The 72,089-nt window shown below is 38.6% G+C and overlaps 2 protein-coding genes across 2 annotated transcripts; one reads left to right on the top strand and one right to left on the bottom strand.

Annotated features, from left to right (window-relative positions):
* The first annotated feature begins 34,519 nt into the window (after positions 1 to 34,519).
* LOC116255630 (L-type lectin-domain containing receptor kinase S.4-like) lies at positions 34,520 to 37,189 on the top strand. Its single transcript, XM_031631501.2, has one exon. The coding sequence runs from the start codon at positions 34,702 to 34,704 to the stop codon at positions 36,814 to 36,816; it is 2,115 nt and encodes a 704-aa protein (XP_031487361.1). The 5' UTR covers positions 34,520 to 34,701; the 3' UTR covers positions 36,817 to 37,189.
* Positions 37,190 to 57,615: 20,426 nt separating this feature from the next.
* Positions 57,616 to 60,582, bottom strand: LOC116256734 (L-type lectin-domain containing receptor kinase S.4-like). Its single transcript, XM_031633195.2, has one exon. The coding sequence runs from the start codon at positions 60,276 to 60,278 to the stop codon at positions 58,260 to 58,262; it is 2,019 nt and encodes a 672-aa protein (XP_031489055.1). The 5' UTR covers positions 60,279 to 60,582; the 3' UTR covers positions 57,616 to 58,259.
* Between the last annotated feature and the right edge of the window lie 11,507 nt (positions 60,583 to 72,089).

Raw genomic sequence — 72,089 nt, 5'->3', positions numbered from 1 at the left:
TTTCAGACCTATAGGCCTGCTATAACTCAAAGCAGCTACACCTGAGGTGCGAGAAGATGAGATCTTTGTTTTGCCTCCCAATTTCTTTTGACGTGTCCCAATTTGCCACACTCGTAACACTCCAAAAAAGCTTTCTGATATGCTCCTAAGTGTCAACATCTACAAGTGTCACATGGTGCTACAAATCCAGACATCCCCACAAACAATCCTTCACTAGAAACAACATAGCTATGACATCTACCCACATTATAGGTGAAATCCTCAATCTGGTTGTTGTATAACTGCTACCTCTAGATGTCACTCCTGACCAATGCTGATATGGCCCTTGAGACCACTGTGGCCTACTTGCTCCACTTCTACATATAGGTCCAAGGTTAGTTTTTGAAGCTTGAAAGCTTCATGACTCCTGTTGAGTCCCATCTTTGTTTGTCTTGCTGCCCCCATGAGTTGAGGGAACTCTTGGCACCTTGTTGCCAACAATTTTTTGCTAGATTTTCCAATTCAGCCTTTGTTCAAATTTTCAACATTTCTCTATCTCGACCATATTAATATCATTGAGAAAATTTAGGAAAGTTATAAAAATTTGTGCATATTCATCTGCAATCATGTTGCACTATTTAAGTTGATAATTTTTTTTTCGCTATACTTTCTATATACATTAGTGGGTAGTACTTTGTTATGAATTCCCTACAAAAGTCATCCCAAGTGAAAGCACAATGATATGTGTATCTCCCATGAATAGTCTTCCACCATGCATAAGCTGGACCTCGCAATAAAAACATGGAGCAACGTAGTTTCTCCTCATTAGTACTGCCTAGGAAATTAAAAATTATATCCATCTCATTCGACTAGTTTTTCGCTTCAAGTGGGTCAGTAGTGATTGAGAAGGTTTGGGTGCCTATTTGTCAAGCCTGCTTAAGATATAGTTGCATTATGCCTCCTGCATCTGCAAGAGGTGTCCTCTAAGGGTTTTTAGTCATGTCTACTAAAGAGATACTCCATGGGGCCTCACCCCCGCATCCATGACCTCGACTCTAACAATGAGGCAACTACAAAATTAGCCATCGTAATGAGTTCTACACCAAAACAACTAATCCTAAATGCATGCATGACAATTAAATCCTAAACCACACTCTGATGCCAAATTGTTACACCTCGAGTTAAGGAATAAAGAGAAACCTAACTAACAGTACGTATTTCACAATCTAACTAAAAACATAACATTTTAAATTCCTATGGTAACATAGAATAGACAAATTTAAAATTTAACAGTACCTTGACTTCACTAACAAAATGAGTTGTACAACCTATTACTTCTCTACAAAAAGAAATTACATGTTCCACTATTGTTTGCATCCCCAAAAATCTTTTGGCTAGTTTTTGAAGTGCTCCAAAAAAATGAGGTTTTATTTTAAATGAAAGAGAAAGGGACTCGCCCGTTGGTACGAGGATTGACCGTTCCCGATGCCTTTATCGGAGTAATCAATCGAAGGGCTATGCTTATCCTTGATGCATTTCATTTTGGCTTAAACATCTTTTTCATTCTAAATGTGGTGTAATCTTTGAAAAAATGTCAAAGAATTTGATGTTTCAAGCTTTTGAGAAAGTTTTAAAGAATCATTGAGAATATAAAACATTTTGATTTGAGACATTTTGAATTTAGAAATATTTACAAATATCATTGGAAACTTTCAAAGATCACTTTTTGAAGCCACTTTAGTGTTTCCTTAAGACTTTAAGTAGGTTTGAGATTTGCTTTAATTTGGTTCCTACGTAGTTAGAACTCCATCTCGTCTTGCTTAAGTTCTTTGAGAGATGTGATTGTGATCATTCGTGACGTTAAGTGAATGTGAATGTATGAATGTATTGATCCTACATGATTAGAAGGAAATAATTCATTTCTACCAGGACATTCATCTAAAAGCATTCCTACCATCATATACATCAAAGTTTCTCATTTTTATTATAAAATTGTCATAAGTATTTTATAAAAAATGAAAAGTTTTTGAAAATGATATGGGGTTGTAGACCATCAAGCATGATTGCAATATTGAATCATTACTTGGTGAAGCCGGCAAATAAGAAATTAAAACTTCAAATCATGGGAGAAAAATATTTGAAAGAATGGAAAAGATGAAAGACATTAATATGAGAGTACAAGGAAAAAGAGAGAGAAAGATTTAAAATGGCCAAAATAGAAGATTTTTTTTTTTAAAAAAGAGAGAAAGGTATATATATATATATATATATATATATTATATTATGAAAGCTTGTGAAAAGAAAGTATTAACTCAAATGGAGAGGGAGAAGAAGATTTTAGAAAAAGAGAGAAAGAGAGATTTTAGAGAAAAAGGGACTTTTAGTGAAAAGGAGACGAGAGAGAGAGAGAGAGAGAGAGAGAGAGAGAGAGAGAGAGATACATATATTCATATTTATGTGTATGAGAATTTGTAAAAAAAATGTGTTAGATCATAAAAAGAGAAGGACAAAGAGAAATAGTTAAGTGCATGTATATGTATATAACATGTATATACGTATATGTCTTCATGAAAGTTAAAATCAAGAAATGACTTCAAAATGTTCGACTTCAATTTTTTTATGTAGGCTGAAGAGGAACTTGGACTCATGCAAGAGCCTAGGTTAAGTCTTCAAGGCCTCATTGAAGAGAGTTCTTGCTTTTGAAAATTTTTTAGAAAACATGATTCCAAATTTTTTTATATGTGAACACAAAAGCATTATTGTTTCGTTTGTTACAAGTGAATATATTTCTTCCATCATTGCATATGAAAGAAAATCAAGCAACATAATACAACATTCATCGGGTGATTAAGAAAAGAAACTAAACGTGAGAATGACACTAGACGTGATAATGATATGAAGATGTATTTTAACATGAACATATTCGTGAAGGGCTTTCTTGGGTTGGACAAATCCCAACCTCAAAAATCATCATAAGAATGAAGAAATCTCAACCCAAACACTCATTCTCGCTGTGCATTTTCTCATTAATTAGGGAAAATTAATACATCATGCATGAGCATCATCTCAAACATAATGACGAATAAAGCAATATATCAAGTCTATTTTTGTAAATAAATGAAATTTATTTCGTCTTGTTCATACTCTCGGTGCACTCAAAAGTAGCTCTCAACTCTGGATATGATATCAATAGAGCTTTCTTGCACGGCCATGGGGAGGTAGCAAAGGGAAACTAAAATGAAAACAAAATGAGGACTACATACCTCTAATATCTTCTCATGCTCCCTTGAAGAGTTGGAGCTTGGAGAAGAAAAACAAGAAAGAAGAGAGAAAATGAGAGAAAGAGCCAAATAAAACTATAAGTCTTCAAGTGAAGAAGCACTGGAGGTTTCCCAAGGTTAGCCATGCCTAAGAGACATGATTGTGGGGGTATAGAGATTTGGAGTCAAAACTCAAAATTTGAATTTTTTGAAATTTAACAAGATTTTCATGTGAATTCCAAATATGTTTGAATAATTTAATTTTTTTTTAAAATAGGCTTTGACTAATTGGGATTGGCCATTAGCCGAAAGGGGGGCCTGTGCACCCTGGCCTGGTGTCTCAATGCACCAGGCACTGTTGCACAACAGCGCATCAGGCACTGGTGTGTCGCTTGATGCATGCAGCGAGGACCATTTTTTTAAAAAATGAAATAAATTTAAATAGAATAAATAATAAAAAAAAGATATTCTAATAAGAAGGCATAAAACCAATTTTTTGAATGTGTATATTTTGTTACAAATGGGGGTTGACTCCGTTTTGAGTGGCTCCTGGCTCATTTTAAATATGGATTAGGTTCAATTGGTCGCTGACACGTTTTAATGAGTGGTTTAAGCTCAAAAACGTAATTTTGGTGCGAGGACGAGACATAAAACAAAAGGAAGGTTTGTGCGCGCACCTGCGGCGCTTGATAGCGTCAAATTTTGTTGTTTTAATCTCGGCTTTGGAATTTGAGTTTGAATTTCTCGATTTGGATCTAAACTTGGGTTTTGAATCTAATTTGGATCCAGGAGACGAATTTTATATTTGAATCTCATGTCCAAAGTTGGATCTTGCGTTTGGACTCAAACATGGGTCTGGAGATTCATTTTGGATCAAATAGGCATGAATTGGTCTTAGGTAAGGATATGGAAGTTTGTTTTGGATCTAGGGTCGGTCTTAAGGCCCAGGAATGAAATGCAGATAAAATAATTGAGATTTGAGTGAAAATGAAATAGACCCCTTTTTGAAAAAATTTGGGGTGATAACAGATGCCCCTCTTTGTTACTGAGTTGGCATTTGCTGTGCTTAGTGGCAAAGATAAGCACCCCAAATTTTGATTAATGAAAATTTTGACTACAAAGATTAAAATGTCGGAACTGCATTTGAGGTTTAACCCTTTACCTGAATGGGTTGCTTTGGCTTGTATTGCAGGTTTAACCTCTTACCTGTGTGTGTTATTTGAGCTATTGCAGGTTTAACCTCCTACTTGCGCGGGTTTGCCGAAATTGAATTCAGGTTTAATCCCTCTGAATGGGTTGCCTTTGCTTGTATTGTAAATTTAACCCCTTACCTGTGGGGATTGCTTTGGCTTGCATTGCAGGTTTACCCCCTTACCTGCATAGGTTGCTCTTTTTTGTCCATAATTTCAAATTTTATCCCTTTCCTGAGTGGGTTGCTCGATAACAAGTGGCAATGCTAGGAAAGAACCCTCATCACCTCAAATACCTTTGTTGAAGCTGGGGATGAGACCCTATTGGTCCTACATTGGTTGTGACATGAAGACTTCCTATCACCTCGAGTGCCTTAAGGTGAAATTTTTGTTTTCACCGAAGGTTGGATTTTGAACTTGTTTAGTAAAGTTTTCCCAACTAGCGCTTGAGTTGAGCTTGCTTTGAAAAGCCCTTGGCCAAACGGCCAAGTCGTGCTTGCTCCATAAGGTTCCTATGTCTAGTGACATGGTTGAGCTGGCTTTAGAATGCCCTGAACCTAGCGGCCGGATTGCGCTTGATCAAATCTTTACCTTAGCACTGAGTTGATTTGATTGGGATATAACCCTTTTTTGATAGACAAGAATGATTGTGAAAGAAAAAATATGTCCCAAAAGCAATTTAGAAATGCCTCAAAATATTCATAATTAAAAAAAAAAAGCCCTAGTGTTAGCGATTGCCATGACTGATAAGAGATGGGATCTGATTCAAGACAGAATGTGCTGATGAACTGGGTAAAAGATAGATGGTTAATGTCTTGGGTTAGCACTGAGGCAATGACAATAATGGAAAATGCTCCAACAAAAAGAAGGTATGGGCAAAATTATATAAAGAAAATTGATATATTTTTCGCTAATAGGAAAATGAGGGTGAAAGGTAATATCATGTGCATGAGCTTAGATATAAAAGAATTTCCGATTTGATTTTAATAACAAGCTATTGGGACAATGCTTGTAGAAAAGAAATTTGTTGTAAGAATGTGATCGGTAAATAGTAATTCTCATGGCAAGATATCAAGTTGATAATATAGGAAAACAGAGAAAATTATGAGCAATCTATTACTTGTGAAGAATTTTAATTTTGAAATGATTAAATCTCAAGGAGAGTATAAATATATGAGGTTTGATTCAGGAAGATATAGACTTTAATAGAGATGAATGAATAAGTCAAAATCAAATGTCTGATAATTGAAAATAGAATATATTGGAGTAAAGCAAAGATTAGTAATCCACTTGGAATAAATGATGACCAATAAAATCATGGAAGTAGTAAAATGAGAAGAAAGACACACTATGTGTATTGAACCTAAACAATTGTTTGGGTAAATATAAATGAAGGAAAAGAATGCATAACCTGAGTCAAGCAAAGTTGGTAATGGACCCAATAGATGACTATCATGTTTAATAATAGAATGTTAAACAAATGAATAAATGAGGGAATGACAAGGTCTGATAAAATGTAAATTTTGAAGCAATTCTAAAAAAAATGGACTTGCCGAATGATAGAATTTGAAAAATCAATGTCACTTAGGCAGTTGGGTTAAAGCATGAATTTATGATGTGGTCATGTTGAAAACTATGTATAAATGATCAAAGAAGACATCGATTTAAATGAGGAAGATAGAATGTAAAGTTATTCAATTGATCAAAGAGTGTATGCATTCATCATACGATGATAAGCATCAAGCACTTTTTAAAGTCACATTTATTGTACATATATTTGGAAAATGAACATAGGACCCTAATTGAGTTTGGTTTGATCAATTATGATTATTCCACATAAGATATGCCAATATACCTTAGCCAAAAGGTTTAGTACGAGCATAGACTCCTCCATTAGGCAACTAAGAGCTGGGTTTTTCATTTCTTCTTGGTCACCCATCAATATACTATAAGTTACCACTCATGTACTAATGGGGGGCTTTCCAGCCCAAGGTGTGGTCCAATTGTAAGGCTTAGTCATGTGCTACCGCCTAAGACCAAGCCCGACAACATGATGATCAAGACAAATAGGTATCGTAAGTTTTTTAAAATAAGAGTAAACATGCAAAATCGGTTGTCTCTAATACAATGTTTCCTAATATGATTATTAAAACAAGTGGAAGAGCAATCATTGTTTGAATCAAGCCTTCAATTGAGGACAATCTAGATCTAGGTGAACATGATTGATCATCCTCAATTAGTCTTAAATGCAAGACAACAAATACAATCACGAAACAATATAATGAAATGCCGATGGGGTCAAGGCCAACAAAGGGGACAATATGTGAGATCTTCAAGTTAGTGGAAATGCATCAATGATAATTATAGCCAAACGATGATGGGTCCCATCATGGTCGCCATCTGTTTTCATCCCCAAAAATCTTTTAGTTGGTTTTTGGAGTGCTCTAGAAAAATGAGGTTTTATTTTAAATGAGAGAGAAAGGGACTCACCCGTCAGTACGAGGATTGATCGTTCCCGGTGCCTTTATTGGGATAATCAATCCAAGGGCTATGCTTATCCTTGATGCAATTCATTTTGGCTTAAACATCTTTTTCATTCTAAATGTTGAGAAAATGTTGAAGATTCAATGTTTCAAGATTTTGAGAAAGTTTTGAAGAATCATTTGATAATGTAAAACATTTTGATTTGAGAAATTTTGAATTTAAAAATCTTTACAAATATCATTTGGATACCTTTGAGATCACTTTTTGAAGTCTCTTTAGTGTTCTCTTATGACTTTAAGTTGGTTTGAGATTTTGCTCTAATTTAGTTACTACATAGTTAAAATTCCATCTCATCTTTTTTAAGTTCTTTTAAAGATGTGCTTGTGATTATTCATAATGTTAAGTGAATTGGATGTTGAATGTTTTGATCTTATGTTATTAGAACAAAATCATTCATTTCTACCATAACATTCAAATAAAAGCATTCCTACCATCACATACATCTAAGTTTCTCATTTTTATTTATAAAATTGTCGTAAGTATTTTTATAAAATGAGAAAAGTTTTGAAAATGGAATGAGGTTGTAGACCATTAAGCATGATTCCAATATTGGGTCATTACTTGATTTTTGATATTGGTGAAGCCGACAAATAAAAAATTAAAACCTTAAATCATAAGAGAAAAATATTTGAAAGAATGGAAAAGATGAAATACTTTAATATGAGAGTAATAGGGAAAAAGAGAGAGATAAAGAAATTTTTAATCACAAAATAGAAGATTTTTTAAAAAAACATAGAGAAAGGTACATATACATATACATATTTAAGTATATATATATATATATATATATATATATATATACACACGCATATGAAAGCTTGTGAAAAAAAAGTATTAACTCAAATGGAGAGGGAGAAGAAGATTTTGGGAAAGAGAGAAAGAGACGAATTTTAGAGAAAAGAGAATTTTAGAGAAAAGGAGACTCTAGAGAGAGAGAGAGAGATAGAGGAATACATGTGTATATATTCATATGTACGTGTACGAGAATTTGTAAAAGAATGTGTTAAATCATAAAAAGAGAAGGTCAAAATGAGATAGTCAAGTGCACGTATACGTATATAACATGTATATACATATATGTCTTCATTAGAGTACAAATCAAGAAATGACTTAAAAATGTCTGACTTCAATTTTTCTATGTAGGCCGGAGAGGAATTTGAACTCATACAAGAGCCTAGGCTAAGTTTCCAAGGCCTCATTACAGAGGGTTCTTGTTTTTTAAAATCTCTTGAAAACAAGATTCCAAATATTTTTATATTTAGACATAAAAGCATTATTATTTCGTTTGTTACAAGAAAATATATTTCTTCCACCATTTGGGTATGTTAGAAAAACAAGCAACGTAATAAAGCACTCATTGGGTCCTTAATTGGGTGATTAAGAAAAGAAACTAAACGTGAGAATGACACGAATATGCATTTTAACATGTACATATTCATGAATGGCTTTCCTGGGCTGGACAAATCCCAACCTAAAAAATCATCATAAGAACGAAGAAATCCCAACCCAAATACTCATTCTCACCGTACATTTTCTCATTTGATTAGAGAAAATTAATACATCACGCATAAGCATCATCTCAAACACAAATGATGAATAAAGTGATATATTAAGTATATTTTTGGAAATAAATGAAGAAATAAAATTTATTTTGCCTTGCTCGTACTCTCGGTGCACTCGAGAGTAGCTCTCAACTCCAAATAGGAGATCATGAGAGCTTTCTTGCACGGCCATAGGAAGGTAGCAAAGGGAAACTAGAAATGAAAACAAATGAAGACTACATACCTCTAGTATCTTCTCTTGCTCCCTTGAAGAGTTGGAACTTGGAGAAGAAAAAGAAGAAAAAAAGAGATGAAATGAGAGAAAGAGCCAAATAAAACTCTAAGTCTTCAAGTGAAAAAGCACTAGAGGTTCCCCAAGGGTTAGCTCATGCCCAAGAGGGAGGATTGTGGGGGTATTTATAGAAAGTTTTGAAGTCAGAAGTCAAAATTTGAATTTTTTTGAAATTAACAAGATTTTCATACAAATTCTAAGTATTTTGAATAATTTTTATTTTTTTAAAATAAGTTTTGACCAAATGGGATTGGCCATTAGCCCGGCAAATACTCCTTTGGGGTGTGGGCAGGGCTAATGACCACCCAACAGGTCCAAAACCACCCCCCAAGTGGCGGTTTTAACTAAGAAAGGGGCCCCTCCCCCATCTAAGCAGAGGGTGAAGAGGTGGACAATACATGCTTCAAAAACTTGGGGATGGAGGCAGCAGGCGATGTGCGAGATATTGATGTGCCGGTTAAGGCATTCGCTCATGCTGCCGATGGCCACTGCGGTGGTTTTCCTTCTTTGGCAGAAGCATCACAAAAGTTGAAGAGTAAAGGGCAGGCCAGCCATGAAAAGAGTGACGATGATGAGCAGAGGAACCCCCATTGCCAGAATGGGGCCAGTAAGGTGGTTCAAGCAAAAGAAACTCTTAACCAGGCAGAGCAAGCTGCGACGAGAACATGGACATCAGTTGTCATTGGAGAAATCTAGAAAGAGGTATGCGACATCCCTTTCCTAGAAATCAAAGACATGGAGGGTAGAAAGACGTTGTTTATATCAAATGCAGCCTATAAGGCTATGACTTGCCCTTTTGACTTTTCTGCCATTGCCACTTTCGTTGGAGGCTAGGAAGGGGTCGTCTTGATTAACCTGTCATATTTGAGATGCTCAAGCGTCAATGGATGCATCTTCCCTCAGTGAAGTTCACAACAGTCAGAAAAGGGAACTTCCTCATCAGAACCAACTCCAAACAAGAACTTTTGGAAAACTACCTGGAAAGTTGGAGGTCGCTTTCTCACGGTGAACAGATGGTTTCCAGGAATGGAGATGCAAGTAGCAGCATCATCCAAGGTGCACATATGGATTAGGCTGCTGAACCTTCCTCTGTTTAAGTGGTACAAGAGAACCTTTGCTGACATTGCTATGGTGATGGATGCATGACTGGTAGGTATGGATCACTCTACTAAACATATGGATAAACACAATTTTGCCCGAATCCTAGTGGAAGTTCCACTAGGGTTTGTTCCAACGCTGGAAATCCCCCTCGCTTTTGAAGATGGAAAGAGGGTAATGCAAGCCATGGAATATGAGGAGAGGGTGAAGTTTTGATCAATGTGTAGCTCAACCACCCACAACATGGTAGCATGTGTATCCAAAAAGGAAGTAAATAACCAACATGATTGTGAAAAAGAAGGCTGGTCCACAGTTAAAGTGGTCAAAAGGCAAGGCAAAAGATACCAAATGACAATGCCCAACAACAAAGAAAATGGAAACAAATTCAATATCCTTGAATCAGAGGTTATTGAAGCTCCATCTGATGTGTCTCCTTTGAGAGACGCATCAAATGCTTCATCCCTTGCAATTCCTAAGACAGCACATGCACATCATCAGGCTCTGGTTGAAACTCACCACAGCTCTCCCCTCACACCGAGAGCATTTCGAGAGGAGGGAAATTTTCAACTTGGGACCCATGCTGACAGTCCAAAAAACTAGATAGAACCCAAAACTAAGGACACGATTGTCACCCCACCAACTTTTGGATCAAGGCTCAAGTAGACCTTGAGATGAATCAAAAAGCAGTATTTTCCTTTGCTACACAGACCAAAAAGTCGAGGAAAAGGCGGCTTGGAGGTACTCACAAGCGAATTCTAAACAATGCAGATAACATTGTCCCTAAAAGGAGAGCTCAAGAAGAAGAGCAGAATGAGGGCAACTTGGCAATAGTTGCATAGATGCCTATGGCTGTCAACGTCGCCCTTCAAGAGGCGATGCCCAAACTTGTAGATATTGGCACAAACCAGGCCATGGCGATAGACCCTGGAGGAGGTGCACCCAAGAGAGATGGCCAGACAAACTGTGATGGAATTCAACATGGTGAAGGGGAGGGCAAAGAAATTTTGCCTGCTAGGGTGGTCAAACCCAACGATCATGAAAGTGTGCAGCTGGAACATAAGGGAACTGGTAGGTAGGGAGTGAAATCAGGAACTTCAATTCACCCTTGCAAGAATGACCCTAAAATTTCTTTCATTATTGACCCTAAATTATCTCTTGATGGTGTTAGAAAGCTGCAGCTTATGCTTCCAAAGTATAGTATTGTCTCCAATTTATCTCATGTCGATGGATGGGCTCGGATTTTAGTTATTTGGAATCATAATGTCATTGATCTAGTTCACGTCTCATTGTCTTGAGCATGGATATCATGCAATTTCAAGGATAGGAAGAACATACTACATTTCTATGCAATCAGTATTTATCTAGATACTGATTTCAGACGTAGAAAGTGGCAATTACTTGACTTGCAGCAAATTTTCATTTCCTCATAGGAGCCTCTGGTTTGCCTTGGAGGCTTCAATGGTGTAAGTGGTGCTGTCGAGAAATCTGGTAACCCTCCTGCTCAGTTAGCATGTATGGCCTTCATGAATTTTGTCAATAGTTGCAACTTAACAGAAATTTCTAATCCACACATCAAGTATACATGGACTAACAATCGTATGGGCCCTGCAAATGTAATGAGTAAGATCGATCATTGTTTTGTTACTCCTTCTTGGGTTGATATCATGTTTAACTGCAATGAACTCATGGTTCTCCCTTGCACTTGCTCTGATCACAATTCCATTATTCTCAATGCTTATAATCACAGAATTGGGGCTTGTGGCAGGCCTTCCTTTTTTATTTTATACTTTTTGGATGAAAGAAACAGAATGTCAAAACATCATTAAAGACCGCTTGCAGGAGATTGACCGTGGCTATCCTTTGATCAGGATCTTAAAGAAACTTGAGCTAGTCCAAACCAGTGTGTCCTCTTGGGCGAAGAGGTTTAGGAGAGGCTTTGAAAATGAGATCAATGAGCACAAAAATGCCATGTTGTGGTTGCAAATTGAGGTTGAGAATGGCGAGCTGAAGGCTATTCAAAAGGAAACTAAATATAGAGAGCAACTAAACCGTCTTCTCCTTATGAAAGAGCACTATTGGAGACAAAAAAGCAGAATTAAATGGCTCAAGGATGAAGATGCCAATACCAAGTTTTTTCCAAGAGTCAGTCAAAAGCAAAAGGCACAGAAATAAAATTAGTGCAATCACAGGGGATGGACAAAAAGTCAAAGAGTAGGAAGACATCCGCAAGGCCTTTCATGATCACTTAAGCAACCTGTTGAGCGGAGGCAATGAAACAGGGCAGTTGTCTTACAAGATGCGTGAAGGGAAAATATTCACAACTGCAGAGAATGTCAGCTTACTAGCCCCCATCTCTAAAGAGGAAATCATTTGGGTGATCAAGGGTGCAGACCCTGACTCTGCTCTTGGCTCCGATGGATTCCCAAACTAGTTTTACATTCATAATTGGGACATTGTTAAAGATGACATTCAATCTTATATTAGAAATTTTTTTGGCCATGGTAAGTTGGTTCGCAAGGCCAACAGAATGCATATTGCTGTCATTCAAAAGACTCCAGGTGATCATAATATTGAAAATTTTAGGCCCATCTCGCTTTGCAATGGGACCACCAAATTCTTAAGTCGTATCATGGTAAGAAGGATGAGACCTATATTATGTTGTATTGTTGATGCTAACCAAAATGACTTCTTAGCAGGGAGATGCATCCAAGACAGCATTTTGCTAGGTCAAGAACTAATCCACTCAATGGAAGCTAGGAAGAGCAAGTCTCTGTGTCTGAAAATTGACATCAGCAAGAGCCTATGACAGGGTGTCATGGGAGTTCTTGGAGAATGCCATGCAAGAGTTGGGATGTGATCCTGGATACAAAAAGTGATGACTTTGGTAAGAACTGTTAGTATGATAGTTGTGCTTAATGTCAAGGAGGGAAATTGCTTTCTCCCTCAAAGAGGATTAAGATAGGGAGATCCTCTGTCTCCGTACCTATTCCTCATTGTTGCTAAAATGCTCACGAGAAGCCTGAAGCATGTCATTCAAAATAAGCAAGTTAAACTTCCCATAATAGGTAACGACAGGTCTGGCATTGACTCACTGTTTTATGCTGATGACTTGATCATGTTCTCAGCCTACTACATGAAGTCCTTAAAGACAATCAAGGGAATCCTTCAAGAATTGGAAAATTGCTCAGGTCTCAAAGCAAACAAAGCCAAAAGCACTATTATCGGGATTAACACCAGCCCAAATGAGCTTAGCAAGGCTGCTCCAATTATAGAATGGCAAGGTAGGCAACTCCCCTTCAAAACAAACGGAATGCAGAAAATCAATGCTCTAGGCTACTGCTTAAAATTACACAGAAATTGGGGGGTCGGAAGTAAAAATTGTTGTCGTATGTAGGCAAACTATGCCTAATCAAGTATGTATTGTCTACTATCCCATCTCATACAGGCATGGTATATCAACTGCCCCTTAAATTTATCCAAAAAGTAGAAAGCCTGTGTGCTAACTTTCTTTGGGGTAGAAGTGATAACATAAACAAAGCTCATTTGATTAAATGGTATCAGCTTTGCTTACTTAAGAGCAAAGGAGGAGTCGACATGAGAAGGATCAAGGACACTAACATAGCAATCTTGCCTACCTAGCTTGTAGAGCACTAAGTACCAATAACATTTGGGCAGTTCATGTCAGAAAGAAATATCTCAAAGGTCATGGTTTGTGGCATTTTATCTCTTTTACTAAAAGTTCTGTTCTTTGGAAAGATATGGTTAAATCTTGGAAGTAAATCAAAGATCAAGTCTGTTGGAAAATTAAAGATGGCAATAGGGCCAAATTTTGGATTGACAACTGGGCAAGTAGGCCCCTTGCAATGTTGATTGATGTAAATGACCCTATCCTTCAGGTAATCAATCCTAGAGTCACTGTTAGAGAGATTATCCTTGGTTCTAATGAGGAGCTGTGTGCTAAAGTGAACAAATAGAGGCCTGATACACGACATTGACCATGGTGGATACCCAGGTTGATGCACTTGTCTAGGCTAATCAACACACTCTCCCCATCACTCGAAAAAGGATTTGGGAGGCTATTAGGCTGCATAAGGAAACTGAAAAGTAGCGTCAATACATTTGGGTAAAAAATGGTTTCCCAAGGATGATTTGGATGGTTTACATTGGGTGTCAAGGCAGAACCATGACTGATGCCAAACTCAAAAAATTAGGAGTGCAGTTGGCATTATTAAGGTGGGTCTTGTGCCACAAACACGAGGAGGATGAAAGCCACCTGTTTTTTGGCTGCCCTGCATCGAAAATGTTATGGAAATTCATTGCAGCTAAATTCAATCAGAAGATTCTTAGAGATCACACCATTAAACAATGCCTCATTTGGTGGTTTAGAAGGAAATTTAGATGGAAACTGTGGGCGAGCATATGGAAAATAACTTTACACGGGGCTATCTGGTTCTTATGGCAGTTGCGGAAAAGGTGAAACATGATCAGGAACAAGTAGTTGGTGCTTATCGCTCTAGATTTTGGGAATCTTGTATAGAACAATACAAGAAAGTAAACCAGAATAGAGTGGATAATCAAAGAGTGGAAATCTGGCTACGCCAAGGTATTATGTCAGCAGATTGGAGCTTCTGAGAATGAGTTGATTACAACAATGACACTGCATGTTAGCATGGAGAGGGCTTGCACAACATTGCAAGATTGATTAGAAGCTACAATGGAGGATATAGTTTCAGAGTCCGCTATTCATCGAAAGAAGGGAGAGTGTTCTGGGTTTTGAACAAATGTCTAGGTAAGATTAATACTAATGAGCGGATAATTGTCATACAAGCCAACAATGAGGTTTGGAAAGATGATCTGGACAAAGCCATCAAAGGTACTATAGAAAGGGCCAGGCCTCTTTTGCACATGTAGAGTCATCTCAATAGATTGCAGTTGTCATACAAACAACCATCAGTTGAAGTTTGCAGTATGCTGTTTTTATGCTCCGGTGATAGGGAATATAAAGAATGTGTTATGAGACAAGTTGGCTGGGATCCCAGTCTACTAGATTTTTGGTAATGTAATCATCCTGAGAAGGATTTGATTTTTTGCTGTAAATATCGCATTTTTTGACTAATAAAATGGAAGAGGGCATAACCCTCAGCAGGTTTTCATCGGAATGTGTATAAAATGGTTTTTGTTACAAATGGGGGCTTGACTCCGTTTTGAGTGACTCTGGGCTCGCTTTAAATTTGGATTGGGTTCAATTGGTCGCTGACTCATTTTAATGAATGGTTTAAGTTCAAAAACATAATTTTGGTGCGAGGACGAGACATAAAACAAAGGGAAGGTTTGTGCTTGCACGTTCGTTGTTATGATCTCGGCTTTGGAATTTGGGTTTGAATTTCTCGATTTGGATCTAAACTTGGGTTTTGGATTTAATTTGGATCTGAGAGACAAATTTTGGATTTGAATCTCACGTCTAAAGTTGGATCTTGCGTTTGGACTCAGGCATGGGCCTGGAGATTTATTTTGGATCGCATAGTCATGAATTGGACTTAGATAAGGATATGGAAGTTAGTTTTGGGTCTAGGGTCGGGCTTAAGGCTCAGGAATTAAATCCAGATGAAATATTTGAGATTTGAGTGAAAATAAAATACACCTCTTTTTTGGAAAAATTTGGGGTGATAACAACTATAGGCAACGTAGGAACAAAAGAAAATAATGACCAAAATTTGCATCTAATATCTATATACTGTGGAACTTTAATGGCTGAGCTACATGTGTTTACTCTGTTGCCTAGCTTGGTGCTCTATCTCATCTCACTAAAAAGGGGGAACACATGAGTTCTGAGTCCTAGAAATCCATTGAGATGTCCACAATAGAAAATAGTCCTAAGTACAAAAATGTAATACTGTAACAAAGTAGACATAAGTCATGCAAAAAAACAATAGACAAACAATATTCAACAGCTATCTCACTTTTAGCATTCATTTCCCAACTAGTACTTAGTTGTCATATATTTCTTCCTTCATATACCACAATCCGAAATTTAAAGAGGCATTTTACTCATAGTAACAAAATTTCTATTTTTTGAGATATTCAATTATTTGGTATTCTAGTGATAATTTTACATCTAGCTTCTAGATTCCAAGGAGTGTTAACATGTATTTGCTTTCAATTTTTAAACTCTACGTTAGGAAGTCCATCTCTACTTTGTAGACTCTAGAGGAATGTTATGAGGTTTTTCATGAAATTCACGTCCAATTTCTAGACTTTAGAAGAATGTTAGGAAATGATTCATTTTTTCGCCTCTAATTTTTAGTCTTTGAAACATTGTTAAGAGGCATAACGTATACTTAATAGTCATACCTACATGCAACACTTTAGCTAGTCACTGTAGATTGTGATGAAGAGTCATATAGGTAGTCCCCTTAAATTTGTACTTTTGCATAAAGATCAGCAGCAGATTTTTATTTCATATCATAAACCATTATTAACTCCCTATATAAGAATATGTCCACAACACGTATTGAGCTCACATTTACACAATATTACAACATAATTAGGAATCTATATCATCCATTTTGAAAATCTAAGAAAAGTTACTAAACATCATGATGATTCTATCTTACATACACACATGAAGGAATGTAAATATGTATATCTAGATATCTCTAGCTTGGTAACTAACAAACCCGTAAGCTCAAACATAACAGAGTACGCATATAATTCAATAAGAATCTGCTCACCACAAAAGTAAGAAAGGACTTCCTTGTTCAGTAAGGCATCTGGGCATGTCTTCATGTGTGCCAGCATGTCTCGATCCACTAGACATGTAAAAATTGATTGTTTTAATAACAAATTTATGTATGGACTTTTCTCTCAATTGTACAAATCTGTACTACAACTCTCTTTTCAATTCTTCTAATTCACTACAACCACATTAGCTCTATAAGATTTCAAGAGTATAAATTGTGATTAAATAATACTTTTACTCACTTCATCCTCATGCTAAACCAGATTTTCGTATAAAATACTATTCTATTAAATCTCATTCACCATGATTAAGGAAAAGATGATTCTAATGAAAGCTCTCTAAACATGTAGCATACAACTGTAAATCCATTGATACGGCATAAAAAGTTGGTTCATTCTAACATGCTAAGATCATATTTGTTTTCCTTCATAACTAACTTTATTTTGCTCCATTCAAGCAATTCAGTCCAATTAAGATTCCCAAAAGGCTAACTCATCATTCCATTCACTCTTTTACATAAAAAAGTGCTACCAATATGAAGCTGAAGTTAAATCCCTTCATTACTTCAAATCATGAAGTCGTTCTCCTCTAATAATCCAGATCAATTTATAAAATCACCTATCAATTTTCCCAAGGATACAAGTGTTTTTTTATAATCAACGATGATAACAATAATCATAAATCCTAAATCTCTACTCATGCCAAATAAAAATGTATTCTAGTATGCTAATTAAATAAAAAAATAAGGAAAATTGAGAATATATCAGATTACCTAATTTCAGCGCCAATCCCCTCTCTCTCTCTCTCTCTCTCTCATTTTCCCCTTTCTCTCCCTCTCTCCTCTCTCTCTATTCTCTCTTGTCCTCCTGTTTCTTCATGTTTCTCCTTCTTCTCTCTCTTCTTCCTCCATTCAACATCTCTCTCATTCTCTCCCTCTCTCGGTGCTTCACCAAAAAAAGGGAAAGGGCAGATGAGGATTGAACTCCTCAAAAAGGAAAAAAATATAAGATAAAGCTATAATTTTCACAAAATTTTTAAAATGCCTCGTTTTCATTTTGTCCAAACAGGTTCTTTAATATGAATACATATGCCCCATTCTCTATCACTATTTCTCTTCCTGGTTTGATTTTGGATCATTTGCAATGATTCAAACCCTAAGCAGTGACCATAGGGGATAATTGTTTTAGTAATCAGTGGTCACTTGCAAAATAGGATGTTTCTAGAGAGAGAGGTTGCTAGTGAATGGAGCTGACATCGCAAGAGAGGGGATGAGAGTCTCCACATAGAGGGAGGGCGAGAGAATGAGAATGATGTAGAGCACTTGAGAAGAAGTGGGAAATAGTAGTGGAGGATATACCAGTAATAATAATCACCGGTATAGGCACGACATGTCGGAGTAGCAGCAGACGTATAGCATGATAACAATCACCAGTACAAACTTTCCCACCAAAATCTATTGTTTTTGTAGGTATAGTATCAATAGTGATGAAGCTTCCATCTAGTGAAATAACAAATCATCTAGCTGGAAGGAAAGGTGACATAAGCACATGACAGCCAAATAAAGTAGTCATTGGGGAAATATAGACTTTACATACAGGGGTGGTAACTAGTTGGAATTTGAATTAAGGTATGAAACAAGGTAGAATAATTGTAATCAATGTGCAATGATCATGCTCAAGAATGAATAGGTGTTTCTTCTAGTTCTTCAAGTTATGATAGTTGTTTGTATGTTTAGTATCATTGTTTAACATGATTAACTCTTGTCTTAGGTTGTGTTTAATCATTTAAAATTGTATCTCCAATAAAGTAATTCTGGATGTTGAGGTGTAGATGCAAATTCTCTATGATTTCGAACTTCTAAACATATTTTGTCTTGAAGTTCTCTCTCAAGAATTTGAGAGTTTGAAAGTACCTTCTACCAAGATGGTTTTCATCAATGATGATGTCCCGTGGCTTTTGAACTCATCTTGTATTGGGATCATCACATCTCCAACTCTTCCAATACAAATCATATCTTATAAAGCTGTATCTTTGTCCATTTTGGTCAAACTTTGTCTTTTGTTGTTGACAAAGGTACATGACAAACAAAAGCAAATACTAGGAAGTAAATTGCTAATGACTTCCTTCTATAAGGTATCTCACTTTATGATTTGAAATCAGATTTTGGCTATAGTAGTTGATTGATCACAAGCATAATAGTGTTATTGCACTCGACCAAAATCTAGATTTTATGTTATTTGCATGCATCATGGCTTTGACATGATTAACAATGTAGCAATTCTTTCATTCAACTCTTCCATTTTGTTGGAATATTTACACCATTATTAGTTCATAAACGTTGAATCTTATAACCAAGTTTTTCTTTGCCAAACAATAGGACGCTTGAATTTTTATAGTTTTTCAAACTTTAATTTAATTAAACATCACCAAGTGTATCTCAAAAAGTCAGCAATAAATGTGATGTAACACATACCTCCTGTTGATGGGCCATGTACTTCTCCAAGGACATATTCAATTCTAAATGCACATGCTCGAATGGTTGTTTAGGCCAATACTTTCACTCCTTCGGTCTTCGTGTATGTTTTTCTTGCTACTAACAGCTTGGACACACTTTGTTTGTGCACTTCTTGAACTTAATTAAGCCAATTAATTAACTATTATTAGGCATTCCCAAAGTCAGATATATCTAGCATGTGTAAGTCCATCATGTCAGATATATGAAGTTTCATGCAACTTTGTTTTTATCAACATATGCAGACTTTGCATTTGCAAAACTGCATCCTTTTGTGAGTTCTACTCTATTAACTTTTTGACCTTCATTGAGCACAGAAAGGCTGGCCTGAGCTCCTTCTTATTTAGATAAAAAGAAATGAGATAATGATTTCACTTATTTTTTTCATCAATTCCCCGTGTTTGGATGCTCACTTTAAAAGAAGGTCATGTTGCTTTATCAATAGGTGTGTTGGTTCGTAACATAGGCTATAGTTTTGGATCTTGTATCATAGTTTAACATAGTTAAAGTCGTCATTAACTTTGTGTATTTGATTTTTGTTCTAGGCTAGTTTATTTTGTGCTTCCATTTTGCTCCAAATCATCTTAAAATAGTTATAGTCATTTTTGTTTTCCTAGAATTATCTCAAATAGTGCAAAAAATGGTCCATACATGTTGAAGAATATAAAAGTGCAGATTTACAGTCATTTAGTGCATGTCATTTTTCACTTTAACTTTTTAATTATAGTAGCTTAAATTACATTTTGACTAAATGCAGACCCTATTTTATCCAATTTAAAGGCTATTTGGTTGGGTTTTAAAATTTTTCAAAAATTGGTATTTTGCATTTCTGAATTTATGAATATCTTAGTCAAGGGCATTTTTATGCTTTCAACACATAAATTCAAGATTTATGACAAAATTCTTAGACTTTGAAAATTGAGTCTGATTGTAGAATGTGTTAAGATCTCACAAAATTTATTTTTACCAAGGTTGGGTACATTGTACTTTCTACACAGCTTATTTTTTGTAAGTTCTATTACTTCCAAAGTTCTATCTCATATATTTCTAGAAAGTTCTGCATTAATTGCTTAAGAGAAAGTTTATATAAATTTTGTGAATCTAATTTCTTTGCTTGCTCACTGGGGTTTTAAGGTACATACTCAATGTTGGTGACTTTTTGTAGCTCTAAATTCTATAATTTGATTAACCAGTTATTATCTTTATTTTTCTTTATTCTATAGGTTATCTTTGAGTTACCTATTTTAGAGATCTAAAGACTATGTAAGCAAGAAGTTTAGTTGTCATTGGTGAAGATTATTTAAATTCTTGGTGTTCATATACACAAGAGGCCACAAGCTAGATCGAGATTTGGGACTTTTGCTTAAGTGTTTGGACAAATGGAGCTAGCCCGTTCAAAGCCCTTAAATACACATTCTGTCCATTAGGACTATGCCGAAAGCAGAAGGATGTGGACCAAAATTTATGTGAAGTGATACTAGAGTAAGAGCTACACAAGCATGCACAAAGCGTAGGGAAATATTAATTTCACAAGAGAAATTGACTTCACCCCATTCCTCCATTTTTGTTGTAGAAATGGTATGGAAATGGCATCACAGGTTCTGCCTAAATTTTTCAACCCTTTGCAAGAGAGCGGTACTTCATAAAATCTGTCAGGAAACTCAAAGAAATCATTTTTATACATATCTATTGCTGATAATACGCACAATCATCATTAAATGCTCGCCAAATGACTATATTAGAAATGGCCTATATATATATATATATATATATATAGGCAGAGAGGGAGAGAGAGAGAAGTTGGTAAAAACCAGGCACTTTGATTTTGATTTTTAAAGTGTTTTTTTTTTTATGTCTAACTTTGTTGATATGATCTTAAGAATGAGTTGATGCAAAACATATACTAAGTTGATCATTTATAGACTTTAATGGTGTTTTTATAATAAGAAAAAATGAATGACCCCCACGGCATGATAATAAAAAATCAACATTTTTCATTAAAACAACTTGAATCAAAGCATGTTTTATATCAAAATAGTCTTTATGAATATATTGAGATGTTTATATTGTATTATAAATAGTTTTTGAACAAAAAATCAATGGGTCTCGTTTTTATGCTAGACCTAGGTGTCTGGTTTTTACCAACTTCTATATATATACTATTTATTTATTTTTGGAGTATATATACATATATATATTAGAGTAAGGGATAGGCTCCTTATGGAGCGTCTGATCTTATTTAGATAGAATACTCTATTCACTTGTAATTATATATAAAAAACGGCAGCGCATCAAGCCTGCAGTTTGCAAGGAGTGGAGGGGAGGCCATGCTTGCTGGCAACCGCTTCGGTGACGGCCAGCGAGGCATCGTCGGTAGCCCAAAACGGCCGGTGATACCCAGTGAGGCGTAGCCAAAGTGGTGGAGTGGAGGCAATACTTGCTAAAGTGGTGGAGGGGAGGCGACAGGGTAATTTTTTTTTTAAGGGGGAAGTGGTCACCGCTGTCAGCAGGCTGGCTGTGATGCCCCGCCAGACAGTCCTTGGTGGCATTGGGGGGGTGGGGGGAGAGTAAACAGAAATAAACAAAAGGGAAGAACACCAGATGTTAACGTGGTTCGGTTCAAAGAGAACCTACGTCCACAAAGAAGGAAAGAAGAGTTTTTATTCAGCCACAGCCAGTTTTACACGACTTGAGCTTTCCTTTCATAACACAAGGATTTATAGCAGTTTTCTGATCATAGGAATTAATTCTGGATTCCTTGGTTTCTAAAACGTTTCTCTTGGTTTCTAAAACGTTGTCCTTGGTTTCTAAAATGTTTCTCTCGGTTTCTGAAACGCCTTCCTTCTTTGCCTCTTCGTAATCTTCTATCTCCAACTTTATTGCCTTATCCCCAAAATTGCATAGCTCGAGATGACGATTTATCTCATCAGGTCCCTTAACAACTCTGTTTTTACTCCCCATCAAACTGTGCCGACTATAGACGCCCAGTTTGCTCCTTAAGGTGTGAAATCGAATCCTTGTTAAAGGCTTTGTGAAAATGTCTGCAATCTGATGTTTTGAGGGAACAAATTTGGTGATCAAAGATCCTTCAGCCGCTTTCTATCTAACATAATGGTAATCCACTTGAATGTGTTTGGATCTATGGTGAAAGATGAGATTGATGGTCATGTGTAAAGCAGTGATATTGTCACAGTGAAGCACCAGTGGACTGTTCAAATGAATTCCAAGATCTCTAAGAACAAAAGAGATCCAGGTTAACTCTGTGCCAGTGGATGCCATGGCTCTGTACTCTGCCTCCGTGCTTGATCTAGTGATTCTGCTTTGTTTCTTGGCACAACATGTAATACAATTATGTCTTAGAAAGGTACAAAAACATGTAGTAGACCTTCTTGTCTCATGGCAGCCAGCCCAATCAGCATCGCAAAAAGCATATAAATCTAGAGAACTTTGAGCCATGATTCTCAGACCACATCAAGAGTACCTTTTATATATCTGAGAATACGCTTCACCATCTAATAATGTTGTACCATAGGTCTATGCATATGTTGGCTCACATAGTTGACACTAAAGGATAGTTCTGGCCTTGTTATGGTCAAATATTGTAAGGCACCAATCAAACATCTGTAATGAGTTCGATCTAGATAAGATTCATAAGAAGTTTCTTGGTCTTTTTCAACCATAGGTGTAACAGCAGGCTTGGAATTATACAGATTTGCTCGGTCAAGTAAATTCTTGGCATACTTTGTTTGGGAAAGAAAAAGTCCTTCATGTGTAGAATGAACTTCAATGCCTAAAAGATAATGTAGTCATCCAAAATCCTTGATGGTGAAAGTACTTGCAAGCTGCTTGGTGAATTGGTCCAGCAATTGAGAGTTACTGCCCGTGAGAACCATGTCATTGACGTAGATGAGAAGCATAATGGTGTCATGTTGATGCTTATAGATGAAAAGAGATGGATCTGCTATGCTAGAAAAGAAACCATATTGTAAAAGAAAAGAGCTTAGCTTATCAAACCATGCTCGAGATGCTTGCCGAAGACCATAAAGTGCTTTTCGGAGACGATATACATGATTAGGGAAACGCCTATCTTCAAAACCTGGTTGTTGTTACATGAAAACTGTTTCCTTAAGTTGACCATGAAGAAAAGTGTTCTTCACATCGAGTTGGCAGATGTCTCATTGTCTAATAGTAGCAATAGAGAGAATAATTCTGATGCTACCAAGTTTCACAACAGGAGAAAAAGTTTTGACGAAATCAACTCCCTCAAGTTGAGAGAATCCACGTGCAACCAAGCAAGCTTTTAGTCGCTCAAGAGTTCCATCAGCTTGCAGTTTGCCTTGTATACCCATTTTGATCTAACAATATTCATGTTTGGTTGATGCGGTACTAAATCCCAAGTGTGGTTTTCATATAGGGCAGATATTTCTTCTTGCATAGCAGCCTTCCATCCTGGGTGATTCAGCACCTGCTTAATCTATTTCGGCTCCTTAGGTATAGAAGCATATGTGGCAGTATCATGAAGATCAGCATATTTTGGATTAGGCTTTGATATCCCAGTCATGTTGCGACTAATAATAGTGCATTGTAATGGAGTTTCAGGTTGTGGTGAAGCAATAATGGTCGTCGGCCTTGCATCATTATTTTCTTCAACTTCTGGTGGCAAAGGATTTGATATGTCATGAGATTCAGTCTGTGGAACCTTCACATTCTGAAATTGTTCCTGCGTGAGTTCACTAGTGCCATTTCGAGAGTCTAAGTCTGAAGTATCCATTTCTCGGCTGGTATGAAAATCATCTATAATCTCATAATCGATAAGTGAAGTAAACTCTCCCTCAAGTTGTTCTTGTCGATGAAGGCAGGCAAGATCTTTAAAAGGAAAATTTTCTTCATCAAACACAACATGCCTTGACATGTATATTCTGCCCGTTGGAGGATGAAGACATCTATAACCTTTGAACTGTGTGCTATATCCAAGAAAAATGCATGGTAATGATTTTGGATCAAATTTTAATTCTTGATATCCATGTAGATAAGGAAAACATCGACAACCAAAAACTCTTAAATACGCATAGTCTGGATGCATTCCAAAAACTCAAAAATAAGGAGAATCCATATTTAAACTTGATGACGGCAATCTACTGATAAAGTGGACGGAAGTGGAAAAAGCTTCCACCCAAAAATGTTTTGGGGTATTTGAATGAAACATCATCGTTAATCCAAGTTCTGTCACATTTCTATGCTTTCGTTCAGTCGTGCCATTCTGCTTGGGTGTTTTGGGACACGACGTTTGTTATTTTATTCCCATTTGATCAAGGTAATGAATTAATTTTTGACTACTATGCTCTCCACCACCATCAGATTGGAATATTTCAATTTTTTGTCAAATTGTCGTTCAACATATCTATGAAAATGAACGAACACTTCAAAGATATCAGATTTTTTATTCAAAGGATAGAACCAAGTAAATTTTGTGCATTCGTCAATAAAAATGACAGAATCAAAATTTTTCGTTTGACAAGATGGGAGCAAGACCCCAAAGATCAGAATGAACCTTCATTAAAGGTTCACTATATGACTCCCCATCAAAACATGGCAACTTACTGGATTTACCCATTTGACAACTAGAACAAATGGGGTTCTTGTTTTTCATGAATTCAACTAAAATCAAATTGTTTCTATTTAATAACCGAACTGTGTCAAATTGAGGATGCCCCAACTGTTCATGCCATCGACCACATTCTACACACCTAAATCTGGTTGAAAACAAGGCAGACTGAGAACTTCCAAGACCATAAAGACCTCCTCGCCTATTTCCTGTCGCCACCATTTTCTGCGTCACTTTGTCCTTAATCAAGCAAGCTGTGGATGAGAACTCCATAATATAAGGCAAATCAGAAGTAAGTTGACTTAGCAATGGTAAATCCTTTTTTATTTTAGGCACACATAACACATTTTTCAAAGGTATGTCAGTCAATTCACCATTTCCTACAATAATAGCATCATTACCAAAATAGGGACGAGAGTTATATAACTTACCAATATCGAAGTCATGTGGGCAGTGGCTCCCATATCAACGAACCATTCATTATCTTCATTGTCGGCTGTTTTAACTGAAGCAAGAGCTTTGCGGAATCTCATTTGGCTGAAAGGAATGGTTGAAGTAATTGTAACATTTTAAAGCGGAGTGATTTTGCTTGTTGCAAATTTGGTCAAAGGATTGATTTCGATTGTTATATCTCTGCCCAAATCCATGTCCTCTAGAATTGAAACGTTGATACCCTCCTTGATGCTTATTTGGATATTGTTTTCTATTGTGCGTAACATAGCTCATTTGAGAAGAAGATTCAAAATTGTCATTGCGTGCTTCATAGCTCTGGAGTATGGAACTACCTCTTTGTACTGTGGCATAGGTGGTCTAAGCATAGTGGTAACGAACAGTTGATATCCAGATCCCATACCTTCCAGAAGCCAGAAAACTTTGTCCTTGTCTGATACCACTGACCCAATGGCACTCAGTTCATCACATACTGTCTTGAACTTTCCAATGTACTCATTGATGGAGTCTAAACCCTTCTTCAGACTTGTGAGTTTTTGCATAAGATGGAACTCTCTCTCATGAAAGCCCTATAAATAAGCATCAAGCAATGACTTCCGGATGTCGACTGATGTCTCCAAGCCGACAATTAGGCCAAGCACACTTTTTGATAATGTTCTGGTAATCCATCCCCTTAACAAACGATCAGTTTTCTTCCAGGCAGTATAAGTGGGATTTTGCACCTCCTTTAATCCCTCAGTAAGAGTTTCTGGTAGTGCAGGAATTTCACCAGTGAGAAAACCATAAAGGTCTTGGCTTTCCACCATTGCCAAGCCTTGAGTTTTCCATAAGAGAAAGTTGTCTTGAGTCAGCTTCAACGATATTAAGTTGGAGATGTTGAGTGTATAGGGATAAGGATACAACGGTGAATGAGCAGGTGGCATTGAGGATGAGGATGCCATGAGTACAGACTCAACTCTGTAACTGTAAGCTCTCATACCATAAAAAGAAATAAAAAAAGCAAGAACACCAGATGTTAACATGATTCGGTTCAAAGAGAACCTACGTCCAAGAAGAAGGAAAGAAGAGTTTTTGTTCAGCCACAACCAGTTTTGCATGACTTGAGCTTTCTTTTCATAACACATGGATTTATAGCAGTTTTCTGATCATAGGAATTAATTCTGGGTTCCTTGGTTTCTAAAACGTTTCTCCTGGTTTCTAAAACGTTGTCCTTGGTTTCTAAAACGTTTCTCTTGGTTTCTGAAACGTCATCCTTCTTTGCCTCTTTGTAATCTTCTATCTCCAACTTTATTGCCTTATCCCCAAAACTGCATAGATGACGATTCATCTCATCACGTCCCTTAACAACTCTATTTTTAGGGAGGAGCTAATGCATCTGCCTTTCCAGAAAGGGTTGAAAATATGCCAATAACTTGGCATAAGGGGAGATTATTATATATATATATATATATATATATATATATATATATATATATATATATATAGAGAGAGAGAGAGAGAGAGAGAGAGGTAACTATGCATGCCAGATTTGATAGGAGTAGGATTTTAAGGAAATGGTAAAGATTAAGTTGAAAAAAATAGAAATCCAATTGTATTTTTAAGAAACTGAAATACCCATCCATAGAAGAAATAAACTATTTGTGATAATTAAGATTTATTGCCTTTTTTTATTGGATCTTTCAGCCTTTTAAAATACAAGTAGATTTCCATTGTTTTTTCAGTTTAATTTCTATCGCATGATCTCCTTAAAGCTAATGACTAGGTTAGAGTCAAGTAATTGGTTGGAGATGGCCCAAGGACTCTTATATATATCTATATATTTGGCAAGGTACATGCTCGAATACAACCAAAGAACTCATCTTATTCCCCAGTAATAGGAACACTGCTGTCGTCCTCATGGCAGTTTTTAAACATTAATAGCTTAAACCTATACATGTATCTCTCTCCGCATGGGCAGTCAATGCAAGGGTACACTATATAGAGATATGGGTCATGGTAGGCATTTATTCTCCTTGCTCACATTGCGTTAATGAAGGAAGACCAAACCAGAATTTGGGACCAAAGCAGCAGTACAACCTTCACCAAACTTAAAATATAATTCAGCAAACTATATGAAACGTTTTATAACGCACATCGCCTGGTTGGTCTACCATTAATTATAAACTTACAAGCCAAGTGGGGCATAGGTGGGTTCCCCGAAAGTACTGCACATGCAATAACTAGCTTGAACTTGATCCCAAGAGTGATCCGTCTCCCTTGTACTCGATTCCTCTCAATGCAATAAAAAAAGCTAGAACTTTTCATCCTTTGTTGGCCATTGACATGTCCACATTATATTTCCCTTCTCTTTATTCTTATCCATTCCAAACCATGCAAGTTTAAAATAAAATCCAATGCTTTTTAAAACAAAAAGACGAGTGTCATTATAAAGAGAAACACAATGAAGTAAAGTGGCTTACACGAAATATCATGCACTGAATGTAATAATACATCAAATTGGCTTGAAAAGTCGTGTTCTGCAAAATCATAGATTTATGAATGGCAATTAAAGAGGAAAGTATTTGTAGTTTCTTACTGTTCGAGGCCATGCATGAATTTAAAAAAGAAGGCTTAGATAAATAATATAAAATATGAATCTGGCAACCTGAATCGAGTATGGATTGGTTCGTAATGGTCAACAATTCAGAAATGATGTAGAAAAAGGAAGAACTTATATCGGTAAAGGAAGAATGGATTTGTCAACTGTCATCGCCATTAAATAGGAACTCTGCGCCTTTCAGACTGTTCGCTGCAGTGTGCAATTGTGGGCGGGTGCCCACATTAGTTAAAATTTGAGGCTCTAGTTCCACCATTTCGGCAAGAGGTTGTCCCTTCTCTGTCCCGCCCCACCTCCCGGCCAACAAACTTCTCTTCCTCTAGTAGCACAAACCCTGCCTGCAATTTAAGGTCTCATTCCTTCTGCAATTACTATCCTCAGAGAAATAGAGAGATTCTGTTGGCCATTAAACTTATGTTTCACTTTCAGTTGATTCTGTCCCTTGCTCTTCATGCAGTTTCAACGACAAGCGAGATATATTATGTATTCCTATTACTACAGTTGTCTTTCAATCTACTTTTAGTACTAGAGGTTGAATTGTGGATATATGTAGGAGTTCATTGAGTCCAAAGACAGTACAAGAATTAATTTGTGAAGGTGATTGGATAAGACAGTATGGCGACCTAATGAATCTTGTACTGGTATTGCTAAAAGTAAGTATCAAAGTGTATCTATAACAATGTTTATCATCTTATTTGTGCTTATATGTTATGGTAATTGTTTATTGATCAATTATTGTTGGTTTTTTTGTAGGACACTTCTGAAGATGAGATAACATGATTCAACATCAATTCAAATATATTATGTAGTAAGCTTGAGAATTTTAATGTTGTTAGTGATTTTTTTTAAGAATTTCATGTTTTTTTATTGTTATTATTGTGGTTTATGTTGTTTACGGAGGCTGCATGATTCCCATTCTCTTAATTTTTTCGTATTGTAACAACTAACAAAATACCAAGTATTGTTACAAGTCTTAAGTTGTTATGTTATTTGATGCATGATTTTACCTTGATGACAACATTATTAATTGTATCTCTTTTGAACACACTCAATCATGACTTTTTTATTGCTAACTTTTTTTTTTTTGGTGCTGACATTTTTATGTCATCTGTGTTAGGTTCTATTGTTAGAGATTTCGAAGGAGATTCATATGAATTCTTTTTGAAGTGAAGGGATTGCTTTTTTTCTTTTTCCTACGAATTTTCTGACACAACAATTTTACTTATTAGTGATATGTTTACACATAAATTGTTAATCTTTCGAAGTTATTGTCAGTAGTATCTCCTTCCTTGTTTCTTTTTAGTTTTTCGCCCTCTTTTGTTGCATTACTTGTGTATCACAACATTTCATTGCTTGAATGAGTTCTAGAGATTGGTTTATGACTATCAATCTGTCATCAATGTGAAGAAGTCATTGAAGGAAAGCCACTCAAACAAATTAAGTATTATATCATGGGTGTGAAGCCATCTTATTTTCTAATCAAGATCCTCTCTTTTGTTCATTGGAAAGGTTAATTTAGTAGCCTCTACATTTGGAGCATTACATCACATGTCCACATGAAAGTGAGGTAGTTTTAATGAAAATGCATGTATGTGTGCTGACTCTTTTCTTTGATTTCATGTACTTTCTACATGCCTAGGCATGTGTGCAGACTGTTTTTTCTTGTCTAGCACATCTTAGAATGCTAAAGTCATATTCTTCCAGCACCCTGTAAAGTTTTCTAGCATGTCTTTGAATGACAAAGCTGCTTTAAGACAATATTCAGCAGTATATGTTTCCTGAGCTGAGGCAAATTCTCAAATAGATAACCATGAGCTCTATATGACATGTCCATTCTTTGTATGCTTTTATTCCCTTTCTCTGCTGGTTTTTTCCTACTTTCTCCACCATGGTGTGTAACCTTATAGTGACAATTTACTCTTTTCTCGTAACATTCTTGGATTTTAATTTTTAAGAGCTTTTATCTTATAGCCTAAAACGACATATTCGTAAGCTAATATTGCATTAACTTGTAAAGGAGATGGATGGCTATAAAACCTTTGCAGCCTGTGTAATACTGAAATCACCCCAAATTTTTTCAAAATTTTTGAAGATCCAAAATAGATCCAAGACCCAAGTTGAGATCCAAATCGAGCATTTCAGATCCAAAATTCGAATCGTGTTCGAAACGACAAAATTTGAGCATCGCGAGTGCATAGACCTTCCCTTTGTTTTAAAAATTTATTTCTCACGTCAAAACAAGTTTTAAACCCAAGTCGCATGCTCGAACGAGTCGACAACCAATTAAACCAAAATCGGATTTGGAGCGAGTTCGGAATCGCTCAAAATGGAATTGACCGCCCATTTTTCTTTATCAAAGAACTTTTCTTTTACATATTTCAAATAAAAATGAACGTTTAAAAATTTTATTACGTCTTATGAAAATTTTATTCGATTTAAAAAAAACGTGTTTTCACGTTTCCCGCGACACGCAGTCGCGTGATATACAATCGCGCGTCATGAACGTGTGCTTTCTTTTTGTCGAAAAACCACCCTTTAGGGGGCGGTTTTGGTCTTTTTGGGTGGGCAAAGACCCATCCTACTTTCGAAAGTGTTTTTACAGGCCTAATGGCAAATCAATACTCATTTCAAACCATTTCTTTTTCAAAATTATGTAAAATTCGGATGAAAATGTTATAAAATTCAAAAAAAATTAAAATTTGGGTTTTGTCTCCAAAATCCTGTATAAATACCCTCCACTTCTCCCCCTCTTGGGTAAGAGTCGCCCTTAGGAGAAACCCTAGAGTATTCTCACTTGAAGACTTAGGGCTTCTTTTGAGCTCTCTCTTTCTCCCTCTTCCTCTTTCTATTTCTCACCTTCCTCTCCAACTTGGAGCAAGCTGCAACTCTCTTGAAGATTCTTTCAAGGTAAGTGCAAGATTATTTCAACCATTATTGTTCATTTTCTTAAGTCATTTCTCATCAGATGTATGTAATCATCATCCCTCTCATTTTTCTCTTATTTTCATTTTCTTCTCATCTTCATCTTCCCATGACTAAAAGAGATAGCACTCAACCTCTTTTTAAAGACAAGAGGCTATGCTCAAGTGCACCGGGAGTAGAGAAAGATGAGATGATCTTTCATTTCATGATTAAATCATGTTTTCTTTTTTATTGAATATAGCATTGTCTTTCTTTCTTCATTTTCTCATCATCTTCATCTCCTATGGCTGAAGGAGATAGCACTCAACCTCTTTTTAGAGACAAGAGGCTATGCTCAAGTGCACTAAGAGCATGGAAAGATGAGATGATCTTTCATTTTATGATTAAATCATGTTTTCTTTCTTATTGAATATATCATTGTCTTTCTTTCTTCATTTTCTCCTCATCTTCATTTCCCCATGGCTAAAGGAGATAGCACCCAACCTCTTTTTAGAGACAAGAGGCTATGCTCAAGTGCACCGGGAGCATGGAAAGATGAGATGATATTTCATTTTTTGATTAAATCATGTTTTCTCTTAATTGAATATAGCATTGTTTCTTTCTTCATTTTTTTTCTCATCTTCATCTCCCCATGGTCAAAGGAGATAGCATTCAACCTCTTTTTAGAGACAAGAGACTATGCTCAAGTGTACCGGGAGCATGGAAAGATGAGATGATCTTTCATTTCATTATTAAATCAAGTTTTCTCATTATTGAATATAGCATTGTTTCTTTATTCATTCTTTTCTCATCTTCATCTCCCCATGCCCAAAAGAGATAACTGTCAACCTCTTTTTTAGAGACAAAAGTCTATGGTCAAGCGCATCACGAGCATGAGAAGATGAGATGGTATATCATTTTGAAGTTAGATCATGCTCTTCCTCCTAGTTGAACTTTTCTCTTTCCTCCCTTGAATGTTGTCTATATATTATCCATGCATAGTTGCTTGGTTTTTCATTTATATGTGAATGTATGATGGGAATAAGAGTGTGGTTTGGGGCTCTTTATTTTTATCTTCATATTAATTTTCGAGGTTAGGACTTGTCCAACTCAGGGAAACCTTCACGAATATGTACATGTTAAAAATGCATTCTTATATCATTACGTATAGTTTCCTTATTAATCATCCAATTAGAAACCCTAACGAATGTCTCGTTATGTTGCTTGATTTTTTTTCATACCCAACGGTGGAAGATTTTTCCTTGTAACAAACCAAATAATAACGTTCTATGCTTGAACATAAATCATATTTTACAAAAGATTTTTAAAAGTAAATAACTTCTCTAATGTAGCTTTCAAAATTTAGCTTAGGCTCTTGCATGAGTCCAAGCTCCCCTCTGGCCTACATCAATCTTGAAGTCGGTTATTTTTTCATTTCTTGATTTTTAATATCATGAAGATATGTATGTATATACAAGCTATATACATATATATGCACATGATGATTTTCTTCCATCTCTCTTTGTCTATGTTTCCATATTTTACAAATTTTTATATATACAAAATACATGTGTATATGTGTTCTATTTTCTATCTCTTGAATCTTTTATCTCTCTTTTCAAGACCAATATCTTCCCTTACAAATTTTCTTATACATACACATACAAGTATGTATACGTATTTCTCTTTTCCTCTAAAAATCTCTCTCCCTATTCAAATCAATATCATTTGTTACAAATTTTCATATATGTGCATATGTGATGGTATGCACACGTATATATACATCATTTTCTATCTCTCTCTCTCTCTATTTCTATGGAAGTCTTTCATCTTTTCCATTCTTTCAATATTTTTCTCTTATCCTTTAAGATTTTAATTTTTCATTTACCGACTTCACTAATAGTATAAGCTCAAGTAATGACCCAATATTGGATTCATGCTTGATGGTCTACAACCCCAATCCATTTTCAAAAATTCTTCCTTCTTATATATGATATTTATCAAAACAAAAACTTTAGATGTATGTTATGGTAGGAATGCCTTAGATAAATGTTGTGGTAGGAATGCTTCATTCTCTCTTAATCATATAGGATCAATGCATTCATGCATTCACATTCACTTAATATCACAAATGAACACAATCACATCTTTAAAAGAACTTAAGCAAGATGAGATGAAGCTCTAAGTATGTAGTAACCGAATTATAGCAAAATCTCAAACATTCTTAATGTCTTAAGAGAATACTAAAGTGATTTCAAAATGATTTTTCAAGCTTTCCAAATGATATTCATAAGGATTTTTCAATTCTAGTTTTTCCCAAAATGTCTAACATTCTCAAGTGATCCTTCAAGAATTTTTTCAAAAGTTTGAAACATCAAACTTTCAATATTTTGCTATACCGCATTTAGAATAAAAAAGATGTTTAACTTAAAACAAAATGCGTCAATGATAAATATAGCCCTTTGGTTGATTACCCCCGGTAAAGATCCCGGGAATAGTCGATCCTTGTACTGACGGGCGAGTCCCTTTCTTTCTTATTTTAAAACAAAACCTCATTTTTCTGGAGCACTACAAAACCAATCAAAAATTTTGGGGATGCAAACAACTACCTATCTAGGACCAAGAACCAGGAATATTTTATTAAATGTTTTTTTCTTTAATGGATTCGCTTCTATTGCCATATTTCACTTGCCCTTTCATGTGTGAACATTTCTATTGTGGGGGAATTGCTGTTGAAAAGTTTTCCCTTTTGGGCTGCACTTGGTTCTTAACAAAAAAATCAGACTCTATGACCTTGATGTGCTTATATTATCCTTTGCTTGTGTATTTATGTTCTCTATGCACTCGTGCATGTGAGAGCATGTGTTCAAACACATATTTTCATGTACATGTATGTGTGACTTAGAACATTCAGACACCATGCTGTCGTATTACCTTTCATAACCTCTTAATCAGGTAGACAAATCTCTTTTTCCTTTTTTCAACTTTGATATTTTTATTTTTTATTCCAAAAATTTATTTGGATAAACATTAATGGGTAAAATTTGCCTCACCAAGGTGTAACCGACAAATAATAGCTTTGATGCATCTGAATTTTGTAATAGTTGTCGAAAGGCTGCACTGCATTGTCTTTTTCTTCTTTGTTTCCTTCATTACTATACCCAAGCCCGTCTTTTGTTCTGTTTCTTTCATCGTTTGTCGTTTCTTACAACCCAAGTATGTAGTCCTTCCTAGCCTTAAAATGGGTGTTTTCTTTTTGGTAATAAAATTTTTCATTCATCTAAAGTTGAAAGACCTTTAACCAAAAGAGTCATAAAAGGTAGCCTTCAGTTGGCTTTTACCAAAGCATAATTGATTGAGGCGAGTTCGGTTATGAGATTCAAAAACATCTCCAAAAAATGCCAAGAACTTCCAAGAACTTCCACTCAGGTTGTCAAGAATTGGACTCATTATTGTCGAGTTAACGCTAAAGCTAAACAAGTTAAATGGATTAATGAGTTAACGCTAAACAAGTTAAATGAGTTAAACGAGTCGAGTTCGACTTTGTATAGTCGAGTCAAGCTCGAGCTTGCTATAAGGAGCTCGACTCAAGTTCGAGCCAAGCTCGAGATTCAGTTTTTTGAGCCGAGTCGAGCTCGACTCGGCTTGACTCGTGTGCAGCCCTATTTATCATCGCCATATAGGAACTGAGGACGGATGTGTAATTGTCTTTCAAGTAACTTGTGAAATTAAACAACATTTGGAAAGATAATAATAAAATAAGGACCCATCTACCTACTTCAAATCATTTGCGCCTGCCAACCGTTCGTTGCAGTGTGCAATTGTGGGCGGGTGCCCACGTTAGTTAAATTTGAGGCTTCGCCATTTACGCAAGAGGTTATCCTTTCTCTGTTCCGGCTAACGAGCTGCTCTTCCTCCACAAACCCTGCCTGCAATTTAAGGTCTCATTCCTTCTGCAACTACTACCGACAGAGAAAGAGAGATTCTGTTGGCCATGAAACTTCTGCTTCACTTTCTGGTGATTCTGTCCCTTGCTGTCCATGCAGTTTCAACGACGGGCGGTTTCATCTTCAATAATGGCTTCCAAGGGGCAAACCTGACCTTGGATGGGGCTGCAGATGTTTCCTCCAATGGCCTGCTGCGCCTAAGCGTCGATCCCAGCAACCCCACATTCGGTCACGCCTTCTACCGTTTCCCTCTTCAACTGAAATTAAACCAGTCGTCTCCTCCTATTCCATCATCTTCCTCTCCTATTTCTGGTGCTGCTGGTGCTGACGACACCAATGGCACGGTTCTTTCATTCAGCACCCACTTCGCTTTCACCATGAGGACAGCGGACCCCAGCATGGGCAACCACGCCTTCAGCTTTGCTGCAGTTCCTTCTCCGGCCACCGTCGACGCGCAGAGCGGCGCCAACTATCTTGGTCTCTTCAACATCTCCAACATAGGCAACTCCTCCAACCACATCTTCGCCGTCGAGTTTGATAGCGCACGAGATGCGGGTGCAACCTCGAACAACGCCAGTGGCAACCATGTTCGCATCATCGGCATAAACAGTCCGATCTCCAACCTCTCTGCTCCGGCTTCCTACTTCCTATCAGATTCAACCCCTGAGCTGCCAATCAATCTACTCAGTGGGTCGCCGATTCTCGCGTGGATAGACTACCAAAGTCATTGGCAGCAGCTCAATGTGAGTATGGCCCCCATCACGAATCCTATCAAGCCCAAGAAGCCCCTTCTCTCGACCAAGTTAGATCTCTCCTCTGTACTAAAACATTTCATGTACGTTGGCTTCTCTTCTGGAGTCGGCAAGGTTGCTAGCGACCATTATATCCTTGGCTGGAGCTTTAGCATCAACGGAGAAGCCCAAACCCTTAACATTTCACAGTTGCCTTCCCTTGATCTTTCTCAGCCGGCTTCCCTTTCAACCCCCAAGTATCAAACCAATCTGTTTGTAATCTTGGTCTGTTCCCTTGGGGCTGCAGCGATCGTGCTGCTATCTGTTCTAGCCTCTACGTATTACATCATTTGCAGGAGGAGGAAGAAAAATGATTCGGATCAAATGGAAGGTTTGGAATTGGAGCAACCACGGAAATTCCCTTACAAGGACCTCTCGCAAGCCACCCATGGATTCAGCAAGGTGGAGCTGTTGGGCGCCGGTGGTTTCGGCAAGGTGTACAAAGGTGTCCTTCCAGGAACCTCCACTGAGGTTGCAGTGAAGAGATTCTCGCACAATGGCGATCAGGGGATGAGGGAGTTCATGGCAGAGGTCTCGAGCTTGGGGAGGTTGAGACACAGGAACCTTGTCCAGTTGCAAGGTTGGTGCAGGAGAAAAGGTGAGCTCCTGCTCGTGTACGATTTCATGCCAAACAGGAGCCTGGATAGTTTCCTTTACAACGACCGCAAGGCCAGGGGCTTGGGTTGGGAAGAGAGGTTCAAGATCCTCAAGGGGATTGCCAATGGGCTGCTGTATCTTCACGAAGGGTGGGAGCAGGTGGTGGTGCACAGGGACGTCAAGGCCAGCAACGTCCTCCTGGATGCCGAAATGAACGGCAGGTTGGGCGATTTTGGGCTTGCTAGGTTCTACAGCCGTGGTGAGAATCCGCAGACGACGGCCGTAGTCGGGACGCTAGGCTACATCGCTCCGGAGATGTCCCGGACGGGAAAGGCCACGGCGAGCGCCGACGTGTACTCTTATGGCGCCCTGCTTCTAGAGGTGACCACGGGGAAGAGGCCCTGCGACTTGCTGGCTTCAGAGCAAGGAGAGATGGTGATGGTCGAGTGGGTGCTGAGACATTGGCAAAGTGGGGATATCTTAAGGGCTGTGGACTCGAGGCTGGAGGGCCATTTTGTGAGGGAAGAGGCAGAGGTGGTGCTCAAGGTCGGCGTTCTGTGTTCTCAGGCTGTTGCAGAAAGGAGACCCACCATGCGTCAGGTGGTTCAGTACCTTCATGGGGATGCGTCCATTCCCAAGGAGTTGAGCCTAAGCATCATGGCATTGCATGATGATCTTGGACTTGACCAGCTTGTGCTGCCGTATCCTGATTCGGGAGCACCATCCTGTGATTCTACTGATTTTCAGGATTGGGCTCCATTATACGAGATTTGATAGCGACCATTGTCTTCGGATCGACATTCACAAAGAAATTCCATGGAGAAAGACACGCTGCTATTACAAGCAGCAGCTGGTTGACAGAAGACATAAAAAGATGGCCTCGTCGTCTGAAACTGGGATATGTAGATTTGGTCTGTACAATTTTAACGTCTAGTTAAAATTAGTCTTATTGACTACGGACGCGCGCGATTGTGCAGTATTAATATAGTATTGCAATGTTGCTGGTCGATCACATCCATAGGTTGTGATGAACTTATCGAAGGACATCATGAGATGAACTGGTTTGCGATATTGTAGTGTAACCACTGTGCAGGTCTGCCTAACCCCCTACTTGATGATGGAGAAACGGAATAAAAAATCGATTGTTAGAAAGCCTCCTTTTATTGATCAGTCAAAATTCATGCTCTCCCTTGACAGATATATTATATGCTATGTGTACATACATGTGCCACTTGTGTGGGGGCTTCAACTTGCAACTTGAAAATTTTTGGAAGTTGGACACTATTGATTCACAATATTTTTTAAATTTATCACCGGGCAAACATTTCCAATTTAAAATTCATTTCCTTATAATATATAGCAATCTAACGTCAATGAAGACATTAATGAAATAGTAGAATAATGTCCACAAGCATCGGTACATTGAAATGCCCCTCCCCACTAAATTTGAATAGCCAGTGATAGACCATCCCCAAGCGCCACCAGTTATTGTGTGCGGCACATTAAATGCTCAAAGGTCGGACATTCAAGATCATGGTCGAATCCCACTGCCCACCACGACTACAATGGGTAGGCCTTGCAGCGGAACCAAGTCCTCCCACAAGAACGGCTTGTCTTTCCTTTGGACGAATATGTCCTTTGACGAAAGCAGCTTACATTTCCTTGGATGAATTGGCCTTTTTACTTTACCACTGTGAACCCTTAGTGCCCTCTCATTGGATGAGTTTTCCCCATAGTGGCCATTCCTTGAACAAGTTTGCCCTTAAACCCTACCCTGCAATGCCCCTTCATCTGCTTCTTGCTCCAATGTACCTGTCCGTGAATGTCTGTAGAAGCCATTCATATGTAAATTGGATACTAAAAGCGAGGTGAAAAACATAAGATCATGGTGAAGTATTTTCCAGCCAGAACAAGGTGAAATAATTTTTTGGTGCTATTTTTCCTGATATGCCCCTTCTTCTACTGCTTTCTTTATGATTTTGTTACTATGTTCTGCACACCTTCATTATTTTTGCAGCTCAGCATAAATGGTTTACAAGAGGAGATTCATCCAGATGTAAAAAGAGAAGAGCAATCACAGAAGAAGGTGGGGCTTACACTGTTGTTGAAGTACGAACAATTGACCACTGATACATAGAGGGCCTTAGTGGGTACAAACTTATTCAAAACAGTTTCATAATGAGGATGAAATGCAGCCATGGGAAGCATCATCCACCATCATCATAGGGCAAGGGACAGAAGATGAAAAGTTTGGGCATCCCAATGGTAGCAACACTTCAATAGCAAGTAGCAAAACATTGACTGTTGAGGTGCAAGAGTTGTAGACTTTGCTACCGGAGGCAAAATTGGGTATTAAAACATCTACCAGTGAGATAGATGGAAACTGCAGACCTCCATTGCTTTAAGTTCTTAAGAGGCTCAAGCAGTAAATTCTACCATGAACAGCTAAGGGAGATGCTCTGTACACTGCCAACTAGTAGCAAAACATTGGCAGAGAATAGCAAAAAGCAATAGAAGGAGGAACACATAAAGTGCATTATGTTAGCAATTTCTAAGAAGTGGTGGGAACAACCGGCACAATACCTTCGTAATTAGAGGTGCAGGAAGTGAAGGAAAACAAACCAACTCTGATTTTGGAATTATAGGTAGGAGTCAGAAAATCATCTAGCAAATCCTCATCCATCAAGGAGAAGGAGTTTGAAACGTGGAGCAACTCCCTGCCTACCAATTGCACTATTACTTCAGCATTGCAGAGGGAAAAGTTGAAGAGATCACTAGATCGGGCATCATTGTCTAGAGGAAAGCAATTGTAGGAAAAGAAAAAGAAAAAGAGACTCATGAGTAGTTTGAAAAGATGGATGAGAGAAAAAGGCTATTGAATGAGGAACAAAGCAACCTAGAAAAGAAAATAGGAAGACTAGAAGAGAATGAACTGCATAACACGAGAGTGTGACAATAGATGTGAAAGTAGGGAAAGAAGGAAGAAATAAAAAAATTGAGATAGAATAGAAATATAGGACATGCTTGTTCATGAAGATGATGATGATGAGGAAGTTTTGGTGGGGAAGGAAGATGATGAAGTTGATGGTCAAAGAAAGGGCAAAAAGAATCATGGCAATACAATGAGTGTACAAAAACATGAGATAACGAGGAACAAGGATTCCACATGAGTTATGTGTGTCATCTGTTAATTGCTATTTTATTGTTGATAGTAGCATGTTGTAACAGTAAATGATGCTCATAGTAGCAAGCTACTAATGGTAGGTATGTAATATGTCAGTAAAGGCAGATGTTCTTCTTAATATTGATCTAATAATGGCTAATATTGATAGTAGTATGACAATAATGAATGACATTGTTGTATCAATATGATAATGATGGACATTGTTAATAATAATACACTGTTAACCTAGATGTTGTTTGTAGTATCAATCTGCTAGAGGCAGGTGTTCTGCCATAGCATGCTAATGTTGATGTCAATATATATTCAAAATTTTGTTCTAATAGTCTTTTCGCTAATTTGTTTTCTTTGCATCGATTTTGCTATTTTTTTGAGGAGATTATCTATAGAAAAATGCAAATTACAGATGTTTTGCTTTGCTACTTTTTTTGTTAGATGTTGTTGCATAGGCAAATTGTTATAAAGTTAGCGATTTTTTTTTTCAGTGCACATGGAAAAAAACGAACAAGTGTGTGATTCAGTTGTAGTTGGCCTGTCATACCGGATTTTCAAAGGAATTTTTTATGGTCATGCATTTCAGCAAAATTTTAGACAAAATTCCCCCACATATGGGCTTTTGCATGTGTTGTGTCCTATGTCTATAGTGGAACTAGGTTATCAATATATTCTAGTTTGAGGACTTTGAGATGACAATCATACTAGAGGATGTCCAATGCAATACAAGTTTTAAGTACCTTGGATTACAGAGAGTTGAGACAACCTAATATGATCACATGAAGAATGGGTATGAAATGTTGTAGGGTTACAAAGAAGGATTGGTCCAAGCTTTTGAAGGATGTTGCTACTGGATCCATGATAGATGGGCTATTGGGGGGCATTTTGAAAAAGGATCAACCAAGAAAATAGGACATTTGCTGGATAAAGAGTTGTAAGCAGTTATGTTGTCATTTTTTGGCAATTGTCTGTACCATGACAGCTTTGGAGCAATGAATTCTTGCCTAGTACCTCTAATCCACTATAAACTTTGAAACAATGGACAGTTAGGTTTGCTGCATGACTTCACTTGTTCATCTACGCAAGTAACTATGAAGGGATCAATCAAACAAAAGTATGTGGTTTCTAGCTAATTGTGTAAGTAAATTGTCACTTGCTACTATTTGATGTTTTTTTCTATATCGAGAGGGTTGTGTAAATTGTCCGTGTGTGGGGTGTTTATGTGGATGTGGGAAGACATTACGATGTTGATTGTTACACTAATGATATCATTTGTATGACATTATCATATAATTATCTATTTTTAGATTGTGGAAAAGAAAAATCTAGTAAGAAACCTATCGGGCTCATGAAAAGCTTGCAATGACAGAATAAGACTACGTTGGTCTAATGACCACCTCCATCACAAACGTTGTCTGTTATACAAAGAAGTTTGACCATTTAGCAGACCTACTGCACGAAAAGGTTAACCTTAAATAATGTTGATTTGCACAAGATTATAAACTTTGACATATGTATAACTGATTCAAATATATTGCATTGTACAATTTATTGTAGTCTTATGATCATGCTACATCTTGCCAACGTGAGGCACTCATTGATAGAAAAATTATGTGGACATTAGCTTGATATCTTTATAACAACCTTGCTAGGCTTATCTAGCATCTAGGCAGCACCATATTAGCATTTTTAGTAGCACACTCATCTGAGCTTGCATGTTTACAAAACTAGAGTTCATCTTTCAATGATGAGCCATGTAAAACTTTTATAAAAAAACAAGGATTGGGATCCCAATTGCAAGCCACATTAGGCTTTGGAAATCCAACCATGTTGACAAGCAATGTTACGTGTGAGGCATTTAGACAACATCATACTAGTTTTTTGGTATTTCTAAATTGTTGTTTTTTATAGTGCGTGATCGGTATCGTTGGGATTTTGACAACATTAGACTATTATTTTGATAGAGTTGGACTTTAATTCACTTTGGTAATGTGAACTTGTACTATTGGTGCTTCGATAGCACTGGATTGGCTTTCTAATAGAGCCAGACTTCCATTTGGGCATTTTTGGATTTTGATAATGCAAACTATCTTTTTAGATCAAGTTGGATTCATTTTGATAGCACTTTACTGGTTTTGGGCTGAGTGCTGCAGGAAGAACTATTTGAGCCAAAGAAGCATATGGAATAGAAGAGTCTGCTCTACTCAGTCTTTTGTCTAGAGTGACATCATTAAGACTTGGAGCATAATAAAAAATTTAATTTGATAGGTAGTTCAAATGGTGAATTGGTAAAAAAAATTGGATAGATTCATGGGAAGAATGAGTTCTGGTCAACAACATTCCCATTAAGGTTATTGGGAAATCATGGGTGTGTATGGTGCTTCGGCCAAAGATATGGTGACAAGTAGTGACATCGTAAATATAAACTAGTCTGAGGTCCGAATCATTTTTGATAGCCTCCTGGTGAATCTAAGGGCTCAACAAGATTGCCTTTGTTGGAAAGGGACTGGTAAAGTTAGAAGTTCTCTGAGTCAATTATGGAGCATGTTATAGTAAAAGGAACTCCTATGGTTTGACGAAAACAAATCTGGTTTTTTAAGATGTTACCAAGGGCTTGGTGATTGTCATATATTCAAGATATAACAGACTACTAACATAAAATATACTTTAGAGATGTGGTGTTTCACTAGCCTCTGAGTGCAGGTTATGTAATGCAGTTGTGGAAGGTCAAAATCACATTCTTTTTAGATATCAAATTTCTTCACAGATATGGAGATCTATTTGCAATAAATTTCGCTCCCCTAGATCTCTATTTAAAGATTTTGGAATTGAATTCAGTGGCTGATCAGGAACAAATTTAAGTACAGAGAACTTCAAATTTGCAAGAGAATTTGTTTATATGTGGTACCATGGAAGTTGTGGTATTTCAGAAACCAAGTAGTTCGCTCAAATCTTCAGCATTGTGTTGAAAAGGCGGCAACAAAAGTGTTGCATTCATGTACAGAGATTATCTTGAGCCAGCAATGGGGCTGATCAGAAATTAAAAGCTATCAAAATTTGATGTTCAATATATTATGTGGTTGTAAGAAAACTAACATGGCAAACATCGACAATGAATCTATACTGCCATCATGTTGGTAATGTGAAAGCATTAAAAGCAAAAAAAAAAAAGGACATATTTTTTTGGTGTTGTGGGAATCTCTATATGCTTCCATAGTTGCACAGTTAGGAATGTCATGCATACAAGGAACTTGAATTATGAAAAATGCATATTCATTGGTCATTGAAACATAAATAACAGATGTAGTTGGCAAGTTATAGCAATTGTACCTTCATATTTATTATATTGAACATGATACATGATTTTTAGAACAATAATTATATAATGTAAACAATTCTTGTGTGCTAAGCTTATCAGCATTGGCTGTAGGCACTAAATGATTTTCATTATAATGGTTGTGTCTAGTGTTAACTATGCATAAGTATTCTTGGTATCACAATGTTTTGTGTCGTTCAATTAATTTTTCCTATCTACATCGTCCAACATGGTTTTGAAAATTAATTTTTTTTTTAAAAAAACTATCTTTGCTTTCTATATATTTCCCACCTAAAAGTATGCTTTCCAGATCATAGACTATTAAAGCCAATTCTCTTCTGGAGATGTTACAAGATAATGTTCAATTGTCTTTCCTAATTTTTCTTTGCAATGAAGATTTACCAATCACCAAGTAGGCCCGTTTTTTCACTTAGCGCATTTTCCTTTAAGCATTTGGATTTGGATTTCGAGCATTGTAAGAACGGAGCGGGTTGTGCTCCGATTTGATTCTTTTGGGTTTTGGGTAGAGGAACCGGTTCGGATCTTGTGAACCGTGTCCACTTAGGTGATGTATATATTGTTTTGGATCCATGTACAAAGCATGCAATTTTGAAGTAAAGAATTCATATAGTGAATTTCTCTCTCTCTCTCTTCTCGAGCTCTCTCCTCTCTTTCACACTCCCAAACTCGAGGCGTGTTTCCCTTCTCCCTTCACACTCCCTTCCCCGCGTGGTGCTCTCCTTCTCCCGAATCCCTTTGGTGTCTCGGCGTCCTCCTTGGAAGCGGAAGCATCTTCTCCAGCATCCGACGGCTTCTCCTCCTTCTCCCTCTCGGTTTCTACCTTCTTCCTCTACCCAATCGGCCAATGGACTTAAGGCAAGGAACCCCTTGGAGCTCCGGCGACTAGCGGTGACTTGGTCCACGAATCTCCCCTCCGCATTGCAACAAAGACTTCGGTGCCTTCATCCGACCCCCACGGGTGTTGAGAGACAGATCCTCTACCGGGAAGCTTGAAGAAGGACATCTAGGCGCACCCCTTCAAGAACGACATCAAGGAAAGGTTAGTCTTCAGATTCTTAAGTATCTACAAGAGTTGTGTTGGGACGATCTATCGGAGCGTTCATTCACTGGCTAGATTCCTCCCTCGGCATACCCAAGAGTTGGATCTTCAGTTTTACTGTGAAAGCTTCTCTAGAACATCTCTTACATGTCTTGGAGTGGCTTATTAATCATTAGGCTCAATCTACCTAGAACATCTCTTACATGTCTTGGAGCGGCTTATTAATCATTAGGCTCAATCTACGGAAGTTTCAAAGAGTTTAGACGGTGAAAAGCCTCTAGAAACCATCGAAGAAGTTATCGGCTTGCCCTTCTAACTCTCGGTCCAGCAGCCTTTGAAACAGCAAAAGAAGAACCTCTAGGCAAGATCTGATCAAAGAAACTAAATCAGAACGATCGCCTTGGTGAGGAGTTCAAAATACCCAAAAACGGGCTCAATCGGACCGCTAGAAAGTGATTTCGGTCATTGGACGGAATTCTGGTTTTTTGGTGACCGTTGGATCTTTTCCGGCTACCGCTGCAACTCCAGGTGAAGAAGACATTTCTGCCCTCGGCACCATCCAAGTCCCGATCAGAAATACCAAGGGCATTGTGATCATTCTTGCTTTAGAAGTCAACCCTAGCCGCCAGCACCCAAAACCGGTAAGTCCGACCTTTCCTCCTTTGCTTCCGTCCCAGCCATCCTTAGCTCCACGTGTCACCCATCCGAGCCCTCATCATTGCCACGTCGCCAACTTTCCGACCTCCATCTCCCGCCTAAACCCGACCCAAATCTACGAGATCCCCATGCGATATCATTTTTCTAATCTTTAGGAAAAGATATCTCGTGCCACCCTCCTTTCTTTTTCTGTCACCTTTCCACGTAGGCAAACCCTAAACCACAGCTCACACCAGCCCCTTATCACCCCCACATGTCTGCATCCGACGGCCTTGACCGCCATCTCATTTGCCACCTCACTGACCCAGTCCCACAGTCCGACGCATTTCCGCCACGTGGCATCCACGCGGCTCCACCTTGGTGCCATTTGTGGAAACCTTCCACCCGCACGCAACCTCCTTCCTTTTTTATCTCCATCGCCACCTTTATCAGATCCTTCCCCAAATCCACACGCCAACTCCACCCTCCATCCCCGCCATGTGTCCCCATCTGAGCACGAGGAGATCTTGCAAGCTCCCCCTTGACCCGCGTCAAAATCCCTTGGATCTATCCCCAAATCTCTCCTAATCATTAGGAAAGAATCAGATCTTCCCTTCCTTTCTCGCTAGCTTCTTTCTAGCGACTTTCTTGTGGCCGTTGATCGTGCTACGTGTCTTCATCTCGGCTCACTCCACCTAGGCAAGACCAGCCTAGCCGAACCTATCACCCTTAGGAAGTCCTCGCGTGCCACCTCACCCATCATTTTAGGAAACCCTAGCGGTTAACCTCCCTTGTCCGAATAGGCAACTCCTTAGCCGCCGGCCTCTCTCTCATCCCTTAGCGAAACCCTAGCAGCCAGCGCCTAGCACGTGAGCCCCGCTTGACCCAATTCAGTCCTAATTACTCAGACCCACCTAGCTTAGTCAACTCGGACCCGCGCCCAGTCAACAACCTCATTTAGTCTCTCTCACCCAAGCCTGCCCATTAGTCCAGTTCGCCCGCATCAAATTTCTAAGCCTCCGGACTTAGCCAAACCGAACCCTTAACCTCACTTGCCTAGACCTAGCCCACCTATAGAGCCCAACCTGTCCAAGCCAACCCTAGCCTTAGTTAGGACTAGGTTCTTGACCGATTGGACTAGCTCACCCCCTAGGCCACTCGGGTCCCTCCTCGGCCCTGCCTTCTTCCCGTCGGCACATCCGGCGTGCGTGGCCGAGCCACCAAGGCGATAGGCAGGTAGGCGCTGCCGACTCTTTGGCTGCTGCCCCCTTCGACACTTTCGGCGGCATTCCAGGCTGCAACCCTAGCGACAGGCGGTCGCCCCTCTCGGCACCAGGCAGCAGGCGGCAGCCCCATTCCGCAAGGCGTCTCGACAGCAGGTGGCTGCGAAGACCCGGTTTTCTCCGACATTCCTCGGCTGAGCACCCGGCTACTACCGGCCCACTTCTACGGGTCCCGATTGCAGGCAGCAGTCCCCTTCCAACGGTCTACGTGGAGGCTCTCCTCAACCGGCCTTCTAGAACCGTAGCTGCGCTACCCGGGGATTGGTACTTCACCCCGTGGTCACTTTTTTGGCATAGCCAAGTTCGGTCTTGGCTGATATATTCTCCTTTGCCCCTTGTAGTTCACGGGTGGTAGTTTTTAGGGTGCATGCTAGTTTGTTTTCTGTATTTGCTTTGAGCCCGGCTTCGGCCACTGTTCTCGACCACGGTACCTCGGAGGCACTCTTGCCCAAGACACAACCGCCCAAGACATAGCCTACCTAGTGGGATCCGGGTGTAGTTTGCTCGTTAGTTCATGGTTTGTCGCGGTTTGTGAGTGTGTTGTGAGTGGTATTTGTATCGCGCGCGATTGTACTTGCCTCACACCTCCTTAGTTTTTTGTAGTAGGTTTGACCTAGTTAGGATTTTCGGGAATCCCCCTTGTATCCCTTTCCTATTGGGTTTGCGCAGGGGTCCTGTCCGGCCGGGCAGTTCATTTGTATTTGATTTGTTTAGGGTTTTTGGTTTTTAGATTGTCCTCAAAAAGCTATTGGGAACTAGGATTCACGATTGGTTCGTGCTTTCTAGCCGCAACCGGCATTGTCCTAACAATACGGAGGACCCTCTCTCTCCTAGGGCTGAGGAGCGCTCGCGATTGTGGAAGAGGTAGAAGCAGAAGTTGGCCTCGGTGGGCCTCTGGCCCATCAGGGACAACAGAACATGGTGGAGAATATGGTGGGTCCTGGCGAGAGGGGAGAACCCATGGTTTTGGGTGGAGTCACAGAATCTGTGAACAGGGGAGACAAGGTGGAACCAGTCTGGAATGGAGAACCCATGGTTCTAAGTGGAGTAGCAGAGTCCGCAAACAGGAAGGGGGATTGCCGTCAACCACATATCCCTTACATGGTAAGTCTTGGGCATCCATAGTTGGTGGGGGAAGGGGTGAGGCGGAGATGATATTACCTCCGCTAGAGAAGGAGATATCAGAGAAGAAGCGAATGATTATATCACAAGAATCTTATGAAGTCTTGTGTCAGCCATTTCAGTTCAGTGCCATTGCTACTCTTGCAGGTGGTGCTGGTAAAGGTCGTCTTGACTACAGCTTCATTTTGCTAGCCTTAAAAGCTTATGGCCGGGTGTTGCTGATTTAAGATTCACATCAATAGGGAAAGGTATGTTCCTTCTTCGTACCTCATCTGAAGCTGATCTTAAATTCAACTTGTCTCCTGAAAGATAGTATGTAGGTGGGAGACTTCTTATTGCAAATCAATGGCACCCTGGTATGCCCATGCGGATTGAGAGTTCTAACCGCGTCCGCATATGGATTAGACTGCCAGATTGACCAGTCGAATGATGGAATCCTTGCATTTTCACTGACATTGCTGAGTTAATAGGAGGCTCATTTGTGGAAGCAGATGAATATACCAGGCATCTTCATCGATTTGGCTTTGCTCACATAAAGATTGAAATACCATTGGGGTTCAGCCCTATATCAGAGATCTAGATGGAGATTTCAGGGGGAAAGATCTTCATTCAAGCCATTGAATATGAAACCAAGGTTAAGTACTGCCAAAAATATGGGTCACAACTCATTTTGAAGGTTCCTGCGCTGTGAGAGAGGCAGCCACGAAAGGGGAGAAGGTCACTCTAGTGGGTGGCATTTGGTTAAAACCACCAGAAGGCGTGTTCCATACAACAAGGATAAAGAGGATCCCGTAAAATAGAACCGATTCCAAGCACTTACGCTTCGGGCTGACACGAAAACGAATGGGGAAAGCTCTGCCAAACATCCTGGTGGGAGGGATACATATTGCACAGTAGGGAAGGGGAAGGGCTCAACTAATTTGTCGGTTGCTAACAGGGCAAAGGATGGAGGTATTCCAGTTGCACTACCCACGCAGCAAGGCGGTGAAGATGTGCAAGTCTCACAAGCGGCCTCAATGCCTCCAGGGCCATTCCCAAGCATCCCAAAACGCCTTGTGTATGCTGCAACAACAGATTCAAACCTGTCGTTAGAGCCAAAAGACAGCCACTTGTCTGAGAAGGTGAAGAAACGAACTCTTAAACACAGGGAGGTGAATGGCACCAAAAACAGAACCAGTCCACCAAAGGAGAGCGACAAAAATGTATAGACAGGTGGGTGTATACAGGAAAACACTGACCTTACTATGGTGGAGGTTACACCGATGCTCAAGGAAGGACCCCCTTCAGATGAAATAGAAGTTAGCAACGTCATGTCTAAGGTTTTTTCAGCCTTGGACAATGATCTTGAGGACGATACCTTGACAGACCGATTGGGCAGCTGAGAAGGGAGGGGGCTTGGTCACCCTTAATCATGAATATTCTGGCTTGGAATGTCCGCGGGCTGGCGGCTCCCACAGCTCAACACGAGTTCTTACAGACTCTAAGGAATATGAACACCACTATTGCTTTCGCAATTGACCCTCAAGTTAATATGGAACAACTTCAGAAGTTCCAATACAAGATTCTGGAGATGCAGCTTGTTTCTAACATCCATATTTCTGAACCGTGGGCATGTATCATCACTTTATGGGACCCTTATGAGGTTTCCCTTCAAAGCTGGTATGCTCATCCTCATTGGATCGTTTTACATTTCTCTAAAATTCAGTCGGGTCAGCATTTTGTGGCTACCGGAGTTTATATGCATACTGATTTTAGAATAGCAAGGACCTGTTTTTCAACCTATGCTCTGTTGTGAATCACTGTAGTATGCCGGTAATTTGCATGGGTGACTTCAATGTTGTCTCTAATAGCGATGAAAAAACTGGGAGGGCACCAACTATCCAAACCTGTATAGCTCTATCTAATTTTGTTTCGCAATCGGCCTTAGTTGAAATATCCTGCCCTGACATGAAATTCACTTGGACTAACAACCGAGTGGGACAAGAAAATGTCATGTCAAAAATTGATAGGTGCTATGTCTCTCAGGATTGGTTGGATGATCCTGAACTTACCCTGCACTTGGAAGTGCAGCCGAGGACCATCTCGGATCACAATTCTATTTTGCTTCATATATCCAAATGTAGGTACAACACTTAGGGTCGCTCTCCTTTTCGCCACTTTCAGTATTGAGAGGACATGGCAAGTTATAGCGATCTGCTCCGTTCAGCCTGGGCAGTGAATACTAGAGGTTGCGCCATGATCAAGCTCATCAAGCTAAAGGATTGGTGCAAGGGTGAAGCCTATAATCTCCCTAATCAAATTATGGCGATAAAGACCAAAATCAAGTCCTTTCAAACCCAAAGTGAGTGTGACATGCCTGAGGTGATTGAAGAAGAATACAGACTTAAGCACGAACTATCTAGACTCCTATAGCTTGAAGAACGACTTTGACGTCAAAAGTTTAGAATTAAATGGTGGAGGGACGAAGACATGAACACGAAATTCTTCTAGGGGATTGCTAATGGCAGGAGGCGCTGTAACAAGATTGACACTATCTCTCATGAGGGTCAACTTGCGACAGACAGTATTGACATTTTTTCAACTTGTACCAAGTATTTCGCCACACTGCTAGGGACCATGCATGGCTCAGAATGCTTACCTCCATATATCGCTCCAGGTCTCACTGTGACACTTGAGGAAAATGATGAGTTACTTAAACCTATCACTGAGATGGAAATCAAGTGAGCAGTTATGGACGCTGATAGGGACTCTGCGCCAGGACCAGATGGGTTCGGGAATAGTTTTTTTCAAAGCAATTGGAGCGTTGTGCAGGAGGCGCTGGGAGGGGCTATACGTGGGTTTTTCTCTACTAGCAGACTGGTGAAATTAGTTAATAAGACTCACATTGTTCTTCTACCCAAGGAGCAAGGTGTGACGCAGGTGGAGAAATTTCAGCCCATCTCTCTCTGCAACAGCATAAGGAAATTTATTACCAGGATCATAGTCAAACGTATGTGGCCTATATTGAACAGGATTATCTCCAAGAACCAAAATGCCTTCCTCCCAGGGAGGTGCATTCAGGATAGCTTTCTTCTCAGCCAAGAAATTGTTCACATTTTTCAAAATAGCAAGCTTGTGTGAAAATTGATTTGAGTAAGGCCTATGATAGAGTGAATTGGGAGTTCTTGCAAGCCACCTTGTGCTACCTCGAATTTCATGAATTGTGGGTAAAGAAAATTATGATTTTTGTTACCACAGTTAAATCGGCTCTTCTAATCAATGGCAAGGAAGGAGTGTAGTTTGAGAACAAGAGAGGACTCAGGCAGGGCGACCTGCTCTCCCTCTATTTGTTTATCCCAATGATGGAAATGCTCACGTGCAACATTCAAGCTCAAGTAAATAACAATCAGATTAGGATTCCCTCCATGGGGGCTGGTAACACATTCCCTTTCTCCACGTTATAGGTAGATGACATCATTTTCTTCATTCAAGGAAGATTTAAAAATTTTCGTAACTTGAAAGCGTGTCTTGATGACTTCTCCTCTCGCTCAAGCCTTGTCATTAATAATAAAAAAAGTTTAGTGCTTTCATTCAATTTGGATGACTGGGTTAAAACTCAGATAGAGCAGGAAATTGGTTGGCATCAAGGACATCTTCCTTCTAAGTATCTTGGTCTTCCCCTCCAGACGACCGACGTGACTGAGGAACAATGCAGGCATTTAGTCTTATGCGTATCTCAGAAGCTTACTCTTTGGAAACAAAAATGCCTCTCGTTTGCTGGCAGACTCAGCCTTATAAAGCATGTTCTTTCTATGATGCCTGCCTACTGGAGCTTGGTGGTCAAACGTCCTGCCATCACTTGTAAACTTCTGAACAAAATGGCAGCCAAGTTTTTATGGGGGGATACAGCGGACCACAAAAGCCATCATCGTATCAAATGGGCTACCCTATGTCTTCCTAAGTCAGAGGGAGGTGTAGGACTCAGAGACCTTACTGAAACTAATCAGGCCTACTTGGCATTCTTAGTGTATCGCATGTCTCAGCAATCCTCTCCCTAAGAAGATCTTGTCAGAGGTCGTTTCTATGAGCAAAAAGGCCTCACGGACAACAGTATAAGGGGAAAAAGAGTGTCCAAAGCATGGCATAGGGCTTTGCAGGCTTGGAGTAGGATTAAAGGTGATGTCCGATGGAAGATTGGCAATGGTAAGCTGGCCAAATTTTGGACTGACCAGTGGGAAGCAGACCGACTAATATATAAAATCCCAACTTCCCATCTACATTTGGTTCGTGACATGATTGGGTGCAATGTTAAAGATATTATGGAAGTGAATGGGGATTACATTAGCCACTTCCTTGCCAAATTAAACATTCCTTTCAACTGTCCTGATCTTGAGGATGAGCAGATGTCTTGGTTTGGAGATACGAAGATCAAAGGGACTTCAATCGGCATGAACTCTGGCAAAGGATTAGGAAGAAAGGTCTTAAGAACAATGACAATATGCTCGTGTGGAAAGGGAAAGGACTTCCAAGAGCCACCTGGACTGTTTATTTAGGTGTCTTAGGACGCCTTCATACCAATAGTTTTGTGCAAAAACAGGGTCAATCCTTAGCTTCGAGGTGCCCTGTTTGCCAGCAAGAGATCGAAGACCTCAAACATGTGTTCTTCACCTGTAAAGCATCCCGGTCTATCTGGAATTGCATTTTTGATAAATTTGGAAGGGCCAAACAGTGGCATAAGAGTCCCAATAACATAATGCAAGGTCTGATCTGGGGGCACAAGAAAGGCTTCAAGGAAAAAAGCTTTGATAAATGTTGGAAAGACAGTTTCCATATGGCGATATGGTTCATTTGGAAAACTCGTAATCACAGTAAGCATAAAGGCGATCTTCCCATCGGCAACTTGGCGACACAGTTTTGATGCACTGCAGTGAGTTCTGGTGAAATTTCCATTGGAAAAAAACCCAACAAAACAAAATCCGTAATTGGCTTCGCTCTGGGATTCGATGGAGCAATGGAGTCATTTATGGTGATAAATGGGTTGAAATCAGCATTTCTTTGTGGTGCAAGGCCAGCAAAAGAGGAGTCGCAGGCCTCATCAGAGATGTCTCTGGAGGGTTTTGGTTTGGCTTGGCTTGTTGGTTCGGGAACAACATAAGGTGGTGGGAGACAGAGGTTCTTCTGGAATGCATTGGTTAGCTGCTGAACATTGAAGATAACTCTGGGTGCGTTTATTTGCAGGCCAATGATGGAGATTGGAAGCAGCACTTATGCAACATCACTGAACGTCAAACAACAACTGCTAATCTTTTTATGATGAGCAACAGCTTTCTTAAGGGGGCGTTTGATTGCCCGGTTGAAGTGGCATTTTTCCGAAAAAATGGTACGGGCGGGTGAAAATTCACCCGCCTGACTAAAATGTCATCAAACGGGGTGAAATTCACCACGTTTAACGCAAAATGGGAGCGGGTGGAATTCCACCCGCTCGACGCCCTCTCCCCCCCCCGCTCGACATCTCCCCCCGTGCTCGACACCCTCCCCTGCTCGACACCCTTCCCCCTCATTTCCTCCGCCCGCCCGTAGCTCTTCCTCGCTCGACCCTGCCGCCTTCTCAATGTCGCACCAGAGGCTGCTCCCACCGTCACCACTCCGCCGTCGCCGGTGATCTTTCCCCCTTTCTCTCTTGCTCTTTGATGCCCTCGTCTTCTCCCAAATCAGTGCCCTAATCACCATCGCTCGCAGGTTTTGTTGGCATCTCCCTTTCTCTCTTGCTCTCTGATGCCCTCCTTTTCTCCCTTTCACTGTTGCCCTAATATATTCATTTCTGGCATCTGACCAGCAGGGAAGACAGGGCAGCATCCGCCAACGCCACGGTCGCCGCTCCTCCGATCCGCCGTCGCTGTTGCTTTTGCCCTCGTTTTGTCAACTTCTGGTATTTCTCAAATCCCCTTTGTTGCGATTTTAGCAGAGCATAGAAGGCTGCATTCCCTCGTTTCACCTTACATCGCTAGAGTCTTAAATCCCCTTCTGTTTCAGCAGAGCATAGATTTTCGTTTCACCTCCATTGTTCTTTGTTACGACTGATTGAGTTGCTCATGCCCTTATATATTGAAATATATTTATTAGCTTATTTGTTTTGTATGTTTGGCCCATCCTCTGTTTACAAAGTGTTTGATGTGTCGCCTGTGGTCTCCAGCCGACTGACTGCCCTGTTGTTTTGAAGTCTTTGATGCAGAAGTGTTGGAACAACTTCCCTTCCAAAAGACCTCATTTATCTGATTTGCTCACTGTTATTAGATCTGCTACTTCACTTCCTATTAGATGAATAGGTTCTGTTGACAATTCTGAAAAAGCAGAGGCAGAGCTTATACACTTGTCATTTTAATGGTTGAGGCAACAGTAAGGTCATCAAAACTGTGCCATCTCCAACAGCAGAGGTTACTTGCCTAATGGGCTCCAGATGTCAAGCTCAAATTGCTTATCTTCTTCCTTGAGAATAGGTTTTGGAGGCATATGTGAAGGAATTAATGAAAGAATATCATGTATATTGTACATGACATGGTCCAATCTGCCACCTGAAGTGATTCAGGCACTAGCATGAATCACACTCAAATTAGTTCATTGACAGCGGCATGAGCAAAATAAAAAATTCTAGCTTTTATGATATGTTGCATCACTAATCATGGTCCAATATTTTGACAGCGGCATCATAAATAATTCTGTTGATTTTGTGACTCATCCACTGCTATTGGAACTATGGCAGGGTTTTTTGAAACAAGAAAGGGATGCTGTGGAACAGGAGTTGTGGAGACTGGAATCTTGTGCAATCCAAAGTCTATTGGAACATGCTCCAATGCCAGTGAGTATGTATTCTGAGATTCAGTTCACCCAACACAAGCAGCAAACCAGAAGCTAGCTGATGCCCTCTTGCTCCAAGGCATTTCCCTCATTGGATGAGAAATCTGCGCAGTCCTGTTTCTCTTCAAACAAAATGAGAAAGAAGAGACCTCCCTGTTGCACCAATAGATTCTGCTATAAGAACCCTCCTTGCTACTGTTGCTGTTTCTTTTTATGAGTGTTACTATATGTGTGTTTGAGTGCTGAAGAAATAAAACTTTTGGCATATTGGTGTAGAGTTTATAGGGTGTTTCAGTTACCAAATGAAAAATGTAATATTATTTTGTTTTAGATATTCTTGTTTTATATAAATGTTGTTGATTTGGGAAAGAATGCTTGAGAATCGTATATGACTTGTCATGTCTCCTTTCTCTCTTTTTCTTTTTCATATTGAAAGAGGTCAAAAGTTCGAAACTCCATTTGCAACACTTGACACATACTAGGAAAAGCAGTGACCACAGTTCACTAATGGAAATAAAGGGAAGACCCGATCTTGACATTACGATAAGATATGTCAAGGCAACATTTAAAAGAAACAAAAATTCCAAATCATTGGTATTTTGTAACAAAAGAAATTCTTGGGTTGAACTTCAATGTCAAAAGAGATCACATGGATAGAGCTGTGATTGAATTTGCTCATGGATGAGATGATCCAGGAACATGAGCTTTCATCGATCTTGGAGTTCATCAATTGAAGGCCGCAATGTTGTCATACAACTTATTTCATTTCTGAAAAAAGTCCCCTAAAATTTTCTATCATGTACATCAAACATGGTTAAATTTACCAGATTAAATTCTTCATTGTGCATCAAACAGAGTTAAAATTAACAGGTTAAATTCTTCCCGTGCATCAAACATGACCTCAAATAGGAAGAGGGTTAAAATTCATCCTTTTTTTTTCCAGAAAAATTTTTCAAGAAAATTTACCACGTTAAATTCTTCCCTATGCATCAAACGCCTCCTAATAGGCTTTCCATTAGCAAGGGATGGCCGCTTGCTGAAGCTACTCACCTTTTGTCTACTATTTCGGTCAATGGTTTGTATAGGAAATGGATTTCTCATGACAACATGTGGAATCCATTTAACGAAAGTCACACTATGAGTTGAGGTTCTCTGGGGACACATTTTTTGTTGTACATATTATCTCATTTTGTTACAATAAAAGGTTGGGGGCCAAACCCTCACACAGCCATTGTCCGGAACCACCAAGGCTTATGAGGACAGCATGGCACTTTATCCAAAATTTTTAACTCGACACCCTTCATATTCTTGTCTCACCACCTGTTCACCACTCGCAGTTTGGTGAAATTTTGAATTCTAGCTAGCTTAAATTCAATATATAAATGACAACTACTTGTTGACCATTAGTTAACAACTTATAATAGGGCTATGAGCAAGGTTTCAATGATGGTTAGACAGGGGGCGGAGGGCAGGGCCATGGCCTCCCTTTCACGTTTTGGAATATACATACATATATATATACATATACATATATATATATATTGAAAAAATTTAACTTGGCTTTTCTTGAGCTGGTGTACAAAGTTTAAAAAATGCTATTTGGCCCCACTAAAAAAAAAATTGTAGCTGTGCCCGTATTAGACATCCATTTAAGAAGCTCATTGATAAACAGTATATTCTTTCACATCAGCACAATAAAAGATGAAGGCCCTACGACAGCGATGAGCCTAAATTATTGAATCATCCAACAACTAGTCCCCGAAAGTCTTCACGGCCTCTCTGTAGGTCCACATCAAGAAGACGTCTCCAATTTGCCATGATAAATGAACAAACCTAAATCGTTGACTCATCCACCAACTTGGGTTACCAAAACTCCAACTTGTGTACGGGTGCATATAAACAAGACCTGTAAGGTATGCCGTGATAATCAGATACCAAAAGCTTATGGCAGTTCTAGTTCTAATCTCTCGGTGCTTTTCTCCTTTTTCTTTTACTTTTGGAAACTTGGTTTTGAACCCTCTTGTTGTTTGCAGGAAAATTCTTTGGCCTGCCGGTTTTTTTTTTTTTTTTTTACTTAGAATTATAATTAACTAGCTAATTTTACAATTTCTTATTAGTGGCTCTATGTTGTTCTTAGGTTAAGAGGAAAGTGGTTCCATAGAAGAGCACCGTTAGAAAGTTTATCACTACGGTCATTTGCCATTCCCATGGTGGTCGCCTCAGTGGTCCTTGCATTAAATGACCGTGGACGTATGTATTGACGGGGCTCACCTTTTGGTTACGACATCAACAAGGGTCTCATTGTGTCTGTTCTTTAGTACAGCTACAGGCTTACCTTTAATTATAAGTACGTACATCAATTTTTAATATTCAAGTTGAAAGCTCTAAATCGCATACGAAAATGACGTTATCAGAGGCAGTTGTTATTGAATTATATAAAAAGGGCTGACGTTTGTTTTAATGTTTACTTAGGGGAAAGGCCCTAAAACATTTAAACTTATGTTTTAAGGTTTTGGTCTGCTTGGAGACTTATGATTGGTCTTTTCATCTATACTTGTTTCTGGATAGATGTGTGGGAGCATTACCCAGCGGTTTTCAGCTGTCTTTAAGCACCATTCAACTTGGGTGTTGTGCTTACCATTGTTTGTAGTCATAACAATAATTTAATAAAACTTGACAGCTGCTATGGGATTCGAATCTCGAAACCATTGAGTGTGAGCAAGCTTATTGCCAGTTACACTGCCACCTTATGAACATATGATTCTGTCAACTGGTGGATCCTTGTGGTCAGATTAAGGAACAAATTAAAAGCAATAAAGTAAACCGAAAGACCCAAGTTAAACCTAATTTAAGGACTGCTAAAGGAGCTAAAATACCAGTTGCCGCCTGTTTGGAGGTCGATGGGGTGAAAGAGTCGCCCGTTTCTCCACCTTCTTCAAGTGGTCATGAATGAAGATGAGAAAGAAGAAGATGCTACAGCAGGAACGCGACGGGGAAAGATGGTCTTCTACATTCTTTATATATATTTTCCTCAATTAATTTGTTTGCAGGGAGGTATCCAACTTCTAGCTGCCTGATGTTTATTGTTGAACCAATTCAGCAAATCTTAATGTCATAATTAAAAGATGATGGGAACGGGCTGTCGTCCAAGAAAATGATTAAATGTTTGACTTCTGCAGATGATATACGTTATAATCTTTCATACTACTGAATCCCACGCTCAGTTTGCTACCAATAATATTGGCCAAGAAAAGACAAGATCGAGTAGCATGTGCTATGTTTTTCATATAACGCAAGTAGTTTGTCACTAAAGTTTGATATGCATGTCATTATTCTTGGGGATCTTTTATGAGCCCAGATTTGTGCAATTCTGTAATTAAAATTCTTGTTTTTGATGAAATAGGAATTGTGTTATCAAACACAAAGTTTTGATTTCAGAATTATAAGCTGATTTTTGAATCAAAATTCTAGAATCATGATTCTACTTAAGGGATGAAATTATTGACCCCAAAATTTTAAAATTTTTTAGTGTATCTTTAGGGCACATGTTTTGATGGTTTCAATTCATCAATTTAGAATTTCAATTTTTTTTTTTTTGAAACACGTCATTTTCAATTCTTGAATCAAAATTTCAAATTATCAAACACGTAGGAAAACTAAAACTGAAATTTTTGTTCCAAGTCGATTTTGATGTGAAAATTTCTTTCTAGAATTTTAGTTCTAGATTCAAAATTCTAAGCCTTCGAACGACCCCTAAAATGAAAATCAACGAATGACACCTGCAAATCATTTTCTCAATGACTGACCTCACCGATATTTCGAGTAAGTTAGTCTCGGTGGGAGATTTCTTTCTCTCCCGTCCTTTTCACACGCATGTCAGATTTGACTTTTTACAACGTTTCTCAATTTAATTTGTAACGACATCCAGATTCATATACAGAAAATGATTAGCGAGATTCACATCAGATACTACACTTTCATGCCGGACTTTTTTGATGCTGTTCAATTCGATTCAGCATTAGATTCAGATTCAAATATAAAAAAGTATAAAACTGAAATTCACGTTATATTTAGATGAAAGGAAAGAGAGGGAAATGAATGGATGGAAAGGAAAAAAAAAAAAATAAGGAAGAAAAAGAGAAAAAAAGAAAGAAAATGATTATCCATTTCTTTTCCATCAAATCTCTTGATTTTTTATGGGATTGGAATTACATTAAAAACTCATTTCATTTCCCTCCATATTAACTAGTCATCTAAACACATGAAAACTTTTCTTTCCATTCCTTTCCCTCTTCACTCAATTGGACAACATTCCTAAGACACAAATCAAGCAGAAAGGCATACAGAGGAGTTTGTGTCCCGTGGCTTCCCGCCGGCTGTGATCTTGCATAAACCACACTCTTTTCCCCCCTGTGCTCAACTTAATTTGTCAGCTGCCCTTTTATAAGCAGGAATGAGACTCTTAGGTGCAAGAGCATTTGGGTACATACGAATGACATCTACCCGTAGAACCGATACAGTCAATCACGTAAAATTTTTATCAGGAACTAAACAAAACAGTTTCCACAGGCTGCAGCTCACCAGATCAATAGGAGATAATCACCAACTATATCACATAGAAAAGAATTTCTTGTCCCGATTCTACAAATCAAGTCTAGGATCTTTGCCGTACGTAATTACGTTCCTGATCCATAGCACCAGGAAATTGTTTCAGCATTCTCTCATACAGTTTTCCTGTAATTTTCCTTTCAGAATCAAATCATTACAAACACATGATGGCCATTATATGTGTCAATAAGATGTGAACTGTTTTGCTGTGCCGGAAGAATCAGAGGATTGGAGTCCGGAATGAGGATAAGGCAGCACCAGCTGGTCGAAGCCAAGGTCGTCGTGCAGCACCATGGAGTTCAGTATCAGGTCCTTCGGCAGCGAAGCATCACCATCAAGGTACTGAACCACCTGTCGCATGGTGGGTCGTTTATCAGGGACTGCCTGCGAGCACAGGACGCCAAGCTTCAGCACCAAGTCCGCCTCCTCCCTCAGGAACTTCCCCTTAAGCCGAGAGTCCATGGCCCTCAAGATGCCCCCACCTTGCCAATTCTTGAGCACCCACTCCACCAACACCATCTCTCCTTCTTCCTCGGACACCATCGTCTCAATGGGCCGCTTCCCTGAAGCCATTTCCAGAAGCACGGCGCCGTAAGAGAACACATCGGCACTGGCCGTGGCCTTCCCCGTCCGGGACAGCTCCGGTGCCATGTAGCCAAGAGTGCCAACAACCCGGGTCGTCTGCGGATTCTGGCCGTGCTCGTGCAGCCTGGCCAGCCCGAAGTCTCCCAACTTCCCGTTCATTTCTGCGTCCAAGAGGACGTTGTTGGCCTTCACATCCCTGTGAACCACCACCTGCTCCCACCCCTCGTGCAGATACAGCAGCCCACTGGCGATCCCCTTGAGGATCTTGAACCTTTTCTCCCAGTCGAAGCTCTTGGCCTTCTCGTCGTCGAAAAGGAAGCAATCGAGACTCCCATTCGGCATGAAATCATACACAAGCAGCAGATCATTCTGTCTCCTGCACCATCCCTGCAACTGAACGAGGTTCCTGTGTCTCAACCGCCCCAAGCTCGATACCTCTGCTACGAACTCTCTCAATCCCTGCCTCGCATTCTGTGTGATTCTTTTCACCGCAACCGTCTCTGAAGTTTTCGGGAGAACCCCTTTATACACGCTGCCGAAGCCACCGGAGCCAAGTAGCTCCTTCTCTTTGAACCCCTTAGTTGCCTTGTACAGTACCCTGTAAGAGAACCTATGCGGGTACTCCGACTCCCAGCCTTCCATTATATCCGAGAGCTTCTTCTTTCTCTTGTAAACAGCATAAGCGGTAGCTGCCAACACGGATACCAGAAGCACTCCAGCGGCAAAAGAATAGGCAATGATCACCGCCAGCCTCCTTCTAGACCCGTCGGTGGGGAGCGGCGGCAGTAGGGCTAGATTAAGGGGTTGGGCTTCTCCATTGACGCGAAAGCTCCAGCCAAGGATGTAATGCTCACTAGAGAGCTTCCCCGTGGAAGAGGAGAAGCCAACGTACATGAAATCCTTGAGCACAGAGGACAGATTCAAGGTGGCAGAGAGAAGGGGTTTCTGGGGCTTGACAGGATCTGTAATGGGGGATATGCTGACGTTGATTTGCTGGAGATCGCTTCGGTAGTCTATCCAGGCGATAATTTCAGTCCCACTGACCAGGGAAATCGATTCTCGAGCACTGGTGTTGCCTGCTCTATAATAAGCCGCAGAAGCAGCAACGGTGGAGACGAGGCTGTTTACATCGATTCCGACGTGGTTCTCGTCGGTCTCATTGAAGCTTGCGTCCTGAGCGGTGTCGAACTCGACGGCGAAGATGTGTTCAGAGGAATTTCCCATGTTGTTTTGGTTAAAGAGGCCAAGGTAGTTGGCACCTCTGCCTCCGATAATGGAGGGATTGGGGGAGAGGGCGAAGGCAAGGCCATGACCGCTGGTGCCAAAGGCTTTAGTTCTGATGGCAAAGACGAATTGGGTGCTGAATGAAAGAACCGTGCCGTTTGGGGAGGAAGAAGAAGGGATCTTGAGGCGGAAGTTGGAAGGGTAAAAGGCATGGCCCATGGTGAGATTGTGGATTTCGTTCGTGAGGCGCAGTAAGCCGTTGGAGGTAATTTTTGCAGTTCCGTCCAGGGTAAGTTTTGCGTCTTTGAAGCCATTGAAGATGAATCTGTCGGTGGCAGAGGACGCCAGACGAAGAAGGAACAGAACCAGAACCAGTTGCTGGAGAAACGCCATGGAGAAGCAGCTCTCTGTCTCTCTCTCTCTTTTTCACAGGACCCGAAGAAGTTGCCGGATATAGCCCTCCACCCCTCTCTGTCTCGTTCCCGGTTGATGACAAGCAACAAGAGAATATAATATAAAGTTTTAAGTCTGGATTCCAGATAATCCTCCCAAAGTTTAAGTGACCTGTAACAATTTTCCAAAAACGCTCTCGCCCTTATAACTTGGCAAGGTTCAGAGCCTTCCTTTTTCAAACCAATAGCCACCGCCAAGAAATTAAGTTTTTGTACTTTGTATACGTTGTATTCTCATGCTATGTCTTTCTAACTAATCAATTTTATCCATCTAAGAAAACATATTTTTGTTTCACCTTCTGTAATTAATTAATTTATAATTGTCAAACAAAAAATAGAAATTAGTTTATGAAGAAAAAAGAAAAACCAACAAGTATTTGGCCAAAAAGAAAAAAAAATGTTTAGACAAAGGTTAGCATAACTGTAGAGGACTGCAAGCATGTAAATAATACATGAACACCGAAAACTACTAAAACCAAAGAATGTTTTTCCCATGTCATGGTCATGCGTTCACACACTCAAAGGGAGGTAAATCGTTTCCTCTACAAATGGAGGTAAAGGACTGTAGGGAAGTAACCGAGGTTGACTAGAAGTCAAGTACCCTTGTCTTTACTTCAAGCAAGTTCCTTTTCATTGGCTGGTACAATGTAGCTATCCTGACTATGACCATTTCAATATGGAAAATGCATTAATAACGTCGAATGAAAGAGTATGTGTGCATAATAATCTCAGGGGCGGACCCATTCCAGTCCAAACCCACAAAAAAAAAAGTTTATTACCAAATTGATACTAAAAATTGACTATTTTGGAATTGATATTTCTGTATAATTCTTTTCATTTGCGCATTGATATACGCTTGAAAATTTTAAAATTTTATAACTGTTGTCCTTAAGCAGAAATTTTTAGTTCTGCCCTTGATCTCCTGAATATTTTCAGTGTTGCACATGAGGAGCTGTGGGAGGTCACCCATGTTACCAATCTGGTGCAAGCAATGCCACCATGCACATAAGGAAAAAAAACATACGGTTTTAGTGCCTATATTCATGAGAGCTGGTTCTAGTTTTCTCACATATTTCACCTTGTGTTAAAACAGATTGCATAGAGGGCGTAGACCGAGAGATGAACTATATTAGATAAGGACAGAATCCAATGGGATCACAAATAAGGAGTAAACGATTTAAAATGAGGTCTCCTCAATCAACTATTAGTTTGTTACTGTTGCCAAACGACCACTTAGTAGCTCTGGCAAAGTGTTTGTAAAGGCATAAAGCAAAAGGGTCATCTTCATAGATATATGTGTGGTTCTGCCTTTGCTTAGGACTCTTGAAAGGTCACCTGGTCATCCAAATTTTAATCTTCATTGAACAATTTATCTTCATACTGCTCACGACCTGACCGGCCTTTGCAACTCATCGTGGACCAAGCTCCGGCTGCCGGTATTCCACTTTTTTCCTGCAAACTGTCCTTAATTCAGCTTTCACAACTACTCATCCATCAAGTGAACCCATATAGAGACAACCCATTTCATTGGATATATATTATGTTCCTGGTATTTCCTTTCTCTTAATCTTGTTACTTGGATTATATGAAAATCAAATTTTCCCACTTTTTTGTTTCATGCAATGAAACAGATGAAAACGAAATAAGGGGAAAAAAAATCTCTGCTCCTGAAAACACACGAAAATGGAAAAAGCAGAAAAGTATTCCATTGGAAATGTACTGCAAAAAAATATGTCACTAACGAGGGGGCACTTTTGCTTTTTAGCAAAAGATTTAGACTATGGAATACTATGTTACAATATCTCTTTATCTCAATTTTTGAGATACATTCATATAATAATAACAAATTGTTCTCATTAACAAAAACGTGAACAAAAAATAACGAATATCATTGCTTATTCATTACCAGTGGCAGAGCCACATGTAGTCTAGTGTAGACATTTATCCACATCAATCTCACAAAATTTCTTCATTTCTGGTGAAACAACCTTTATTGCCAAGAAAATGACTGTTTACAGCAAAATTTTCAGTCTCATGATGGGAAGATCACTTCCAAAACAAAAGATGACTAGGGTCCCAATCGTCATCGCCCATCCCTCCCTCTTTAAAACCAGAGTCACCGGAACTGATCAAAATCATGTACCAGACCTCCATAGCAGGTTGCTTGTTAGACAACGTTAGTCTTTCAGAATTCTGCTGTAAATGCAGGAACCTGTCTGCAGCAGGAACTATCCCTTGAATCACCCTTTTTGTCCAGTTTTTCCACCTGTGATTGCTCGCCTGAATTGAGATTTGAGTTTGTGCTAAAGGAATCTTTCTCAGGCATATGTTAAGCAACCAGTTTTTCGAAAACAGAAACCCCATTTTTTGTCCAGCAACGAACACCATGTATACACTCACCTGATTTCCTGCGAACTAGAACAACAAAGCGTCTGAGACGCCCATTTGGCCATGAGACAATAGGAATATTGAAGCAAATATTGTCCCCAAAATTCTAATAATCTGAAACAATGCCAAGTAGCAGCCACACTTCACTCTTCTTCTTGTCCATCCAAGACAAGTTAGAATTCTGATATTGCTCTTACGGACCAGCCACAAACAATCGACGTTGTTTCATCATACTGTCCTTTCTCTGTCTCCTCGCATTTCTAAGCTGCTAAAGATGCCATATCACCAGGTGGTACTGGTAGGTTGTTTTCCAAAGAACAGACCAAGGTTTCCTTCTAACTTTTTGCTTACACCACCATTCCAGTCCACATTTGACGTTCCTAGCTCTAAGCGGAGGTTGCTGGAATTTATCCGCCACAAAACTCCTGCAGTCCCTTGCTATTTTGCAATTGAAAAAAATATGTTTTTCGTCTTCTATAGCCCTAGACAGAGAACGCAGCAAGGCACAAGTTGAGTTCCAAGCCTTTCAAGCTTAACTTCTGACATGATTCCGCCCTCACACGATATGTTCGTAGTCCATAGTGCTCTAGGGAAGCCATGCTTGACCCAGAGGCTGTCCCTCCATTTCTCTTCATCCTGTTTGTTTCTGGTGTTATTCCAATAGCAACTTTCTGCTTATCTCAGAGCTCAACTCATTTGACCAAATAAGCTTATCTAGACGCTCCTCTTCCAGAAGTATGTTGATCACCTCTGGCCTAGTCTGATGACAAGGTTCTTCATTTGGCTGTGATCGTCTTGCAGGATCTCCGAACCGTTGTTGTCTTATCTAGCTGTCCATAGAGAGGATGGTCAGCTTCCACATCTTCCACTATAGGTCTCCCTGACCATCTGTCGAATCAGATCTTGACATTCCTTCCACAATAGACTGACCAAGAAACCATACTTCTGATGCGCTTTCAAGCTAGGACGATGGATTTCCAAATATGGGCGCAACTAGATTGAAGACTGGCGCTCTACAAACTATGCTTGTTGAGGTATATTTTTCCTTTACATAGACAGACCAAATGTTGTTGGAGCTGAGAGCTCTGCAAGCTAGATAAGCGGATTAGCTTGGTTAACTTTGTTGATTTTCCTTATCCAACACCCCCTTCCCTTTTGGGTAAGCAGAGTTTGTCCCATTTGACAAGGTGGACTCTTTTAACACTACCACTCTCACCCCATAGGAAATGAGCACAAAGGCTCTCTACTCTCCGAAGGTACTTGAGCACCAAGCACAACACCATCCCCCAATATTGAAGAATCGAAGTTAGGACATACTTTATCAAACATAACCTACCAGCAAACGAAAAAAAGCTGTTGTTTCCATAAGCTGAGTTTTTGTTCAATTTTGATGAGAAGGACATTACATTGGCTGTCACTTAGACGCTTGTTTTGAAGGGGCATCCCAAGATACTTTAACGGAAGTTGGGCAACTATCCATCTTAGTTGACTTTCGATCCTCTGAACTCATCTAAGGAAAACTCTCATCCTCAGATCTTCCTTCGCTGTCCACATATTTTGTCAAATAAATTATACATCTTCTTCGCAGCTCTTCCTTCCCTCCCGTCGTCCACTCACAGTCTCAAAAGACAAAATTTTTAGATGTTGTGAGGAATATGTAACTCCACAATTATGATGTAATAGAACATACAGAAAGATGAGTGAGAAAAAATATAGAAAATTAAAAGGATATTTTAACAAATATAAAAAATATAAAAAACAAAATCCGAAGAAAAAATATTACATCAAAAATAGAAATAAATATCCTAAAAACGCAAAAACATGTAGATGCTATAATTGTGGAAAATTGAGACACATAGCTGAAGAATGTAAACAACAAATTAAAAGGAAATCTCAAACATAATAGATGAAGAATTCATAGACAGACATCTATTAAGTGACCAACTGAGACAATTTTTGAGACCACTACAGAATCAGACATAAGAACCAATAAAAATGAAAATAAGTAAAGAAGTAGAAACACCTCAGGAAATAAAGTGCCAAGAAGAACTAACAGTGCAGAGAATAATATTTGATGACAAAGTTTTTAGACAATTAGAAAACCAAGAGATAAATATTGACAAGAATAAAATATTTGAATTCCCACTCATAAGAAAAATACCAGGAATAAAAAATTTACTCAAGAAAAATACTGAAGAATATTACATAATAAACCAAAGAAAACATGTTGTAGACATAGATTAGGCCACAGGAACCACACGAGTACCTTTAATTAGCAGTATAGGAATTAATGAAGAACTTAAACATTTAAAACTTAAAACCCCAATAAAATATGTATATTTTGGAGGGATTGAAATTATGATAAAAGCATGTTTCAAAGAAGGCATAGATACTCCACTAGAACTATACTTAGCAAATGATAAATAATATATCCAGCTGAGAAAAGCCATTATAGCAAAAATAAAAGAAAATCTAATATACCAAAAACTAAAGTTTATAATAAAACCAAATTTTGCTATAGCATTAACACACAACCATATAGACAAAAGCCTAGTCTTATACTGGAAAATAACAGGAATTAAACTAGAAAAAGGATGTAAAGTTATGACAATTAAAGGAAAAAACTTGTACATAATAACTAATAAACATAGAATTAGAGCCAAGCGAAGAAATAATGAAACAATCCAGCTTGATAATCCCTTCAAAATTTCAAATAACTAATAACTATAGAACATGACAACAAACCTTATTACTTAGAAAATGAAACAAATGAATTAGAAATAATAAAACACAGACTAAACATAAGTGAACCAAGCCAGGTAGCAAAAACTAGCTATAAAGTAGATCAGTTTTTCATTAAAGCAGTAATCGATGATAACTTATGAAGAATATTAATAGACACAAGATCAGGCGAAAACTATATGACACCTGACCTAATAAAAAATGACTTAACGTTCCTGAGCAGCCATAAATACAAAGACATACAGGGCAATATAATAAACAGTAAAGGAAGTATTACAAAAGAAGTAATAATATCAAATTATAGATTTATGATTTCATTTGAAGTTCAAGAACCTAGAAAGGATGGAGGAATTGATATAATCCTAGGAAGCAAATGGCTGAATAAACATGATAATTACAGAACAGAAAAAGAAATAATGGAAATACAAACACTAGGAAAAAGAATTATAATCCCACGAGACCTAGATGATTAAAAGAACCGGTGACAAAGAATTCACATAAGAATGTAAAACAAAATATAAACAAATAATACAACAAGAACTAAGTCGTCAATTTAAAATTTTCATATTAATCTATACATGATGGACAGAAGATCTTAGAACCATGGATGACTATACTATATATAGATGAATATAAAAAGAAATAATGGATAGTCGTCCATGGTTCTAAGATCTTCGGTCCATCATCTTACCCTCACCATATGGCTATTGTTTTCCCCTTTCGGCCTCTCCCTTAGTGGGTACTCACCAATGCCTTTGTGTGTTGGGTTTCAGAACTTTAAGATCTTCCTTATTACCAATGATTTTTATACTATACCTCAGCATTCAACTCATGCGTGCAATATCAAATTAAAACTCAAACAAACATACTAAGAAACTAACGTTAACCAAAAGTCTTTCAGGAAAAAAAGATTTTATTCCATTATTCCATAGACTGAAACATAACATACATAAAAAAACTACATACCACTATTTCCGATTCACTTTCTTCCGAAGTCATGCTTCGGAGGTTTACATCTACAATCGGAGGCTCAAGTACAAACTCCATACTTGGGCTACTTATGAAACTAGAAAACTATCCTATGTTCATACCAAAATGGGGATTTCTGGTAGTTCAGAAGTAGTACAGCTGCAGCGATGGAGACGAAAATAGTCTAAGAGAATACTGATTGGTTCTGTTAAGATAGCGTTGGATTCGCTTCACTGTAGTCCAATGACAAGCCAAAGGTGCATGCATGAATTAGCACACTCGGTTGATAGCAAATGCAATGTCGGGCCATGTAAGGATAGCATATTGCAGGGCCCTAGCTATGCTGCAATAGAGAGATGGATCAGGAAACAATTGATCATCCCTTTTTTTAGTGTTAGTTGGGTTCATTGGAGAGATAGATGCTTTGAATGTACTCATGCTTGCTCGGGAGATAATATTTTTGATATATTGTCGTTGACATAGATATAAAGCATTTGTCTTTCTAGTGATTTCAATTGGATAATTTTCCTAAATCCTTGACATAAAATTCTTGCCCAAGCTGTTGAATTATTTTGGAAATACAAGTGAAAGAGGACCTAGTAATGATAAGATCGCCAGCATAGACTAACAAAAATAATCTTACTTCTCCTTTAGTATAGATGAAGAGCGAAGGATCAGATCAAGAAATCTAGAATCCAAGATTTTGTAAATGACAACTATCGAGAATACCATGCTCTTGGTGTCTGTTTGTGCCCATAGAGCGATTTCTCAAGTTTGCGAACATAGGTGGGATGTTGAGGATCAAAGAAACCATCAGGTTGGGCCATGTAGATGTCTTAATCAAGATAACCATTCAAAAATGCATTGTCAAAGTCTAGAGTCCATGTTGCTCACCTTTTGCCACTGTGCCATCTTCTTGTTCCCAATTTTTGATGCCTCCTGTAGAAATTTCTCCATTTATATATTGATGCTTTCAACATTTTTTTCGTTTGTTTATGTTAATGCCCCTACGATTCTAAAATTGATTGAATTAGTGTCCTTACCTAGACGAGAAATTCTAACTCCTTGATAAAATTAGCTTGAATATTTTATTATTTTTAAGAAAATCTTGATTAATTTATCACTGATCAAACAGTTTACTATTATATGGGAGGGAGCAAATGGCCTCTAGGTCACCAAAATCTCAACAAATTGTCGAGAATCCAGATCATAAGGAATATTCACGAAATTCAAAAATTTAATTTGGAAGGCAAGATATAACGTACAGATTAAATAAATGAAGAATGGTAAATAGTTTCAAAAGGTCCAAAAAATACGATAAAACTATTCAAATACTTGATCGAGTCAAACTAATAAAAGGGGATATAAAGGAAAGTTTGGCTGCTGCCGACACAAATTTGACCACGGTAAAAGTGTGTCCAACCTAAGCCGGGCTCGGATCCTACAAGCGCATCAGCCATTCTGGCGTATTCATGCGGTCAAATTTGGATTTAGTGATGAAACGCCAAAGCTAAATACCCGTACGTCTCATACGTTTCTAAGAGATTGAATTTGGAAAAGCTAACTAAGAACAAAATCGGTCAATAATACAGTAGAAAATATGCCGACCTTGAACACCGGTGGTGGAGGTATGATTGAGCTTGTGTGAGCAATAGCCAAGTAATTGTTTCAGATTTTTAGGTCGTTTGTATTTGTAGAAAGAGAGGTGGAGAGAAAAAAGGAGAAAAGACGACAGGGCCAGTATTTTTTTTTGCTTGTATGTTTTTCATATATTTTATAGTGTTAATTTAGGTTGTTTGTATTTATAGAGAGTGAACTAGCAAAAGAGAGAACGAAGAAGCAAGAAAAAGTATATTTTGATTAGTTTACATTCTTTTCATATAGTGAATTTTAGGTCATTTATATGGGTAGAGAGAGAAAAAAGAAAGTGTGACAGATGAGCGTGACAGAGAGTATTTTTTATAACATATTTGTCTTTTTAGATCATTCATATTTATACAAAGAAAGAGCATGATAGAGTTGTTTTTATTGTTTCAGATATTAGGCATTTTCTTCACTGTATGTTGAGTTTAGGTGTCTTGTATGTGCAGAGAGGGAAAGGGAATGAGAGAGAATATTTTTCATCATATGTGAATTTTAGGTTGTTCATTGAATAGAGAGAAAAATATTTTTTATTAGTTCATATATTTTTTATGTGTTTTACATTATATATAGATGTTTGACGGTTTGGAGAGAAAGAGAGAGAGAGAGAGAGGGATGCAAGCTATGTGTTAGATATGTCACTCCAGTGATTCAAATGAATGTTGCACAAGAAGTTGAATATGCTACCTAAGTAAACAACACCAAATAAAATTACAACTTGTCCACATGAACAAGAACTCCTTGTTCTTAGAACACATGTTCCAAGGACATATGTTCCAAGAACACTTGTTTCTGCAACCAAACGGTATTTTAAGATCTATTTAGCAAACAAAATAATGTGCAACTTTTTCACGAATATGGCCCAAAGATTAGGGGGACAGATTCATGGAACACTATGAATCTGCCACAACTTTTGGAGGAGATTAATAGAACAGTTGCAAACTATTCCATTTGCCAAAGGGGCGTCTGGGGGTCGTTTGGTAGTAGGAAAATTGTGAGAGTAGTGTCTCATGAATTTGCTACAAACATTGGAATGTATTCATAGGACATTAATTCTATTGACATGTGAATATGTCTTACTCTAAGGACAGATTTAGGGCAGATTCACAGAATGCTCCCATAGTATCTTCGATACAATACAATCTTTAAAGGGTCACCTGTTGTCTGTTAGTGTCCAATAAATCTGCCCAAAAGCTAAGGCAAGTACATGAAATACTAGTTCTAGTAATTTGTTGCCTCAATTTCTGTGGTAGATTCAAACACTCACAGGGTGTCCAAGCTACCAAACAATCTTTTAAAGTTTACTTCCCTTACCACACCACATGCTCAAGACAATACTTATGCTCATGAATCTAATGTATGGTCTCTATAACACCTAAGAAGAGATATATTATTTCTGTATTAATTAATATGGATTTTGGTTAGTTTCTCACAATAGACTCCTATGATGAACACAATCTGGAGGACTCGCTTACCAACACCAATTTAAACAATTAAATGTGTTTATAGCGTTCATTATTTATTTAAAAATATGTACTGGATTAGATATTTAATTGTCAGCGCTTGTTCTTCCCGAAAAATATTCAATTGTACTAAATTTTTTTATAATAAAAATTTCAGATTTTTTCACGCAACGAACTGGACCTAGTGCATGGGAATGAATGTGCAGGTAAAATGGTAAACGCAGTTAAATGTAACTGTAACTTGAATATCCAATTCAGAAAACTCAACAACATGCACTCTCTCATATTCACTATCCCCATCCAGTGCAAAAATTAATTGTTCATTACAGAACAATGAATGAGGAGATCAGAGAAGATTGAATCATCCAGGTCTACCATTAATAGCTTGTCGAGATATATAAATATTGAGTCAATAAATAACTTGCCAGCCTTAATGTTGGAAGCATGTTTAATAATGGGCCAAATTGTACAGAAAGTAATCTAACGTATCCCATGTCAGTGGTAATGTTATTACTCAGTATTAGCAAAAACGAATATAAATATTGTCTAAAAAAAAGTTTTGTAAAATAGGTTTATGTTTTGTTGTTATAAAAAATGACTTTCTTCTAGCTTGGGTAACAGACCAACAAAAATTATATTTGATTAAGGTTCCGGGCTTGTCATTCTTTGGATGAAATTTGATATGATACCAAAGTTCATTCATATCTAGGTTTACAAGCCAATATAAATTATATTTCGATGCCTGATGCATATGCGTCTGGCTCATTGGAGATTTCAAGTTGATGCACTTGAAGCTTCTTTTTCCAATTCATTGAATTTTGAATTGTTTTTCTTGATAAACTTAAGTTTTGTAGTGCCCTTTGTTCAAGGATTTAGGTCGATACCGATCACTCCATCATGTTGGTTCATTAAATAATATTTGCAAATGCTAGAAGCATCCAGAATTAGCTTTATACAGGCTTTTTGGGGTGAGATGTCTGCAAGTTATTGTTGCATAGTGATGTTTGTAAGAAGAGGATAAAATCTACCTTATAAATTTAATTGAGACAGATCATATTCGAATTAGATTTACCCATCACCATATCCACTTTTTTGGACATTCATATATTCGGATTCCAATATAAACAAAGAAAATTCATATCTTAATCTAAATCCAAATCTATTTTTTATGTTCATATCCAAATCTGAATCCTAATTTTAAACCAAATTTGGCAAATTTTCAAAATGTAAGAGCATTGGATATGGAATTTTATAAAAAATAAATAAATCTGATCCGAATCTATATCTATATTTGATCGGATATTTATGTATATCTGAATCTGAATCCAATCGAAAGTCATTCTTTAAATCTGATTCTGATCCGCTTAATCAGATATTAAATTGTTTTCCATACCTGATTTTTTAGAAATGGTTCGATAGGATATCTAATCTAAGTCGGATATATTGGCATCCCTAACTTCATATGAATGACAAAAAACTTTGAAAACAAGGGAGCCTAATTATGTATAATCTTAAAGGATAGAGGAGAAAATTTGTGGAGAATGTTGGAGACAGCCAAAAAACAACCCAGGTAATCCTCATTATTAAAGTAATTATTATTTTTAGATCGTTTGCCATTTTCTTTACAATTATTGGATCACACGTCTGTAAAAAGGATAGCGTCCTTGAAATCAGTGGTAAAACTACATATGGGCTCACACCAGCCTCTCAATGTTCTTTATTCTCACATTAACAACCTTCAAACATTTTCTGTGCTATGCATGTGAGTGCCCCTTGGGATATGGAAATCTGTGAACGAGTGCCCCGACTCCGCCATAATAGGTCTAATCTCTCTATAAATAATTTCACATGCTAGGGTTCTTTTCCTGTTTAGAGGGCAAGCCTATCATAAAATCATGCACATGGAGGGCCCTTGCGCTTTGCTAATTAATTAGAAATGCTCTTACTCAATTAAACCAGTAACAAATTGACTGGGATGGCTCCATAATTTGTTTGTTTAATAAAAGAGCATGTGGTTTGTAGTTTCTTTCCAATATTTGAAGCTACCAAGAAAATTAAGTAGCTAACATGAGCTAGCTACTTGTCTAGAGGGCTACCCACCTACTAGCTGCCTTCTACCACGTTTTTTCTCTTTTTTCCTCTCGATGCGAAAATAGCGTCAGTTAGAGTATCTTCACTGAAAAGCACACTTTTCGTCTGTGACGGGCATCCGTGACATTTTTTTGCAGATGCTTAAAATAGTGTCAATAGAAATGTTAGTTAATACTAGTGTCAGTAGTTTCAGTCCTTTTGTTGTGCTTAAATTTATATAACATCTCCTAATGAAGCGAGAACAAACAACCATGAATGCGTTAACGGATCGAAGAATGACAACAAAAAAAGAAAAGTCATTACCTAAGATCCATAACCTGCTCTCCCTATGTGATAAAAGGTCATCACTCAAGCACCTTTGCTTCTTTGCTAAGGCGGCTAAAAGTACGCTGTTATTTTGGTCGTTTGGTGCAAAGATAAGAGACTAAGTGTGGGCTCGCCTGCATACACTTATCAGT

Source organism: Nymphaea colorata, chromosome 6 (assembly GCF_008831285.2).
Source record: "Nymphaea colorata isolate Beijing-Zhang1983 chromosome 6, ASM883128v2, whole genome shotgun sequence".
In the NCBI taxonomy this organism is placed as follows: domain Eukaryota; kingdom Viridiplantae; phylum Streptophyta; class Magnoliopsida; order Nymphaeales; family Nymphaeaceae; genus Nymphaea; species Nymphaea colorata.
The sequence above is the reverse complement of the archived record's forward strand: the minus strand, read 5'-3'. Positions and strand labels throughout refer to the sequence as shown.

Bases quoted from the DNA above. Each gene is read 5' to 3' on its own strand.
- LOC116256734 (XM_031633195.2), bottom strand. From the start codon at position 60,278: ATGGCGTTTCTCCAGCAACTGGTTCTGGTTCTGTTCCTTCTTCGTCTG.
- LOC116255630 (XM_031631501.2), top strand. From the start codon at position 34,702: ATGAAACTTCTGCTTCACTTTCTGGTGATTCTGTCCCTTGCTGTCCAT.